General features: G+C 44.2%; 2 protein-coding genes across 4 annotated transcripts; both read right to left on the bottom strand.

Annotated features, from left to right (window-relative positions):
* Window positions 1-48,544: 48,544 nt before the first annotated feature.
* LOC124649234 (SNAP25 homologous protein SNAP33-like) lies at window positions 48,545-50,576 on the bottom strand. Its single transcript, XM_047188886.1, has 5 exons — window positions 50,208-50,576; window positions 50,045-50,141; window positions 49,839-49,966; window positions 49,666-49,763; window positions 48,545-48,813 (listed from the first exon to the last, which is right to left on the bottom strand). The coding sequence occupies exons 1-5, from the start codon at window positions 50,574-50,576 to the stop codon at window positions 48,714-48,716; spliced, it is 792 nt and encodes a 263-aa protein (XP_047044842.1). The 3' UTR covers window positions 48,545-48,713.
* Window positions 50,577-51,929: 1,353 nt separating this feature from the next.
* Window positions 51,930-55,605, bottom strand: LOC124708429 (myosin heavy chain, embryonic smooth muscle isoform-like). 3 transcript variants are annotated; one of them, XM_047240110.1, is made up of 7 exons: window positions 55,360-55,605; window positions 54,589-54,674; window positions 53,821-53,923; window positions 53,123-53,733; window positions 52,784-52,951; window positions 52,465-52,575; window positions 51,930-52,363 (listed from the first exon to the last, which is right to left on the bottom strand). In XM_047240110.1, exons 2-7 carry the CDS (start codon window positions 54,664-54,666, stop codon window positions 52,157-52,159), a joined length of 1,278 nt encoding a protein of 425 aa, XP_047096066.1. In that variant the 5' UTR covers window positions 54,667-54,674; window positions 55,360-55,605; the 3' UTR covers window positions 51,930-52,156. The 3 variants fall into 3 exon arrangements, with proteins under 3 accessions (XP_047096066.1, XP_047096064.1, XP_047096067.1); XM_047240108.1 differs by having other exon boundaries at window positions 55,406-55,605; XM_047240111.1 differs by lacking the exon at window positions 55,360-55,605 and having other exon boundaries at window positions 53,821-53,937; window positions 54,589-54,667.
* Window positions 55,606-72,089: the final 16,484 nt, after the last annotated feature.

The following is a 72,089-nucleotide window of genomic DNA, read 5'->3' as shown; positions in this document are numbered from 1 at the left end:
CGCAACACATTTCGGCACGCCGGTGGGACAATCTTCGACATCCACCGCATCGCCATCTACATCCGAGATGGCGGAAAGCACTCCGGTCAAGTACGAGGATCTGACTGACGAACTCAAGAAGAAGCATGACGAGATCAAGGCAGTCCTCGAAGCCGACCTCATCGGCTCTTTCCACAGAACCCGCTCCCACGGCATCAGGTGGAAGGGGTTCTCACCGAAGGCGCGCTCGATGGAGTGGACCTGTCCGCCCCGTCGGAAGAACGCACCGGGTCGCGGCGTCGGGAGATCAACTTCATGGTGGCTCATTCGCTGCACCGCCACTCGAGAGCCTGGTGAACACTTTGGAGCGTGTCGCTCTACGCGTGATCCAGGAAATCATGAGCCATCGGTATTCTCCGTCGGGACCAGCTCTGGGGACTTACAAAGGAGAGATGCCACTCCAGTCCCGTCCACCGCTGCCATTCGCGTTGGCAGCACCAGAAGTGCCGAACTCATCGGCATACGTCGTCTACAAGATTGGTGGTGACCCTAGTGACTACCAATTCCTACCCGAGGCGCCCAAGGAGATCCCGCATGGATACACGTGCGCATACGTGCCGGACTGCAGCACTTGGGCACTCTCGAACCAGGCTGCAACAGCAGGGGTCTCTGGAACAGCAGGAGGAACGTCGGGAGCAGATCTTGAGAAGCAAACGTGGTTAGCTAAGTACGCCACTCCGACAAACCTCCAGAGCTCAGCTCCTGCAGTTGGCTCAGAACTGGAAAAGCAAGCATGGCTGGCTAAGTATGCCACCCCGGCGAATCTTCAGGGTTCGACACCTTCAGCCATCACCGCGGATCAGATTTGTACGATTCTGAAAGATCGGTTCGGCATGATGCCGAAAAGGAAGACATTCGGCTATACCAAGCCGTACCCCAACGAGTACGAATTGATCCCGCTACCACCCAAATATCGGCTCCCGGACTTCACAAAGTTTAGTGGATCGGATGGTTCCAGCTCCATCGAGCATGTGAGCCGATATTTGGCACAGCTGGGCACGATCTCAGCATCAGACGAGCTGCGTGTGAGGTTCTTCGCACAGTCCCTCACAGGATCGGCTTTCGGATGGTACACATCGCTGCCACCGAACTCAGTCCGGACTTGGAAGCAGTTGGAAGAGCAGTTCCATGAGCAGTATCACTCAGTGGCTTCCGAGGCTGGCATTGCCGATCTAGCACAAGTACGACGAGCGCGGGGAAACAGGTGTCGGAATACATCCAGCGCTCGAGATCATTAGGAACCGATGCTATTCGGTTCACGTAAGTGAAAAGAAGCGATCGAGTTGGCGGTGGTGGGTCTCTCATCATCGATCAAGGACGTGGCCTCCCAAGCGAGACTACCCTTCATTGGCGCACATGGTGCGAAGGCTGTCGGCATATGAACAAGCGCCACCCGGATGTTTACCAGGACAAATTCAAGCGTGCGGTGGTCCTGGTTGAGGCGTACGAGGATGAAGGTGCTGCGGGAGATCGAGAGGTAGCGAGTGGCTGAATGGACTCGGGCGGCAGGCCCCGTGTCCTGCAAGTGGGTTAAGCCACAAGGCCCTCCAAAAGGGTTCGACTTCGACGTGACCAAAGCTGAGCAGATTTTCGACCTCTTACTCACGGAGAAGCAAGTCGAAGGTACCCGAAGGCCACAAGATCCCCACGGTGCAGGAGCTGAACGGAAAGCCATACCGCAAGTGGCATAACACGTTCACCCACACCACTAACGACCGCAGGGTGTGGCGTCGCAGATCCAAATGGCGATAGAAAAAGGACGGCTAATTTTCAACCAGTACGCCATGAAGGTCGACACACACCCCTTCCCCGCTGTTAACATGGTGGAGTGTACTTACCATGGAGGGTGCCAGCCAGATTTCTCGTGCAATATCAACATGGTGGGACCTGGGCACTGATACGTCCAAATTGCATCACTATTTTATATCATAATTTGCTGTTATTCATTGATATATTTCATATTGGAACACAATACTTATGTTATTTCATCTATTTTGCATGTTTCATGATTATTTGGAGATCGAGCACCGGAGCCAGGATTCTGCTGGAAAAAGCACCGTCGAATGCAATATTTCGGAAGATCAACTGTGGAAGGGAGTTTTACCAAAAATCCTATTTTTCCGGATGACGAAGGAAGCCGAAGGAGGGGCCAGGAGGACCCGGGGTGGGCCCACACCATAGGCGGCGCGGCCCATGCCCCGGCCGCGCCGCCATGTGGTCCGGGGGCCCACGACCCCTTCCGCCTCCTTTTCTTCGCGAAACCCTTCGTCCCGAAGACCTAAGCCACAGAGGAATCCTCACGAAGGGTTACAGCCGCGCTCGCGGGGCGGAGAACACCAGAGAGAAAAGAGCTCTCCGGCGGGCGGGAATCCGCCGGGGAAATTCCCTCCCGGAGGGGGAAATCGACGCCATCGTCACCGCCATCGAGCTGGACATCATCTCCATCACCATCATCATCATCTCCACCATCATCACCGCCATCTCCTCCGCAGCACCTCGTCACCGCCGTAGCAATTTGGGTTTGATCTTGATTGTTTGATAGGGGAAACTCTCCCGGTATCTATTCATACTTGTTGTTGATGCTATTGAGTGAAACCATTGAACCAAGTTCATGTTCAGATTGTTATTCATCATCATATCACCTCTGATCATGTTCCATATGATGTCTCGTGAGTAGTTCGTTTAGTTCTTGAGGACATGGGTGAAGTCTAAATGTTAGTAGTGAACTATGGTTGAGTAATATTCAATGTTATGATATTTAAGTTGTGGTGTTATTCTTCTAGTGGTGTCGTGTGAACGTCGACTACACGACACTTCACCATTTATGGGCCTAGGGGAATGCATCTTGTACTCGTTTGCCGATTGCGGGGTTGCCGGAGTGACAGAAACCTAAACCCCCGTTGGTATATCGATGCAGGAGGGATCGCAGGATCTCGCAGTTTAAGGCTGTGGTTAGATTTATCTTAATTACTTTCTTGTAGTTGCGGATGCTTGCAAGGGGTATGATCACAAGTATGTATTAGTCCTAGGAAGGGCGGTACATTAGCATAGGTTCACCCACACAACACTTATCAAAACAATGAAGATTAATCAGTAGTATGTAGCGAAAGCACTAGACTAAAATCCCGTGTGTCCTCGAGAACGTTTGGTCATTATAAGTAAACAAACCGGCTTGTCCTTTGTGCTAAAAAGGATTGGGCCACTCGCTGCAATTATTTCTCTCGCATTTTACTTACTCGTACTTATTTCATCCGTTACATCAAAACCCCCGAATACTTGTCCGTGAGCATTTACGGTGAAACCTTCATCGAAACCGCTTGTCAACACCTTCTCGCTCCTCGTTGGGATCGACATTCTTACTTATCGAAGATACTACGATACACCCCCTATACTTGTGGGTCATCGGGCACCACTCGGTAAGGACGGAGATGAGGGCAGCTGCTCTCATAGCAAAGACACGGAGGAAGCCGCTCCACGCGATCGGCTCCGCCACGACGGCAAGCGCTACGTCACAGAGGGAGAAGTGAAGAACATAAGATATCAGCGACCTCTCTCTGATCACCTCCTCAACAAGTATGTGGGTCGACACGACCAACGCCGGCGATACAACGACGATGATGAAAAAGATCGTCTGGCTAGGGACGACAGGAGACGTCGTCGGCATGATCACGACGAGGAGCGATATGAGCGCCACGCCAAGGAAAAGTCGAGGGAGCAAGACGACGTGGATAGGCACCGGGACTGCCCCTTCTTCGTACACTCGCTGGGATTCAGGAATGAGCCGATTGCCTAAAATCGGCAATTGCCCGTGAATGTAAACAAAGGAAGAAGGATGCAGCTAACGTGTCCGTGTTCAAACGTCTAGGGCCTCTCCCGCCTCGGAACAAGCATGTTGAGTCCGCTCGGGTGGAAGATCTCGAGGAACTAGAGGACGATGATGAAGAAGACAAGTATCATCGGCCAAGGTGGTGCCCTGATGGGCTCGGCCGTTCCCGTAAGCGAAGGGTTCAGCGTCTGCATGGGTTGGAGGAAGCTGAAAGGTTATACCTGCACACGTTGAGGAAGGCACGGCCTGATCTGGCCGCCAAAATTCAGCGAACCCTGGACGAAGAAGGTCGGCCACAAAGAAAAGAGTGGTGCCCCAAGCAAAGGAAAGCCGATGATGAGACATCGGCTGGCACAAACACGGTGCTTGTCCTTCCAATGGAGTTTGGTGCTCCAGGATTACACGAGGCACCCAATTTCGACGACTGCGAGCGCATCAACGTGACACAGGATGGGACTAGGTTGGTCTTATCCACGGGCCCGACCGTGTAGCGAACGCAGCGTTTATGGACAAACGTGGCGATGCCGATCCAGGAGATCGGCCCCAAGGATTTATGGAGGAACATTATAAAACCTTCATTGAGCAATTCAACGTGGAGGCCAAAATTATCCTCACTGTACATTCTACCTAGGTTCAACATTCGATCCAACAGGGAATACCTAGGTGGATAAAACACGAGGATATGAAGTAGGAGTATATTTCAAATGCCCAGCAGCCCAAGATATTCTTTGATGATGGGTATTGAAGTATGGGGGCCGATACATAAATCGGCCGTAAAAATTCAAATTCAAAAAAAATTTAGCACAGCCGATGCGCAGACATCGACTTAAGGATAGAAAGCCGATGCATGGTTTGGTGGCTCAGATCCTCTCTTCAAGGACCTCCAAAAAAAGGAGCCGATCTGACCAGCAAGGCGAAAGAAGTGGACCGAAGAAGCTCGGGGGGCAGCTCACTCTGAAGGTTCTCTGCATCATGACTTGGAAACCGATGGTGACACGTTTGGTTGGCCCACTGCTGTTCTCGCCTTGATGGAGGCTCGGGGGGCAACTGACTGCGTAGATATTCTGTTCTTAAGAAGCCGATTGAGATTTCATCGGATGGCCCTCCATCATAACCTTTTTCAAGGGGATTGGGCAGGTTTGAAGAGTATCACTGAATATCTGAATGTCCAGAGGTATCGGCTTCAGCATCAAGTCGTTTCAGCAACGGTTCTGGGGCTCTCTTAAAGGTGAAAGATAGATCGTGAAAGGTTTGATATGTTAACATCAGCTTTTGAGCATTGATCAAGTTCACGATCACTCCGACGTCAAAGAGATGGAGAACGGATCATGAGAGACCGATGCGTTGTCATCGGCTCATTGAGCATTGGCTAAGTGACGATCGGCGGAATCGATATGAAGGGAAATCGGCTAAATTGGCATAAAGGAAATCGGCAAAATCAAATTGGGGAATTTCTTCATTGATAAACGAGATTTCTTACATAGAAGAGCTGATTGCTCTCAAAAGGGAGTACTAAGGGGATACATTACCCCGTCTACTACTACTGATCCTATGCTAGGGGTCCTATCTACGGGCCGTCGCTGCCCTCGTCGTCACCCTCGTCGCCGCTGTCGGCGCTACTCCCGGCGGGCTCGTCGTCGCTCGCTGTAGCGGCCGCCGGCAGGACCTTCGTTGTCCTCATCCTCCTCGTCGTCGTCGTCGTCGTCGCTGTCGTAGTCACTGAGATTCCCCGGCCAGGGGCAGTGGCGCTTGGCCGGCGGCTCGTCGGAGGAGCTGTCGCCGTCGTCCTCCTCCTCTTCCTCCTCCTTCACCTCCTCGGAGGAGGTGAAGTCATCCCAGGAGAAGCGATCGTCATCGCTCTCCTCCTCCGATTCCCCATCGGCGAGGAAGCGGAGGTCGCTCTCCCCGTCCGTCGAGGACTTGTCGTCCTCGGACCAGATGGAGAAGTCATGGCCGGGCTCCTCCCCGGCCTCTATGGCGCGGCGGGTGTTGGCCGCATGGACCTCTTGTGGGTCCCGTTCGGCGTCGGCTCGTGGGAGGAAGAGGACTCGAGGGAAAGTCCCGATGAGGCAGAGGAAGAAGAAGACATGGTGCGCAGAAGGGCTTTTGGAGTGCTAATGCGGAGAGGATGAGGAGGAGAACTGTTCGGTGCGGTTAAATAAAAGAAGTGGGGATTTAATGTTCGAACAGTTTTCGAGGAGGTGGTGCCAAAAAACTGTCAAATCGTGCAGAGAAGTTGGGAAGGCAAGTCGTCATGATGAAAAATACTGCGACGGTTCTGCTCTGCCACGACATGACCCCTTGGAGGAAAAAACAGAGTGGTTTTGAAATTATCATTACCAAAACCAGGGGGCATGTGTTATCACCAGATTTTGGCCAAATCAGGAGATGGGCCGTAGATGAGATGGGCTTGAAGGTTAAACGCGTGGAGGATCTCTGAAGCGGCCTGACACGAAGAAGTTGGGCTAAATTGCCCATGTATCTGTATTATAGTAGATCGCTTTAGCTTTATCTTGATCAAGCAGGACCACCATATATTCGTACACCTCGTACGAATCATGGGTGGATCGGCTCTTTGAGCCGATTCACAGGATAACCTGAGAGCCGATCGAGGCTCGTATTTAACGTTTACGTGTATGCCATGCAGGAAACTAAGCGAGGAATCATCCAACACCTTCCTGACCAGGTATAGGTCAGGTGGCACGCCCTTGCGACGACATCGGACGTGTGACCAGAAGGCTTTGCGGGCCGTCGCTCTGAGGGACTGGGGCCAGCCGCAGCCCTGAGTTGTTCCCGGCTCTACGGTGTTGCCAGTCGCTGCCCGCCGGTGGGTTTCTGACCGCAACAATCATTGAGGCTTAATTGACTCTTGTTCAGTCATATGCATGCGTGAGCATGTGCCAAGTTAATTCAAACGAATTATTCAGAGGAGGATACCACAATATCATACCTATTTACGAATAAAACAATGCAAGCAAACATTCATGACATGCTACTCATATTAATAAATTGGAGCTAAACATGAGAGATCATGAACTACTAGACTTTCTTAAATGACATATAACTCACATGAACCAACCAAGCATGCTCACATGGATGAGTATATGTACAAAAATGAAAACAAATAGAGTTCATACCAGCCTCTCACCACAATCAGATTGTCGAATATCGTCATTATTGCCTTTTCACTTGTGTAGCTTGGATAATATGAAATGAAAACCACGCTCCAGCCACCGAAGACCATTGAACTCATGATGAAATTTACAAAACCAAAGAAGAACAGCAAATATTTTTGGTGTTTTCGAATTTGGAAGCAAGAACAAAAAGAAGCAAGCGAACAAAGCAAAATCTTTTTGGATTTTCTTATAGCAAACCAACGATAGCAAATAAAGCAAGATAAAAGCAAGAAACTAAAATAAACAAGTGGTGAAGAGAAACAACAGAAATATTTTTGGTCTTTTGGTGTTTTAGGAAAGAAACAAAGCAAGAACAAGAAAATGAAAACTAAAAGAAACACAGAAAAGCAAGATGGCAGAAATCTGCCAAAACTTGACAATGATGACAATGAATCGATTTTAAAGAAATTCTTACGCTGCTCAACTCGAAAAGTGTTCAACTAATGAAAGTTAGATAACAACCTGGGGAACATGCAAAAAAATTGGCAGCTCAAAATAATGTTCTGGCTGTGCGCACGAATTTTTTTAGTAACAGTCCAGAATCTGTTTTCAGGCAGCACTTCCCCAAATATCATCTCCCTCTCATTAGAAAACCACTCAAAGAAACTAAACAAGTATATACAAGTATCTGATACGTCTCCAACGTATCTATAATTTCTGATGTTCCATGCTTGTTTTATGACAATACCAACATGTTTTGTTCACACTTTATATCGTTTTTATGCGTTTTCTGGAACTAACCTATTGACGAGATGCCGAAAGGCCAGTTGTTGTTTTCTGCTGTTTTTGGTTTCAGAAATCCTAGTAAAGAAATATTTTCGGAATCGGACGAAATCAAGACCGAAGGCCTTATAATTCCCGGAAGCTTCCAGAGCACCGGAGAAAAGTCAGAGGGGTGCTAGGGGGGCCCCACACCACAGGGCGGCGCGGCCCAAGGGGGGGGGCACGCCCCCCTATGGTGTGGTCACCCCGTGGCCCCTCCGACTCCGACTCTCGGCCTATATAATCGTCCCTGACCTAAAAACATCGACAGAAAGGACGGAAACAGAGAAAACCATCCAGAGCCGCCGCCATCGCGAAAGTCCAATTCGGGGGACAGAACTCTCGTTTCGGCACCTGCCGGGGCGGGGAATTGCCCCGGAGTCATCTCCACCGCCGTCTCCACCGCCATCTTCACCGCCATCGCTGCCTCCATGATGAGGAGGGAGTAATTCACCCACAGGGCTGAGGGCTCTACCGTAGCTATGTGGTTAATCTCTCTCTCCGTACTCCAATACAATGATCTCGTGAATTGCTTTGCATGATTGAGATCCATATGATGAGCTTTGTATCGCTACTAGTTTATGTGCTACTCATGTGATGTTATTAAAGTAGTCTATTCCTCCTGCTTGGTGTAAAGGTGACTAGTGTGTGCACCGTGTGGTTCTTGTCGTAGGCTATGATCATGATCTCTTGTAGATTGTGGAGTTAATTATCATTATGATAGTATTGATGTGATCTATTCCTCCTTCATAGTGTAATGTGGACGAGTGTGTGCACTATGTTAGTTCTTGGTTTATTTTGCAATGATCTATTATGCTCTAAGGTTATTTAAATATGAACATTGAATTGTGGAGCTTGTTAACTCCGGCATTGAGGGTTCGTGTAATCCTACGCAATGTGTTCATCATCCAACAAAAGAGTGTATGTAGCACATAAGAGAAAGAGTTATTTATTATGCGATCAATGTTGAGAGTGTCCACTAGTGAAAGTATGATCCCTAGGCCTTGTTTCCAAACATCGAATCTCCGTTTATTTACTTGTTACTGTTGCATGTTTACTCGCTGCCATATTTTATTCAGATTGCTATTACCACTCATATACATCCATACTACTTGTATTTCACTATCTCTTCGCCGAACTAGTGCACCTATACATCGACAAGTGTATTAGGTGTGTTGGGGACACAAGAGACTTCTTGCTATCGTGATTGCGGGGTTGCTTGAGAGGGATATCTTTGACCTCTTCCTCCTTGAGTTCGATAAACCTTGGGTGATTCACTTAAGGGAAACTTGCTTGCTGTTCTACAAACCTCTGCTCTTGGAGGCCCAACACTTGTCTACAAGAATAGAAGCTCCCGTAGACATCAAGCACTTTTCTGGCGCCGTTGCCGGGGAGGTAAGGTAAAAGGTATTCACATCCTCCGACTACTAAGCTATTTCCTAGCACTGTTGCTGGTGTGTGAGTGCTCGAAGCTATTTCCTTTAGATCCTGCAATTGCATCTTTTTGTTTCTTGTTTTTATTTTCACTAGTTAGGCATAATGGAAAACAACAAAAAATTTGGTGAGCTTTTTAATCTTTTTCCTGATTTAGAATTGTTTGGTGCGAACATTAAAAAACCAATGGAACCTTATTCGCATGCTAGTAGCGATGTTATTAGTATGAATGCAATTACTGCTAATGCTTTGGAGAAGTCTAAGCTTGGGGAAGCTAGTTTTTGTGACCTTTTTAGCTTCCCATCTTTAGGGGAAAAAATTTGCTCTGATAATACTTTATCTCCCATATGCGATAACTCTAATGATGCTTGTGATATTTTAAATGCACCTACTGAAAGTATTCCATATAAAATACCTATGAAAATTATTGAACGTGTTATGGATAACCGCTATGAAGGGGATGGAGCTGTGCATCCTGGAGATCATTTACTTGTTTTTGCATGAATTATGCGGGTTATTCAAGTGTGCGGGTATCTCTATGGATGAAGTGAAGAAGAAATTATTCTCTATGTCGTTGTCCGGTAAAGCGGCGCATTGGCATAAGCTGTCTGAAGGATGAGCATTCTCTTGATTGGAAGGATATTGTGCCTCTATTTTATTCTAAATTCTATCCTCCAAGTGAAATTCACAAAGACCGAAACCGAATATATAATTTCTGGCCTCATGATGGAGAGAGTATTGCCCAAGCATGGGAGAGATTGAAGTCTTTAATGCTCAAATGCCCCAATCATGAGCTTCCGGGTAATATCATCATTGATAATTTCTATGCAAGACTTTCTTTTCAAGATAAGACCTTGCTTGGATGCTACTTGTTACTGGATCATTCACGCGCAACAAAGAAGAGTTTAAAAGGGACCTTCTTGATCGGATTAAGGAGAACGCTGAAGATTGGGAGAACGACAAAGGTAAAGAGTCGGGTATAAATTATGATTATGAATGCATTGAAACTTTTATGGATACCGATAAATTTCGAAATATGAGTGCTACTTATGGTCTTGACTCTCAAGTTGCTGCAAATCTTTATAAAGCCTTTGCCTCTCATTTTGAATTGCCTAAAAAGAATTTTGATAAGTATCATGAACCTTTTAAAGAGGCTTGCATGAAGAATGAAATTGTTGTTAATTATTGTAATAAGCATGCTCAAACTCCTAAGAATGCTATTTCCTATAAGCATGTTAATTTTTGTGGAATACATAGACCTTGTGGAATTAATCAAATCGAAGATGAATATTGTATCCATCATGCTAATGAAAAAACTAGAAAGTGGTTTAGGGCTCTAGATGATCTTGGTAAAAAAGTTTGTGCCCTCTATCCTTTTATTTGTGAAGTTTGCCATGAAGTGGGTCATTTTAATTTTCAATGCTCCTCCAATGATAATTTGAACCCAATGAGTGCTGCAAATTTGTATTGTGATGATGAAATTACTCCTAATCGGCATGATGAACTTACTTTATTTTTGGGGTGTGAGGAGCTGTCAAGAAAAATCTCTTTGTTGCATATGAGTGATCTTGATATTGATGATGTCCTGCATGGGTGTTTTTCTTATTGCATTGATAATAGCCATACAAATACTTACATACAAAATATTTTAGAAGATGACACCTTGCCAAAATATGATAGGACCGTTGTGTGTTTTCAACTAATTAATGAAAAGGAGGGATCCTCCCAAGTTTCTTCTATTGTTTCGAAAGTAAATCAGGTTATGCGGACAAGCCACCCTTCAAGCCTCTTCCTCCTAAAGAAGGGAACAAGAAGAAGGGAACGAAGAAGAAGAAGAAGAAGAAGAAGGAGAATAAAAAGAAAGAGGTAACGGCGTATCCCCGCGTGAATGAGATAACGCTAGGTAACCGTAAGTATGTTTCTCCTAATGATTATTATGATAATGAATCTGAATACGATGATCTTCCTATGCCCTTTACATACATTAGCGATCATGATTTGAATGAGCACACTACTTTTGATATTACAAATCTACGGGAAACTAATTCTGAAAATGATGATAATAATTGCCATAGTGTCGGTGCTATCCATGCTTCCTCCCATAATGATATAGAAAGCTCTAAGCTTGGGGAAGAGGTGTTTGAAAATCCTTTAGCTACTGGTCATTATGTTCTTGATACATCTCCTTCTAATAACAATGATGGTGTGGACACGGATAAACCGTGAAAGATAACTATTCTATTCCTATGATGACAAATACTGATCTCGATGATTATTATAAAGAATGCTATGATATAGGTTCTAACTATCCTTATGAAACTTGTCATAGTCATGATTGGATTACCAAAAACAATTCCCTTAATATGCAATTTGTTTACCATGTTCAAATTCTTGATAATAATCTTACTCCAATTACTATTAATGAGAATAACTCTTCTTATGCCAAATTTAATGATACTTCTATGCATATGAATCATGATAAGAATGTTTTAAGTGATGGGTATATTGTGGATTTCATCAATGATGCTACTGAAAGTTATTATAAGAGAGGGAAATATGGTTATATGCATTTCAATAATATTAAGTTTCCCCTCTTTATGTCGAGAATCTTGAAGTTACTCGTGTTTTGTCCTCTTATGCTTGTCACTTTGTTCTTCATGAATTCATTTGTGTACAAGACTCCTCTTCATAGGAAGCATGTTAGACTTAAATGTGTTTTGGATTTGCTTCTTGATGCTCTCTTTTTGCTCCAAATACTATTTCCTGCGAGCGCAACATTAAAGCTGCTGAGCCCATCTTAATGGCTATAAAGAAAGAACTTCTTGGGAGATAACCCATGTGTTATTTTGCTACAGTACTTTGTTTTATATTTGTGTCTTGGAAGTTGTTTACTACTGTAGCAACCTCTCCTTATCTTAGTTTTGTGTTTTGTTGTGCCAAGTAAAGTCGTTGATAGAAAGGTTGATACTAGATTTGGATTACTGCTGCAGAAACAGATTTCTTTCTTTGTCACGAATCTGGGTCTAATTCTCTGTAGGCAACTCAGAAAATTATTCCAATTTACGTGAGTGATCCTCAGATATGTACGCAACTTTCATTCAATTTGGGCATTTTCATCTGAGCAAGTCTGGTGCCCTTTTAAAATTCGTCTTTACGGACTGTTCGTTTTGACAGATTCTGCCTTTTATTTCGCATTGCCTCTTTTGCTATGTTGGATGAATTTCTTTGATCCATTAATGTCCAGTAGCTTTATGCAATGTCCAGAAGTGTTAAGAATGATTGTGTCACCTCTGAACATGTTAATTTTTATTGTGCACTAACCCTCTAATGAGTTTGTTTCGAGTTTGGTGTGGAGGAAGTTTTCAAGGGTCAAGAGAGGAGGATGATATACTATGATCAAGAAGAGTGAAAGCTCTAAGCTTGGGGATGCCCCGGTGGTTCACCCCTGCATATTTTAATAAGACTCAAGCATCTAAGCTTGGGGATGCCCAAGGCATCCCCTTCTTCATCGACAAATTATCAGGTTCCTTCTCTTGAAACTATATTTTTATTCGGTCACATCTTATGCACTTTGCTTGGAGCGTCGGTTTGTTTTTGTTTTTGTTTTGTTTGAATAAAATGGATCTTAGCATTCACGTATGGGAGAGAGACACGCTCCGCTGGTAGCATATGGACAAATATGTCCTTAGGCTTTACTCATAGTATTCATGGCGAAGTTTGCTTCTTCGTTAAATTGTTATATGGTTGGAATTGGAAAATGCTACATGTAGTAATTGGTAAAATGTCTTGAATAATTTGATACTTGGCAATTGTTGTGCTCATGTTTAAGCTCTTGCATCATATACTTTGCACCCATTAATGAAGAAACACTTAGAGCTTGCTAAAATTTGGTTTGCATATTTGGTTTCTCTAGAGTCTAGATAATATCTAGTATTGAGTTTTGAACAACAAGGAAGATGGTGTAGAGTCTTATAATGTTTACAATATGTATTATATGTGAGTTTTGCTGCACCGTTCATCCTTGTGTTTGTTTCAAATAACCTTGCTAGCCTAAACCTTGTATCGAGAGGGAATACTTCTCATGCATCCAAAATCCTTGAGCCAACCACTATGCCATTTGTGTCCACCATACCTACCTACTACATGGTATTTCTCCGCCATTCCAAAGTAAATTGCTTGAGTGCTACCTTTAAAATTCCATCATTCACCTTTACAATATATAGCTCATGGGACAAATAGCTTAAAAACTATTGTGGTATTGAATATGTACTTATGCACTTTATCTCTTATTAAGTTGCTTGTTGTGCGATAACCATGCTTACGGGGATGCCATCAACTATTCTTTGTTGAATATCATGTGAGTTGCTATGCATGTCCGTCTTGTCCGAAGTAAGAGAGATCTACCACCTTAATGGTTGGAGCATGCATATTGTTAGAGAAGAACATTGGGCCGCTAACTAAAGCCATGATTCATGGTGGAAGTTTCAGTTTTGGACATATATCCTCAATCTCATATGAGAATAATAATTGTTGTCACATGCTTATACATTAAAGAGGAGTTCATTATCTGTTGTCCATGTTGTCCCGGTATGGATGTCTAAGTTGAGAATAATCAAAAGCGAGAAATCCAAAATGCGAGCTTTCTCCTTAGACCTTTGTACATGCGGCATGGAGGTACCCCATTGTGACACTTGGTTAAAACATGTGCATTGCGATGATCCGGTAGTCCAAGCTAATTAGGACAAGGTGCGGGCACTATTAGTATACTATGCATGAGGCTTGCAACTTGTAAGATATAATTTACATAACTCATATGCTTTATTACTACCGTTGACAAAATTGTTTTCTTGCTTTCAAAACCAAAGCTCTAGCACAAATATAGCAATCAATGCTTCCCTCTGCGAAGGGCCATTCTTTTACCTTTATGTTGAGTCAGTTTACCCATTTCTCTCTATCTTAGAAGCAAACACTTGTGATTAAGCTGTGCATTGATTCTTACATACTTGCATATTATACTTGTTATATTGCTTTGCATTGACAACTATCCATGAGATATACATGTTACAAGTTGAAAGCAACTGCTGAAACTTAATCTTCCATTGTGTTGCTTCAATGTCTTTACTTTGAATTTATTGCTTTATGAGTAACTCTTATGCAAGACTTATTGATGCTTGTCTTGAGAGTACTATTCATGAAAAGTCTTTGCTATATGATTCAATTGTTTACTCATTGCATTAACATTGTTTTGAATCGCTGCATTCATCTCATATGCTTTACAATAGTATGATTAAGATTATGTTGGTAGCATGTCACCTCGAAATTATCTTTTATCGTTTACCTACTCGAGGACGAGTAGGAACTAAGCTTGGGGATGCTGATACGTCTCCAACGTATCTATAATTTCTGATGTTCCATGCTTGTTTTATGACAATACCAACATGTTTTGTTCACACTTTATATCGTTTTTATGCGTTTTCTGGAACTAACCTATTGACGAGATGCCGAAAGGCCAGTTGCTGTTTTCTGCTGTTTTTGGTTTCAGAAATCCTAGTAAAGAAATATTTTCGGAATCGGACGAAATCAAGACCGAAGGCCTTATAATTCCCGGAAGCTTCCAGAGCACCGGAGAAAAGTCAGAGGGGTGCCAGGGGGGCCCCACACCACAGGGCGGCGCGGCCCAAGGGGGCGCGCCCCCTATGGTGTGGTCACCCCGTGGCCCCTCCGACTCCGACTCTCGGCCTATATAATCGTCCACGACCTAAAAACATCGACGAAAGGACGGAAACGAGAGAAAACCATCCGGAGCCGCCGCCATCGCGAAAGTCCAATTCGGGGGACAGAACTCTGCGTTCCGGCACCCTGCCGGGGCGGGGAATTGCCCCGGAGTCATCTCCACCGCCGTCTCCACCGCCATCTTCACCGCCATCGCTGCCTCCATGATGAGGAGGGAGTAATTCACCCACAGGGCTGAGGGCTCTACCGTAGCTATGTGGTTAATCTCTCTCTACGTACTCCAATACAATGATCTCGTGAATTGCTTTGCATGATTGAGATCCATATGATGAGCTTTGTATCGCTACTAGTTTATGTGCTACTCATGTGATGTTATTAAAGTAGTCTATTCCTCCTGCTTGGTGTAAAGGTGACTAGTGTGTGCACCGTGTGGTTCTTGTCGTAGGCTATGATCATGATCTCTTGTAGATTGTGGAGTTAATTATCATTATGATAGTATTGATGTGATCTATTCCTCCTTCATAGTGTAATGTGGACGGTGTGTGCACTATGTTAGTTCTTGGTTTATTTTGCAATGATCTATTATGCTCTAAGGTTATTTAAATATGAACATTGAATTGTGGAGCTTGTTAACTCCGGCATTGAGGGTTCGTGTAATCCTACGCAATGTGTTCATCATCCAACAAAAGAGTGTATGTAGCACATAAGAGAAAGAGTTATTTATTATGCGATCAATGTTGAGAGTGTCCACTAGTGAAAGTATGATCCCTAGGCCTTGTTTCCAAACATCGAATCTCCGTTTATTCTTCGTTACTGTTGCATGTTTACTCGCTGCCATATTTTATTCAGATTGCTATTACCACTCATATACATCCATACTACTTGTATTTCACTATCTCTTCGCCGAACTAGTGCACCTATACATCCGACAAGTGTATTAGGTGTGTTGGGGACACAAGAGACTTCTTGTATCGTGATTGCGGGGTTGCTTGAGAGGGATATCTTTGACCTCTTCCTCCCTGAGTTCGATAAACCTTGGGTGATTCACTTAAGGGAAACTTGCTGCTGTTCTACAAACCTCTGCTCTTGGAGGCCCAACACTGTCTACAAGAATAGAAGCTCCCGTAGACATCAGTATCCAGCAACCATAATATGCAAAGAATGAGTGATGCCGGTATACCTCCCCCAAGCTTAGGCTTTTGGCCTAAGTGGAGTTCAATCCCATGGTGCCCATGAAGAAGCACCTCCGTAGTACGAAGATGGATCATATTCCGGGTATGTGCTAGAAGAAGCACCCGGATACGTGACGGTGTAGTCGTAGGAGGGCTCGGCATCCTCGGAGTCATGCTGCTGGTGGAAACCTTGTATCTTCAATTGCTCATCCACCTCCTCCTTAGTGCGCGACCATGGTTTCCTGTTAATACTGAACAAATCTGGCTGCGGCAAAAGAATTTCCCTCTCTTCCCCGTCAGCAAACAATATTCTATAGACAATCTTATCTAAACTAGAGTCAGTTGTAACAAATTGATGACTCTTTGTAAGGGTATTTTACCCTTATCCATTATTTTGGTAACTATGATACCGTGCTAGTGTATTTCGTCTAATACATGTCTACAAGATGATTCTCAGGTATTAGCCAAAGAGGTTTAATGGTGTAACAATGGAACAAGATGGCAATGGGATACCCCCCACTTCGACGAAGAATCAACAAGGTTTTCCGAGTGCTCGGCCGGTCCCGGACCCGGTCGGACCGGCCCGGCACCGGACGGCCCGGAGGCAACCGGATCCAGCGCTTGTGCCATCCGGGCAGAATCCGATAAAGGGTGGGCAATCACCCGGTCAGCGTCCGGTCGCCAGCCCGATTTGGACCGGCCCATCCGGTCCACGACCCGGTTGGACCGGGTTCCTGACCGACCACCCCGGTGCCCAACCGGAGTTTGCACTTGTGACATCCGGGCATGATCCAGTAAGCTCAGAACCTCGTCCGGTCAAGACCCGGTCCCAGCTCCGGTTGAAACCAGCCATCCCGGTCACAGGGCCGGTCGGACCGGACTGTGCGCCGGCCAGTCCGGTGCCAAATCCGGTCGACCGGGTTCCTCGAGGAAATTGATGATGTGGCAAGTTGCAACGGCCAGTTTTCGAAGAGCACTATAAATACCCCTTCTCCTACCTTGGAAGAGGTAGGCAACACACTACAAGCTGTTCTTGAGCTCTCTCTCTCTTACTCCATTATTAGAAACACCAAAAGCCTCCGATCTCCCTCCTCCTCCACCCAAACTCAAATCCCTCCGGGGAATCACTAGAGGAGGACCCGATCTACTTGTTCTACCAAGCCAAATCTCATTCCCCCTTGTATTCATCAAGAAGCTTGCTTCCTAGGGTTCCTTGGAAACCCTAGGTGGGCAAGAAGGAGTCCGGAAGCATCCGGGCTGTGGATTTGCTCCGGCAAGATTGTGAAGGTTTGGAGGCTACCTCAAAGTCTACCACAAGTGAGTGAGCTATTCCTTCGTGGGATAGGCTCCGGAGAATAGGGTGAGCCTTCGTGGCGTGGGGAATCCTTCGTGGGACCTCCACCCCTCCAAACGTGACGTACCTTGTTGCAAAGCAAGGGAACACGGGAATACATCCTCGTCTCCGCGTGCTATCGGTTATCTATAACCGAACTCCTTACTTGTGATTTAAACTGCCTGAGAGAGCCTTCGTGCTCGAGATAGTTGTATCTTCATATAGGTTGCTTCACCTAGCTTGCATTAGTCTCACCTTTATATTCCGCAAAGCCTAATATTGCAAAGAAAGAATTAAAATCTGTAGAAACCTATTCACCCCCCCTCTAGGTTTACCATCTCTATACTTTCAATTGGTATCAGAGCCTGGACTCTTATTAAGGGCTTCACCGCCTTAAGAGTGAGATGGATAAACTATTCGAGGGTCTAGATGAAGACTCTAACCTTTCGGTTAAAGAGATGAAATCTAGATTCTTGGCATATGATGCCGAGAAGAAGAAAAAGGAGGATGAGCTACAAAGCCAAATGGCAGAGATGTCTGCCATGCTTAAGAACTTGACTAGTGGGCCTTCTAGTACGGCTTCGGCCTCACTAGGGAGCTATCGTGAAGTCAACCATGACTATCCCAAAAACACTTCACCCATGCCTCATATAAACCATAGTGGGAATGTTCCCCATTTTGATGGAACTCACTTTCCTTTTTGGAAATCTTCTATGGAATCTCATATTCGCAGCTGCAGCGTGGAGTTGTGGGAGATCATTGTTCATGGATACCGGGAGCCACAAGATCCCATTCGGTTGACCTCCACCGAATTCTACAACCGTCAACTCAACGCCTCCGCCCGTGACAAGATTAGGAGTGGCATCAACCGCAAGCTCCTTGATCAAGTCAATGACATAGAGTCCGCTAAAGAGTTGTGGGATCGAATCGTAGTACTCCAAGAGGGAACCGATTTGATCCAATCCGCTCTTTATGAGACCGCAAAGCAAGAGGCTCATCAATTCATGATTCGAGAAGGAGAGTCCGTGGTCGATGCTTATGCAAGACTTGGTGCTCTTAGAGTAAGGGTCAAGGGACTCGGTGTTGAGAAGTTCAATGACGGGTTCGAGATGAATGAAGCATTTATAAAGTCCAAGGTCATTGCTATGATTGCCGTCAAACAAGAAGACACCAATCTTGCACTCAACTTACAAATCATGACCAAGAGTGCCGACCTCAACTCCGATGATCTAGTCTCCTATGTGGCCGCCAATGAAAACATGGCCAAATCGGGAAAGAGGCTCATGGCAATGAACCATGTTGATGAAGCCTCACACAACCATGAAGCACCACGCAATCTTGCTCTCAAAGCTAGGGCCGATCATGGAGGAGAAGAAGAATATGAATTTGAAGAAGAGGAAGAGATGACCTCAACTAGTGACATTGGTACCGACTTTGCCTTCTTTGCCAAGAAGTACAAGGGAAAGCTTCCAATGCTCTTCAATGACAAGAAGAAGAAGAGAACTTGCTACAAGCTGTGATGAAGATAGCCACTTTGCAAATGAGTGCCCTTATGAGAAAAGGGTAGACAAGCCAAAGTTCATCAAAGGTGTCAAGCCAAGGTTGAAGCCAAACCCAATCAATGATCGATACAAGAAGAACAAGGGAAGGGCTTTTGTTGGAGCCGAGTACTTGTCCGATGAAGAAGAGGAAGATGAGGAGAAGGAGGCCGGAGTGGCTGGTTTGGCTTTCTCTAAGCCCGGGTCACTCTTCACATATGACTACTCCAAGGATTACTCCACGGAGAATGATGTTGGTTCTTCCTTCATGGCAAGAACAACTCAAGACGATGACTCCGATGACTCTCTCCCCTCTACAATCGTTGTCTCTTGCCTAATGGCAAGAGAAACCAAGGGGTATTCCTCCGGTGGTCCAAAATGGGTGTTTGATAGTGGATGCACCAATCATATGACCGGAGGAAGAGGTGTGCTTGATCGATTCATTGAAGATATCAACAAGAAGTCAAGCATTACCTTTGGTGATAACTCAAAGGGAAAGGTACTTGGGTATGGCAAGGTAGCAATCTCTAAGGACTTGTGCCTTGAGACGGTTATGCTTGTTGAATCCCTTGGCTATAACTTACTTTCTATATATCATCTTGCCGATGCCGGTTACAATTCATATTTTACTAAGTATTGTGTGAAAGTATTTAGGAGTGACAATCTCAAATTGGTCCTCGTTGGATATGTGGAGAACAACCTTTACGTGGTTGACCTCTCGAAAGAGAGCTCCTCTCACTCCACATGTCTAATGGCGACCAAGCATGACGAAGGTTGGTTGTGGCATCGCCGCCTTGGTCATGTTAACATGAGAAACCTTAAACAACTCCTAAAGGGTGAGCACATTGTGGGACTAACCGGCATTTCTTTTGAGAAAGATCATGTTTGTAGTGCATGTGTAGCCGGAAAGCAACTCAAGAAGAAGCATCCTATCAAGAGTATTGTTACCACATCTAGGCCTTTGGAGCTCCTTCATTTGGATCTCTTTGGGCCATCACATTATGATACTCTTGGTGGAAGCAAGTATGGACTTGTCATTGTTGATGATTATTCAAGATACTCTTGGGTCTTTCTCCTTAAGTCTAAGGACGAGACCCATAGAGAGTTCATCATCTTCGCCAAGAAAGCTCAACGTATGTATGAATCCGAGATCAAGGCGATTAGGACCGACAATGGCACCGAGTTCAAGAACTACACTATGCAAGAGTTTGTTGATGATGAGGGCATCAAGCATGAGTTTTCGGCGCCATACACCCCTCAACAAAATGGTGTTGTTGAAAGGAAGAACCGGACTATCATTGAGATGGCAAGAACCATGTTGAGTGAATTCAACTCACCCCACAACTTTTGGGGAGAAGCCATCTCTACGGTCGTCTACTACTCCAACCGGCTCTTCCTCCGTCCTCTCCACAACAAAACTCCATACGAGCTTCTTACCGGTAACAAGCCTAATGTCATGTATATTCGTGTCTTTGGATGCAAATGCCTTGTTAAGAACAACAAAGGAAAGCTCGGTAAATTTGAAACTAGAACCATAGAGGGTATATTTGTTGGATATGCGGAGAAATCTCACGCCTATAGATACTACAACCGTTCCAACAGGACTATTGAAGTATCTTGTGACGTGGTGTTCTTGGAGGATAATGGCTCCCAAGTGGAGCAATTTGATCCATGTGTTGCAGGTAATGATGATGATCCATCTAGTGCCATCAAGCATATGGGCATTGGACACATCCGGCCCATGGAAGTTCATAATGATGATCAAGATGATGGAGTAGATGTATCAAGCACGCCACAAGTGGAGTCTAGCTCAACTCAAGCCGAACCATCAAGTGCAACTCAAGAACCATCCTCTACTCAAGATGAGTCACGTTCCGAAGAACAAGAAGAAGATCCTCATTCCACGGAGAAAGACCATGATGATGATCAAGAAACATCCTCAACTCATGATCAAGCTCAAGTGGTCCCTCATGATCAAGTACTAGCAAGAGATGAATTCATTGATCATGAAGGAACCGTTCGGAAGATCAAGGCCGCTACAAGGGCAAGTGACATGAAAGTGGATCAAGTCCTTGGTAGCATCTCAAGAGGAGTGGTAACTCGTAGACACCATGCATTACTTATCACTTATTGTCAACATCATGCTTTCGTGTCTAGTTTTGAACCACTTAAGGTACATGAAGCCTTGGTCGATCCGGATTGGGTAATTGCCATGCAAGAAGAATTGGAGTGTTTCACTCGTAATGAAGTATGGTCTCTAGTTGAGAGACCCAAAGATCATCGCATCAATGTTATTGGGACCAAATGGGTATTCAAGAACAAGCAAGATGAGAATGGCATTGTCATACGAAACAAAGCAAGGTTAGTGGCGCAAGGGTTTGCCCAAATAGAAGGTATGGATTTTGAGGATACCTTTGCGCCGGTAGCCCGTCTTGAAGCTATTCGTCTTTTGCTTGCATTTGCATCTTTCCACAATTTCAAACTATATCAAATGGATGTGAAAAGTGCATTTTTGAATGGTCCTCTAAAAGAAACCGCATATGTGGCTCAACCCCCGGGTTTCGAAGACCCATGCCGACCCAACCACGTGTATTTACTCCATAAGGCACTCTACGGTCTCAAGCAAGCTCCACGTGCTTGGTATGAGTTCCTTAGGGATTTCTTACTACATGATGGGTTTTGCATGGGTACGGTCGACTCCACCCTTTTCACCAAACGGGTTAAAGGGGGTGGCCTATTTATATGTCAAATATATGTTGATGATATCATCTTCCCCAATCATAACAAAGCTTTTGAGCTATTGATGACTAGGAAATTTGAGATGTCCATGATGGGAGAGTTGAAGTTCTTTCTAGGCTTCCAAGTGAGGCAACTTGCAAAAGGCACCTTCATCTCTCAAGAAAAGTATGTGAGGGACATGCTCAAGAAATTCAACATGACCAATGCGAGTCCAATGAAGACACCCATGCCCGTAAAAGGGCAACTTGGTTCATGTGACGGTGAGAAGGATGTGGACATAAAGGTATACCGCTCCATGATAGGATCCTTGCTCTACCTTTGTGCCTCTAGGCCGGATATCATGCTAAGTGTAGGGATGTGTGCTCGTTTTCAATCCGCTCCCAAGGAGAGCCATTTAGTGGCGGTCAAACGGATTCTAAGATACCTTGTTCTCACTCCTACTCTCGGGCTATGGTATCCAAAGGGGTCAACCTTTGAACTCATTGGCTATTCGGATTCCGATTGGGCCGGTGATAAGGTTGACCGGAAGTCTACCTCCGGGGCCTGCCAATTTATTGGCCGGTCATTGGTGAGTTGGTCATCCAAGAAACAAAACTCCACCGCTTTATCCACCGCCGAAGCCGGATACATATCCACGGCATCTTGTTACACTCAATTGTTATGGATGAAGCAAACCTTGAAAGACTATGGTGTGTCTCTTGGTACGGTGCCTCTTCTTTGTGACAATGAAAGTGCAATTAAGATCGCCAATAACCCGGTTCAACATTGTCGCACCAAACATATTGACATTCGCCATCACTTCCTACGTGATCATGTTGACAATAAGGATATTGATCTCACTCATGTGGGAACAACCTACCAATTGGCGGATATTTTCACTAAGCCTTTGGATGAAGCCCGGTTTGTTAACTTGAGAGGAGAACTTGGTATTCTTGATCCTAAAAACTTGGATTGATTAACTTCTTGCACTATATTCTTTCATTTATCTTGCTATCTAGCTTAGAGGCATAGCACATATGGGGATAGTCATCCTACCATGTCTTGGTATGATGCATACCTATGTGTGCAACATAAATAGACCCAATGTCATTATATGGACCCAAGCATGTCTCTTCGAGGTCTCATGACATTTGCGCTTTCACATAGGGGGAGTAATCCCCCGCCCCTCATTGAGCCTTCTTATAACTTGATTTGACTATATAAGGCTAAATGATCTTATTGCAAACTATTCTAAAAATGTTGTATGGCTCTTGATATACTTCGAATCATACCCATTGTCGCTATTTATATCTTGTTTGGATTTCATTCCAATGGGTATGCCTAGAGAACTTTGTGTTTCCAACCCCATGTCTATGCTCATCTCATCATCATCTATCTATCTATATGTACATGTCATCATCTGAGCACTCACACACATTTACACAAAGAATAGGGGCAAAACGAGGCAAAATGACACAATTTTGGGCAAATTGACTTCGGCCGGTCACTGGCCCGGTCGGACCGGCCTTTGCGCCGGGTCGTCCGGCGTCTGGCCCGGTCGACCGGGCAACCAACCGGTCGTGCGGCTGTTATGTATTGGAGGAGGATACCCCTTGGGGGTTTTCTTCCTCATTGTTCCTCATCTCCAAAACTTCCATGGCCGCCGCCTCCCCCATCTCCACCACAGCCTAGGCCCTTCCCACCACTGGTTTCTCCTCAAACTACACCCAACCGTAGATCGGGATCTCTCAAGCTTCTTCACCAAAGGATTTGGTCCTTCTCAAGCTCGTTTGGGAGATCTTGGGGATTTGGCCCTCAAGCCCTCTTCACGTGTTGTTCTTGCTCACTTGGGCAAAAAGGACAATGTCTTCGGGTAAATCTCCCTTCCATTCCCTCTCTTTCTTGCTTTTCCTCTCCCATTGCCACATGTTGAGGAAAGTTGAGAAAAGTTAGGGTTAGGGTTAGGGTTTGTAAGTCCTCATGCCATCTAGAGTGTCTCACACCCCTATGCACATTATTCACTCCCTTGGTGTAGTCTATGTTCAAGTTTGTGAGTTTTTGCATGATTTTGTGGTCGAAGTTCTGGGCAAACATCACAAGTCAGCAGCACCCGGTTCACAGCCCGGTCAACCGGCCTCTCAACCGGCCGTTCCGGCGTGCCGCCCGGTCAACCAGATTTACAACCGGCCCGTCCGGTCTGTAGTCCGGTCCGACCGGCCCGTGCGCCGGCTCGCCCAGTTCTTCGCACAAACTCGTCGAAACACTTGGATATATGCTATGTTTCTTTGGCCTCCCTATATATTGATGCCATGTACACTTACCTCATTGCTCTCCTCGCCCTATATTGCTTATTCACAGGAGACTGGAGCGGTGAGGACCGTGACACCACTGCCAAGAGAGGGAGGCATGCAGGACACCCACCACGACGTACTAGCGGTCGTGTGCCTACTGATGGTACCTCCTCTGGCTGAACCAAGTCGGTTCCCAACGGAAGAGAGATAAGCATGCAGCACGGGAAGAATATGAGATCTTGCCAACATATAATGTTGGTGATGTACAAGTTGGGGCATGGAGAAGACTTAGAGATTCCAACCCCTATCGCTTTGAGGAACCCACTTACACGAGGGGAGATCGCTTTTACGGACTAAGATACAGCAGAGGATGTGGGAAGAGTACTATGACACCCAAGAACACATGAAGAATGGTACCTTTGTTATGCCCAAGGCCATCAAGAATGTTCTTGCACTGCATGAAGACACCACGTTCCGCTTTGCGGTTGAGACCTTGAAGCGGATGGGGTTGTATGAGCTTATGTGCCTGATGCCCTCTGATGAGTGCTACTGTCCGATCTTGGTGAGGCAGTTTCATTGCACAATCTTTTTCCATGATGATGCAGCTCGGACTATGACTTGGATGACTGGCAAAGAGAAATACACTTGCAACTATCTTGATTTACGTGAAGCCACGGGGTTTGGTGGAGGTCGTGCTCGTGGTTTCAAGATATACTCTCAGCAGAAGTTCGCCAAGGGAGACATTGCATTTTGCTATCCTTCGAATCCCACGGCTGGACCTCCCACTATTTCTGGCATGTACTACTCCTACCTGCTACTTGCCAAGCTCTTCCGTGAGACCCTCATCAGCAAGTCCGGCGATACAAGTGAATGTCGTGGCTATCATCTGAACTTGATGTACTACTGCCATCCCGAGTACCGGAAACTTATTGATGGGTGTGATTTCCTCTACTGTGAGCTGCGGCGATGTGTTCGCGAACGGATGACACCTAACTATGCTCAATATGTTCAGCTGCTCATCAACATGGTTGTGCCAGCACCTCTCAACACGCAAGGTGAAAGGGTTAGGATGGAAGCCTTCAGGGTTCCTATCCAAGGTGATCGACCAGATGTCCCTGAGATGATGCCCTATGAGCGCCGGACCAAGGAACGCAATGACCCTGCTAGCTCTAGCTCCTCTCGCCGCCCACAGCATGGTGTCTCACGGTTCTTCTCTAGCTTATGGCAGATGTGCAAAAATACCAATGATGTTGCACACCAAAGCCTTGCCTTGAACCAAGAGACAAGGAGGCGCCAAAATGAGTTCATGACTACTAGGAATGTCCCTGTTCCTCCTCCTGGTCCTGAGTTGGAGCCCGTACATGCACCTAACTGGGAGATGCCTCTCCTCACTGATCAGATGTTCCAGAACTTTGACCCCTCCTTGTACACCTTTGGCGGTCCTCCTCCTAGGCCTGCTCGTGTCCCTACTGATGATGATGCTGAAGAGGAAGACGATGATGATGCGCGTGATGATGGCGAGAGCTCATACTCCGTTGGGCATGAGTTCTATTGATGGGTGCGCTAGCATCTCTCCTCTTTTCTTCGCCTTTTTGGTGTTCCGATGCCAAAGGGGGAGAAGAGAGTAGAGTCTAGGATTCACGGGGTGTTGCTTTGGATGTCACAAGCCATGGGTGTTGCTTTATTTGATTCTTATATGGCTTGTGCTTCCTTGCTTTTATCGTTTCAAGAACCATTTGCTATCTTAAGTATTCGTGTATGGACATGTACCTATATGCTTAAACTCTACTATATGTGCTACTCTATGTTAGGATGATTATGTGTGTTATGCTTATGTATCTTGATATGCACATCTCCATACCATGCTTGTTTCCTAAAGATATTGGGGGAGCTTCTCATGTTCCACAAAGGTTGCACCTTGCATTCAAACGCAAATTCTCCAAGTGCACACCTTATGGGGGAGCCGTCTCAATATCTTATATGGAATCAAGGTTTAAAGCTTATCATAATATCTTTATGTGACTCTAGCTCGGTTTGTCATCGTATACCAAAAAGGGGGAGATTGTAAGGGTATTTTACCCTTATCCATTATTTTGGTAACTATGACACCGTTCTAGTGTATTTGGTCTAATACATGTCTACAAGATGATTCTCAGGTATTAGCCAAAGAGGTTTAATGGTGTAACAATGGAACAAGATGGCAATGGGAGACCCCCCACTTCGATGAAGAATCAACAAGGTTTTCCAGTGCCTGGCCGGTCCCAGACCCGGTCAGACCGGCCCTGGCACCGGACGGCCCGGAGGCAACCGGACCAGCTCTTGTGCCATCCGGGCAGAATCCAGTAAAGGGTGGGCAATCACCCGGTCAGCGTCCGGTCGCCAGCCCGGTTTGGACCGGCCCATCCGGTCCACGACCCGGTTGGACCGGGTTCCAGACCGACCACCCCGGTGCCCAACCGGAGTTTGCACTTGTGACATCCGGGCATGATCCAGTAAGCTCAGAACCTCGTCCGGTCAAGACCCGGTCCCAGCTCCGGTTGAAACCGACCGTCCCGGTCAAAGGGCCGGTCGGACCGGACTGTGCGCCGGCCAGTCCGGTGCCAAATCCGGTCGACCGGGTTCCTCGAGGAAATTGATGATGTGGCAAGTTGCAACAGCCAGTTTTCGAAGAGCACTATAAATACCCCTTCTCCTACCTTGGAAGAGGTAGACAACACACTACAAGCTATTCTTGAGCTCTCTCTCTCTCTTACTCCATTATTAGAAACACCAAAAGCCTCCGATCTCCCTCCTCCTCCACCCAAACTCAAATCCCTCCGGGGAATCACTAGAGGAGGACCCGATCTCTTGTTCTACCAAGCCAAATCTCATTCCCCCTTGTATTCATCAAGAAGCTTGCTTCCTAGGGTTCCTTGGAAACCCTAGGTGGGCAAGAGGAGTCCGGAAGCATCCGGGCTGTGGATTTGCTCCAGGCAATATTGTGAAGGTTTGGAGGCTACCTCAAAGTCTACCACAAGTGAGTGAGCTATTCCTTCGTGGGATAGGCTCCGGAGAATAGGGTGAGCCTTCGTGGCGTGGGGAATCCTTCGTGGGACCTCCACCCCTCCAAACGTGACGTACCTTGTTGCAAAGCAAGGGAACACGGGAATACATCCTCGTCTCCGCGTGCTATCGGTTATCTCTAACCGAACTCCTTACTTGTGATTTAAACTGCCTGAGAGAGCCTTCGTGCTCGAGATAGTTGTATCTTCATATAGGTTGCTTCACCTAGCTTGCATTAGGCTAACCTTTATATTCCGCAAAGCCTAATATTGCAAAGAAAGAATTAAAATCTGTAGAAACCTATTCACCCCCCCTCTAGGTTTACCATCTCTATACTTTCACTCTTCATAGCAGCAATATCGAGCCTCATAGGAGTTATTTTTACATCAGTAGGGTCAAGAGGAAGCTCTAAATATGCTAAAACGCGCGAAGCAATAATTCCTCCAAATATAGGCCCCTTGTTAGACAAGCGGCGAGCAACAAGAGCACCAAGATGATAAGGCGTGTCCCCGGTGAGTGCAGCAATTAAGAAACCAAGGTGATAGCTAGATATGTTACTAGTGTTCTCCCTACCAAGAATGCTAGTACCAATGTAATAAGCGAAATACTTAATGGCGGGGAGTTGAATGTTTCTTATCTTGCCACGCTGAATGGTGCGACAATCATCATTGGTGATCCCTCGATAGAGCTCCAACAATTCCCTGGGGTTGTCCTCGATCTTCCTTGCTGTACCTACATGGACAATACCCAATGCAGCACAAAAATTCTCTAACTTCATAGTAATAGGCTTACCATAGATCTTAAATTCTACGGTCGGGCGAAAGTGCTTATTGTTGAATTTGAAGCTCTCCACAAAGATTTTAGTGAGCGTATAGTATTGCTCACTCTCATCTCCCACATAGGTGGTTAAACCTGCCTTACCGACGAGGATCAAGAAATCATCCAACAATCCTGCATTTCTCAAAAAGTCATAACATGGGAAGGATGCAGCATTAGGGACTCCATTGTCCTCTTCGGGTGCGAAGCTTGGTGCGATGAGGTCCTCATTATAGGATGGCCTGAATCGGGTGGATGACCTAGAGGGCCTCCCCGTGCTTGTTGTCTCTCTTTCAAACACTTCTCCAAAGTTACAATTATCCATCTTCCTTTTCTGAAATTTTTCAACAAACATTATAAAATTTGATTTGGTGACATATAATTGAGGGAAACTATCATAGGAACTTGCTAGAGTACTAATCATGCATCAAAACTAGTTTCTATCACTTAGAACAAGCATGCAAGCTCACTAAACATGTTACCTACAGCAGCAAAATATTCAAGATATACTCCACCAAACAAAATTCTACTTGGATAATCGAAGGAGTCACATACCGAAGAGCAAATGTGCCAAATCTCAGACAGAAATCTGGGCTGAGCAAAGAGATCGAGAAATCTGGAGCTCTTGAGCAAAAACGCGAGTGAGAGAAAGTTGGTGTCGATTTTTTCGGGAGAGAGAAGAGTGTGGGAGGAAGAGATGCTGAAGTGGGGCAAAGGGGGACCCACACACCAGGGTGGCGCGCCCCCCTTGCTGGCCGCGCCGGCCTGTGGGGTGCCACCCTGGGGTGCCCCACTGGTCATCCCCAGGTGCTCCCGGGTGCATTTTCGAAAAATAGGACCAACGGTATAATTTTTGTGAATTTTTGAAAACTTTGAAAAATGCACATTTCTCGGTATTAAGTTTATTATTGCTGGCCAGCAAAATTTTGAAATCTCTAATTAACTAAGAAACTTTACAAAACAAAAGTGCTACAGCAAGTAGAACAAGTGGAGGAAGAAAGAGATGTTGTTTACCTCCTCTATGCATATAAAAAGTATTTGTTAACAAGGTTGATCAAGTCTTGCCACCAAATAAGTTTTACATAGCATAAGAAAAAATAAACCTCAAATCAATCATGTTACCTTGAATTGTATTGAGATGGATCCAATCATAAGATTTTGATATCCTTCTTTAGGCTCATATATAGGACAATCGATAGTTCCAACTTTGATAGTTCTCACATTAGAAATAATATTAACTCCACATACTTTATCAATCCTCTTGGGGAAATAGACGGTGTGCTCCCTATCATCAACATTGAAAGTAACCTTTCCTTTATTGCAATCAATAACAGCCCCTGCGGTGTTAAGAAAAGGTCTCCCAAGAATAATAGACATATTATCATCTTCGAGGCATTTCCAACAGAACAAAATCAGTTAATATCAAGCAGTTATTAGTAACTTGAACAGGAACATCCTCACATATACCAACAGGAATAGGAGTAGATTTATCAGCCATTTGCAAAGATATATCAGTAGGTATCAACTTATCTAAGTAAAGTCTCTTATAAAGAGAAAAAGGCATAACACTAACACCGGCTCCCAAGTCACATAGAGCAGTTTTAACATAATTATTCTTAATAGAACAAGGAATAGTAGGTATACACGGGTCGCCCAACTTCTTTGGAACTTTGCCATTGAAAGAGTAATTAGCAAGCATAGTGGAAATTTCCTCATTGGGGATTTTCCTTTTGTTAGTAACAATATCTTTCATATACTTTGAATAAGGAGGCAATTTAATAGCATCGATCAAAGGGATTTGCAAGAATAAAGGTTTCATCCAATCACAAAATTTATTATAGTGTTCTTCTTCCTTTGATTTTAGTTTCTTATCAGGAAAAGGCATTTGCTTTTGCACCCAAGGTTCCCTTTCATTACCATGTTTCTTTAACATCCTTAGGCCGAGGCGAGCAATGAAACGCGTTGAGGATGGTGGGCGACGTGGCGACTGACGCTCCTAAACCCTAGACCTTGCCGACGGTGATTGCCGGAGGGTCTTCGGTGATCTGATCTCTCTGATCCGATCAATCGGTTCCCCTCTCTCCCTGCACCAAGGTAAACGGTCCCTCCTTCGTCTCTCGCCATGTCTTCTCCTGCATGGATCTGGAATGTGTCCTACATGTCGGTGGACGACATAGATTCTGGTGTTCGTAATCTGCTGGATGGTGAGTTGCATGTCTGGCCAGCCAAGCGATGGATCGTGTTGGTTGATGCGGAAGGCACCCCCATCATTGGTAAGTTTCTGAGAAAGGAGGAGGATGTGCTGGATGAGGGATCTGTCGTGGAATTCTCTATATTTCATGCTTTTGTGGATCACTGCATTCTCTCCCCCCTGTCAATGGATCTGGGGATGATCTGATCATAGAAAAGTCTACTGCCCAAGATCTCTCTGATTTGGTGAAGTTGTGGAAAGTTTCTTATTCCACGATTAACGATCTCGATCGAGGACGTATGAAAGCTTATGATGGTTCTTTGAGTTTGTCCAAGGATAATTTTCTGAGATTGTTTAATGCCAAAAGTGCACCTATTGGATGTCAACGACTATCGTCTAGGGATATGTTCCATGCGGGGGCGAAAATTCATTTTTCAAATCAAGTGGTCCGAATGGGCAAACTCATTAAATCTGGCCTGGCTGTGGATTTGATCACGTCTGAGAGGGTTCTTAATAATACTCATCATGAAGTCTGCAGCTCTGATCCAGTGGTGCCTCTTCTTACGCAAGCAAATGCTAATGGAAATGTTAATCATGATACTTCTTCCTCGGCTAGTTCTGTGCAGGCATCTCTTTTTAAGGGATTGGACTTCTCTCATGGCATTAATTTTGCTAAGGATATTCTGTCTAAATTCAATAAAGAGGTTCATCCTAGAGCTAGAAATGCTAATTTTATCATGGTGGTTTCTTTTGGACGAGCTACTTTCAAAATGGAAGAGGATTTGGTGGGTATAGCCTTGGAGGCAGTTATTGGTGGGTTTTGTGGACAGCTAAAGGTATCTATGATACGGGATAGAGTTTTCTCATTTTGTGTATCTTCTAAAGAAGTTGGCTTTCATATCCTGAAGTTGAGAAAGTTCTCGTGTGCACAATTCAAATGTTTTTTTCACCTTTGGGGTCGTGGTGGACCTAATTGGAGGTGGGAATTCCAGCGATGGCAAAAAGAATGTGATGAGGAGTGGACTCTGGTTAGTCCCTCGAGGAAAATCTTGCAACATGGTCTAGCTGCTCTACAAAAACGTACGTCCAAGTCAATTTTGGGGAAGTCTTCTGGACTGGGAAAGAAACTGTCTTTTGCTTCCTCCATTGACTATGAGGCTTGCTTGGGTTATCAGGACCCAAAGATAGTAAGGGATAAAGAAAAGGCTCATTCTGAGGAATTTGTGACTACATCTGAGCCAAGTATAACTTTTGCAGCTGTGAATCCTTTTCCTTTTAAACAGCAACGTGCTGTGGTTGAGCAGGAACCCTCCACTGCTGATAAGGAAGAGCCACCAGGCAATAAGCAGGGAGAGATGGATGATTTTGAAAATATGATTGATGATATGGCTTATAAAGTGTGGTCTTGTGGTAAATGTCTTAATATGGGTCATCTTACTAAAGATTGTATCAATGAGGTGAGATGCAGGTCGTGCTATGCTTATGGGCATGTCAGGAAAAATTGCCTAGCTGCACGATCAAATGGGAAGGTTTGGGTCCCAAAGAAAATACAATCCAACACGACACCAAGTACTATGATTGATAAGGAAGTGCACTTATCAGGAGTTGCCGGTTCGGCTTCTTCTTTGTTTAATAACCCTGTGGAGTCCTTACAGCAACCACGCGAGCACATTAAATCTATTCCCTCCTCTGTCTCGGCTGCTCCGGCTCCTTCCTCCCAGGCGATGGCGGTTTTTGAGGTTGATCCAACTCCATGGCTGCCATGGGGTCATGAGATCATCGATGGAGGCCCAACTCGGCTGCCGCGCACTTTCTACTTCCCCGCGCAAGATCCTCCGGCGCGGCACCTTTCCTACTGCATAGCTCTTGTCGAACCGACGCCACCGCCGGCGGCATTGGCTCTGTGGAGAGAACAAGTGCGTGACTTCCTCATCGGGCCGCTGCAGCGTAATGTGGTAACTTCTCGGCCTAGTTTGTTTGGTGTGGGCCTCTATGAGCTGAGTAGTCCAAATTCTGTCAACGCACCGGTTCGAGCATGGACAATACCAGATTCGGAATAGGATGCTTAGATTTGTGCATGTCGGGGAGGCTCCGCGAGAATCATCGCGCAACCTTAGGATTCCGTTGTGGATGGTTGATGATGCTTGGGGTGCACCCAGATTATCGCAATGACTATGACATTGCACATGTCGTTGCTACTTTTGGCCAGTTTCACACTTGGAATAGTCATGATCCGGTCAAGGATAGAGTGCTGGTTTATGCATCCTTTCCCTCTCCCCAGATGGTACCTCGTGATGTGGTTTTTAACAAGTTTGCGACAGTTGGAGGGGTCAAGGAGTCCTGGACAGCCCCTGTGTACATCTTGTCAGCTGACTTCGCTGATGCCTTGCCTGCTGATGAAGACCAGATGCCTCCTGATGGGAATCCTCATCCCTTCCCAGGAGAATTGCAACAGCACAACAATAACATGTTTGTCAACCCTCAATTCCCAGAGATTGGATGGGATGCGGTGGAGAACTTGGGGCAAGGCATGCAAGGTGAACAAGCAGCTGGTCTGGGCCAGCAGGGAGGATGGCATCAAGTGGACCAGGTGGTGGACCAGGAGATAGAAGAGCAAGAGGCCCAAGAAGTGTTGCGGGAGATGCGGGAATCCATGGTCCTCAATCTTTCGGATAGCTCCAGCTTCTTCCGTTAATATGATGGAGATCCGACCACGAGCAGCACAACAATAACATGCAAGTCCTATATAATGAGTTGAATATTGGGATGGTTCAGACAGTGTTTGGGCCTGTCTTACCTCCTGAGATGCTGTGTGCAAGTGCTTTTCAATTAGTTTTGCCCTCTTTGTGCAGCAGAGTTATCCCAGAGATAATTAAAAGGGCCCCTTTTGGATTTCTGACTAAGCTGTCTGGTATTGCTCTATCAGCTGTTCAGTTTCAGAGAAAGGATAGAAGGAAGGTGTGTGCACAGCAGCAATGGAGCCTCTCTTGGTCTAGTGGAGGGAATGATGACCAGATAGAAGATTTAGGAGAGCTGACCCCTATACAATCCAAGTCTGTGCCTACCAAGAGTAGGTCTAAGAAGAAATCAGCTACACAATTAGTCCAGTCAACTGAAAGAAGATTCACTAGGAGTTGCCTTAAGGCTGATGGATATAGGCCTGCCCCTATATTAGCTGTGCAGCCAAAGATAAAGAAGAAGTCTAGGGAAAGGAACCTGTTAATGGCTCAGGATGAAACAGATCAGTCTCAAGGGCAGGAGGAGGCATCACAAGCACATGATAGTGAGAGTCAAGCACAGGTGCCTGCCATCCCTCTTGTAGTGCTTCAAAGAGTAGGGCATGCTCTGGGAATTGCAGCTGATAAGTTGAGCAAGGAGCAGCTTGAAGCTGCACCTGGGAAGGAGAAGAAGAAGAGACCTGATGATGAATAAGCTGTGGGGCATGGTTTTTATAGGGGTTCTCTGGTGGGCTTCATGTACTGCTTTTGGTGTGCAAAAGGGATCCAGCCTGGGGAGTGTGCTGTGGGGCCTGGTGTGGGGCCTTGTGTGGGTGCTGGGTTTGGCTTTTGTTAAAGCTTTGGTTTCTACTATCAGTAATGTGGTTGCCTGTCAGGGGTGGTGTGTGTGCTCTGGTACTTTTGTTAAAGACCTTCATATTTCTGTCAGTAATGAGGCTACCTTTTCTGGGTTGTTTGTGTGCTATGTGATTGACATTATGTGTCAGTTTTGTTTGTTCCTCCCTTTTGCTGTCCATGAATAAGTTATCTCGAAGAAAATGGCGTATTTTCTGTTGGAATGTACGTGGGTTAAACTGCGAGAACAGACAAAGGGAAGTAAGAGCTAAAATTGAGGAAAGTGAATGTGATATTATATGCCTGCAAGAAACAAAATGTGAATCTTTTGATTGGAAGCTGATTAGGAAATTCTGCCCAAAGAGATTTGATAATTTTGTGTACTCACCCTCGGTGGGAGCTTCTGGGGGTATTATCATCATTTGGAATTCCTCTGTCTTCTCAGGATTACTAGTGCAATCTGTGAAATATGGTGTGCAGGTTAATTTCACCTCAAAACATAATAATAATTCTTGGAGTCTGGTGTGTGTTTATGGGCCTTGTCAAGGTGCAGAAAGAGATAATTTTGTGTCATGGCTGTATAATCTTCAAATCCCTGCTGATGATAACTGGATTATTCTGGGGGATTTTAATTTCATGAGATCTCAAGATAATAGGAATAAACCTGGTGGTGATGTCAATGACATGTTTCTATTTAATGAAATAATTGGGCATTTAGGTCTCTTGGAATTGCCTATAAAAGGGAGAGTTTACACTTGGTCTAATATGCAAAAGGATCCACTCCTGGAACAGTTGGATTGGTTTTTTACTAGTGCTAATTGGATATCTGACTATCCTAATACTATGGTGCTTCCTTTGGCCAAAATTGGATCTGATCATGTGCCATGTGTATTGAATGTGGACACTGATATACCCAAAGCTTCAATATTCAGATTTGATAATTATTGGGTTAGCATGCCAGGGTTTATGGAGTGTGTCAAAAATTCATGGGATAAAGGGTCCATGAAGAGTTATAGTTCTGCCATATTGGCTGACAAGCTGAAAACTTTGAGGCATGAATTGAAAAAATGGCATGTCGGTTTGGCTAAGTTAAAGCAGCTAATAAAAAGCTGTAATGATGTCATACTAACCTTGGACTCATTAGAAGAGCGAGAGACCATTATATGTAATGGAATTCAATTTCAGAAATGTGGTGAAGGTTCATTTGGATGGGTTGCTCCTGGCTGAGTGTAATTATTGGAAGAAAAGGTGCACCATACGTTGGATACGGCAGGGTGAAGATAACACAAAGTTTTTTCATGCAATGGCAACAGAAAGATATAGGAGGAATGTTATTGCTATGCTAAGAGATGTGGATGGAAATGAGGTAACAGATCATCGGGGTATGGCTGGTTTGCTTTGGAGGGAATACAAAGATAGAATGGGTAGATACGAGCCTATATCTATGCGAGTTTGACCTACCTAGAATTTTACGGGTGGTGGATGGATTGCATGAGTTAACTAGACCTTTTGAGGAGAAGGAAATGGATGAGGTTATTAAGAATATGCCGGTGGATAGAGCTCCAGGGCCTGATGGGTTTAATGGTCTTTTCACGAAAACATGCTTGGCCCATTATTAAGCAGGACTTTTATAAGTTAGCTGCTGATTTTCATGATGAGACCATACGAGTTGAGGAATATCAATGGATCTTTGATCACCTTGGTTCCAAAAAAGCAAGCTCCTGTGCAAGTCAATGATTTTAGACCCATTTCTTTAACTAGTGTGTGTGTCAAATTTTTAACAAAATTGGCTGCCAACAGATTGCAAGATAAGATCCTGACATGTATTCATAAGAATCAATATGGGTTCCTGAGAAGTAGATCCATACAGGATTGTTTGGCATGGTCTTTTGAATATTTGTTCCTATGCCATGCATCTAAGAAGCCAATTATTCTACTTAAGCTGGACTTTGCTAAGGCATTTGACACTATTGAACATGAGGCAATCTTGCAAGTGATGCAGCATAAGGGTTTTAATACCAAATGGATTAATTGGGCTAGAATCATTTTATCCACTGGGACTTCATCTATTCTATTGAATGGAATCCCTGGAAAGCAGTTTGAGTGTAAAAGGGGGGTTAGGCAGGGTGATCCAATATCACCACTCCTTTATTTATTTGGCTCTGATCTGTTACAGTCAGTGCTAAATGACTTAGTGGTGCAAGGATTGTTGTCCCTACCAATTATCACTAATGATCCAGACTTTCCTATTGTACAATATGCTGATGATACTTTGTTGATACTTCCTGCTGACAAAGACCAGTTAATGTTGATAAAGGAGGTTCTAATGAAGTTCTCTATGTCTACTGGCTTGAAGATTAATTTTGACAAGTCTCAAATGTTGCCCATCAATGTGCCAGATGATTTGTTGCAGGAATTAGCTGCTGTGTTTGACTGTCAAATAGGTAAGATGCCTTTTACTTACCTAGGTTTACCTGTGGGTACTACCAAGCCAACTATTACTGAATTATCCCCTTTAGTATGCCGTTTGGAGAGAAAATTGACTTCTAGCTCAAGTTTTTTGTCACAAGGAGCTCGTTTGCAGTTAATCAATTCTGCCTTAGCTTCCATGCCTTTGCATTTTCTGTGTTCATTGCAACTGCCAGTGGGGCTGACAAATCAGTTGGATAGAATTTTGAGGCAGTGCTTGTGGAGGGATAAAGATGGGGTGCCTAAGCAATCTTTGGCTGCATGGGATATGGTTTGTAAGCCAAAGTTAAAGGGTGGACTAGGAATAATAAATTTCCAGAAGCAAAATGCTGCTTTGTTGCTGAAGTTTCTAGATAAGTTCTATAATAAAAGGGAGTTGCCATGGGTGAATCTGGTATGGTCTGCATATTATGAAGGGAAAATACCTCATGAGGAGAAACTATGTGGATCCTTTTGGTGGAGGGATGTTATGAAGCATGTTGATAATTACAGGGGTGTGGCTGTTATAACTCATGGTGCTGGGGGATACTATGCTCTTACGGTCTGATAATTGGAAGGTGAATGGTTCATCTGTGCCACTGTGTCAGAGATATCCCAGATTATTTTCTTATGCCTTGTTCCCCAATCATTCAGTTTCAAAGGTTTATCAGGAGGAGGACATTGCATCTCTGTTTTATTTACCTTTGTCTCCTCAAGCTTACCAGGAACTAGAGCAACTCAAGCTTTTGATGCAGAATAACCCTTTGACACAGGAGAAAGATCTGTGGGCCTATTGTTGGGGAGATAGCTATTCCTCAGCTAATTTTTATAGTCACATACATAAACATATTCAGGTGCCTAGTGTGTACAAATGGCTTTGGAAGTCTAGCTGTGTGATGAAGCATAAGGTCTTTGCTTGGTTACTTCTGTCAGACAGATTGAACACAAGAGATTTGTTGAAGAGGAGACATTGGAAAGTGACTGAAGATGAGCATTGTGTGTTGTGCCCTGGGAGAAATTTTGAGGACCGGATACACCTGTTTTTTGAGTGTACCTTTAGCTCGAGAATATGGAGCTATCTTCAGATTGACTGGGAGGGTGATGATAATATGCAAGTATTGTTGAATAAGGCCAGGAGAAGTTTTGCTCAGCCTTTCTTTATGGAAGTTATTATTCTGGCCTGTTGGAATATCTGGCTGATCAGGAATGGGAAAATTTTCAGTGCCGAGGAAAGCTCTTTCATTAAGTGGAAGGCAAAGTTCATTCATGATATATCTTTACTGCAATATAGGATTAAATTGAAGCATAAGGATAGACTTTTATCTTGGATTAGGGCTCTGCCTTAGAGCCCTTTTGTATAGTTTCTTTCTTTTTTGTACATAAGACTGGACTATTTTTTGAGAGTTAAATAAAAGAAAATTGCTGTGGGGCTTTTGCCTCACAGTCTTGCGTGTCAAAAAAAAAATCTTCTTTAGTATACTTTTTATTTTTATCTTGCTTCTCAGGTTCATCTTCAACTTCTTCTTTATCAGAAACATCATTCTTATCATTACCATTATTATTATCATGTTCATTACCACTTTCAGTTTCAGCATCGAAATAGAAATACTATTAGGATCATTAACGAGTTCGAGAGGATTCTACAACATTTTTATGTTTCTTCTTCTTTTTCTTAGAAGGAGCACTAGGTTCAATGCATTGAGAATCTTGTTCAATTCTTTTGGGATGCCCTTCGGGATATAGAGGATCCTGGGTAGAGACACCACCTCTAGTTGTTACTTCATAAGCATGTTTCTCTTTAGAATTATTTTTTAATAAGTCATTTTGCACTTTAGTGAGTTGATCAATTTGAGTTTGAACCATTTGAAACTATTTAACAAGCATCTTAGCATCATTGGAGGTTCTCTCCACAATATCATGCAAATTGCTAATAGCTTGAGAATTTTCCATTAGATGATTCTCTACTCTCATATTAAAATTTTCTTGCTTAACAATATAATTATCAAACTCATCTAAGCATTGCGCAGGAGGTTTTGAATACTGAATATCTTCCCTAGTAAAGCGGCGAAGGGAGTTTACCTCAATCATGGATGAAGGGGGAATTATCTCACATATATCTTCTATGGGAGGTAGATTCTTCACATCTTCGGATTTAATACCTTTCTCCTTGAGAGACTTCTTGGCTTCCCTCATATCTTCATCATTCAATTTAATTAAACCCCTCTTCTTCAATATTGGCGTTGGAACTGGTTCAGGCGTAGTCCAATCATCATGATTCCGGCCTATTTTAGCCAATAATTCTTCAGCTTCGTCTGGAGTTCTTTTCCCGAAAACACAACCAGCACAACTATCCAAATATGCCCTAGACTCAATGGTTAGTCCACTATAAAATATATCAAGTAGATCATTCTTTTCTAAATCATGTCCAGGTCGAGCTCGATAAGAGAACAAAATCTTGCCCAAGCCTCAGGCAGTTTCTCTTCATCTCCCTGGTCAAATCTATAAATTTTCTGTAAAGCAACATGTTGAGCACTAGCAGGAAAGTATTTTCGAAAGAAAACATCACGCAAATCAGTTGGACTTTTAATAGAACCAGGAGGCAAATTATTCTACCAAGTTTTAGCATCATCCTTTAATGAGAAAGGAAAAAATTTAGCGACAAAATAAGTACGCATCTTGACATCATCAGAAAACAAGCTACTCATAGAAGAAAGTTCAATCATGTGTTCTACAACACTTTCTTTTTCAGTACCACAAAAGGGTGCTTTCTCTACAATAGCTATATGAGATAGATCAAGAGAAAAATCATAATCTTTATCCTTAATGCATATAGGAGATGTGGCAAATTTAGGATCGGGAGATAACTTATGTCTAACAAGTATATTGTGTGAGAAACTTTTTAATTTTGCTTGCATCAGCAGTAGCATTGCATCTATTAATAAAATCATCATTAAGCTCCACATAATCTTCATCGGGATCATCACTAGAATAATCAAGTTCAGGTGAATTAACAGGTGTAGTAGCATTAGGAGTTTCAGTATTTTCAATTTGCCTAGACCTAGCAATTGTAGCATCTAGAAAAGATCCCAATGAACCACTATCATCAAGCACAGCAGAAGCATCATCAATATTATAAGAATTTTCAGATCTAGCAGAAGTACCAGCATGTGAAGCATGTGGTGGTGAAACAAGTTTATCAATCACGGATGGTGAATCAAGAGCAGCAGAGGTACTCAGAGTTGTACCTTTTCTTGTAGTGGATGGTAATATGGCGACTTTAGGGTCGCGAGTTTTACCCATGATGGAGAATTTGCAGCGAACAATATCAATCCAAGTGAACTTCCAAATAAAGCTATGCTCCCCGGCAACGAGCGCTTGAAAACGAGTCTTGATAACCCACAAGTATAGGGGATCGCAGGAGTCTTCGCGGGTAGTAAAACCCAATTTATTGATTCGACACAAGGGGAGACAAAGAATACTTGAAAGCCTTAACAGCGGAGTTGTCAATTCAGCTGCACCTGGAAACAGACTTGCTCGCAAGAGTTTATCGAGTAGTAACGAGTTTTATAGCGGTAGCAGTAGTGAAATAACAACAGCAGAGTAACAGAGACAGCAGTAGTGATTATAGTAAACAGCAGGATTAAAATACTGTAGGCACGGGGACGGATAACGGGCGTTGCATGGATGAGAGAAACTCATGTAACAATCAAGCAGGGCATTTGCAGATAATAATAAAACGGTGTCCAAGTACAAAGCAATCATTAGGCATGTGTTCCAATTATAGTCGTACGTGCTCGCAATGAGAAACTTGCACAACATCTTTTGTCCTACCAGCCGGTGGCAGCCGGGCCTCAAGGGAATCTATCGGATATTAAGGTACTCCTTTTAATAGAGTACCGGAGCAAAGCATTAACACTCCGTGAACACATGTGATCCTCACATCACTACCATCCCCTCCGGTTGTCCCGATTTCGTCACTTCGGGGCCATTGGTTCCGGACAGCGACATGTGTATACAACTTGCGGGTAAGACCATAAACAATGAATATCATGATGAAATAATAACATGTTCAGATCTGAGATCATGGCACTCGAGCCCTAGTGACAAGCATTAAGCATAACAAGTTGCAACAATATCATCAAAGTACCAATTACGGACACTAGGCACTATGCCCCAACAATCTTATACTATTACATGACCAATCTCATCCAATCCCTACCATCCCCTTCAGCCTACAGCGGGGGAATTACTCACACATGGATGGGGGAAACATGGTTGGTCGATGGAGAGGCGTCGGTGGTGATGGTGGCGATGATCTCCTCCAATTCCCCGTCCCGGCGGAGTGCCAGAACGAAGACTTCTGGCTCCCAAGACGGAGTTTCGCGATGTGGCGGCGTTCTGGAGGGTTTCTGGTGACTTTGACTTCTCCCCGTGCGTTTTTAGGTCGAAGGCGGTAAGTAGTCCGAAGGAGGGCGTCGGGGGCCGGCCGAGGCCGCCACACACTAGGGCCGCGCGGGCCCCTCCTTGGCCGCGCCGGCCTAGTGTGTGGGGCCCTCGGGCCCCCACCTGGCTCGCCCTTCTGGCTCCGTAAGTATTCTGTGAAAATAGGACCTTCCGCATAAATTCCGAGGTTTTTCCTGAAAGTTGGATTTCTGCACAAAAACGAGACACCAGAACAGTTCTGCTGAAAACAGCGTTAGTCCGTGTTAGTTGCATCCAAAATACACAAATTAGAGGCAAAACAATAGCAAAAGTGTTCGGGAAAGTAGATACGTTTTGGACGTATCACTCGCCTTGCCCCTTCACGCCTCAGAACGGCCGCGCCATGGGCGACCTCTCACAGCACCCGCGGCACCCCTCTCCATCCTATAAATAGGGTACTCCCTCAACTCAACCATTCACACCATTCGACTCACCTCCCTTCCCTGCTTCTCCTTGCACCAATAGTTCATCCAATCCTCGCCGGAGTCGCCGGAATTGCAAGCTCAAGGCCGCCAGTACCCGAAGGTTGCCGCCGTTGATTGGAGCCTCCCCCGTCGCTGCTGCCTGTACCAGACGCTTCAGCACCCTCGCCAACCTTGCCGCGAACCTCGCCGCCGACCGCCGGAGCCCTGGTAGGCCCTCCGACCCCCTAGGCTCACCGGCGGAGCCACGACATCTCGTCGGAGACGACGATGTCTGTGCGCCGTTGATCTGCTTCCTAATCCAACGATCCACCGAGCGTGTACCGCTTCGCTGCGTTAAGAGACGCTGACGAGTGGAGCCCACCTCGTCAGACGGCCCAATCGCACGAGATGCGTTGCTGGGCTGAGTTTCTCTGTTTAATTCGTTTGGGCCCGTAGGCTTTTCCCGCGCGGCCCAATAATTCAAATCTCGTTTATTTCGTTTAGCTGAAAATCCAATACTGATGTCAAATTCAAATTTGAATAAATTTGAATCTACTGCACCAAATCTAGCAAACTTTATATCTCTAGAAAGCCCATGAAATTAGCTACACAATGCCACTGGTCTCACCCCCAATTTCACAGTAGTTTTCAAATGATAAAAATGACAAGTCAGGGACTTTTACAAATTGAAACTTTATTTAAAATTCAACCATAATTGATTTTGAGTTGATTACAACTCTCATAAATCACAATTGATGTCCTCTAATTGATTATGGAAAAAGATAAGCAAGTTGTTTGTATGATCATGGACTAGATCAAAATAATGGCTATGGAGCCATTTCTAGTGCATTTAAATCTTATATTTCAAATTCTTTAAATGGTATGAGAGCTTCTCTCTCATTTAAATCTTGATCCTAAGTGATTCAATAAGAGGTAATGACCTTAGTCTAATGAACCTCTTATTATATTACTTAGTGATTTTAAATCATTACTATGTTACTCTTAAAATGCATGAGGTGTAGCACCTCATTTAAATTTATACTCCCACACAATAGATATGAAATGTTGACCTTGGTCAACCTATATTTCATACCTTAATATTATTTGAGGATATTAAATCTTAATAGGATTTAATGAGAGGAAATCATTTTCTCCAAAGAAGTAAATAGCAAACCAAACCAATAATTGTAATGAGAGGAAATTATTTTTCTCGTAAGTAGGAAAACGAAGTAAATCACCATGCTATGAATGAGGTGATGCTAGAATAGTTTTGTGTGAATCTTTGGTGTGTTTAGTCTAGCATATAAGTTTGGTTTGGTGATTGTGTACCTCGTATTCGTATATAGACGCTAGTAACGAGGAATATCAAGAGGAGGAAGGCTACTCCCCAGGAGGAGGAGGAAAACTTTGACCACTACCCTGCTCAAGGCAAGCTAACACTCTTGCAAAGCACCATGTGCAAAGCTCTACAAGAGCAAGGCACCATCACTCTTTACTTTATGTTTAATCAACATATCCCATGTTTTTACCTTGCAATTATTTTGCTTATTGTATTTTAAAGCTTATTTTTGATTCATGATTCACTTGGTCTAGAGTAGAATAAGAGCACTCAAGTTTAGCTTAGAGCTAATCAAAGCTAGATAGCACCCCTCATGATTAGTGGCTAGTGCTAACTAAATAAAATTGACTACTCTAGATGGGAACATGTGAAATGACTTTGAAAGGTTTTGAAGATGAAGGTGACATGAATGACTTGGTGAATTTTGATGAAAACTGATGATTGGGTTTGAATGCGATACCTTTCCAATTATACAAGTACCCCCACAATACCTGATTATGGGTAGGGCTTAACTGGAAATTTGTGTGTCTTAGTATGGGTTCCCTCTAAACAAGCATCATAGGGGTTACGCCGAGGCTGCCTCCGTTAAAAGTGAAATGATGTGAATATGAGGTGAATGTACGACCCAAGCCCCGTGCGGTTCCGGGTTGACGGTTGGTTTTCACCGGGAGGCCAAGCTCATGGGGAGTGGTGCCTATACTAGGGTATATAAGTGAAAGGTTAAGGTTGATGATCCGCGTACTGAGTTACGATGATTCGGGGTTATCCTCGACGGATGTAATCAAAAGTTGTGGCACAAGAGTACAACCTCTGTAGAGTGTTAAACCTATTCGAATAGCCGTGTCCACGGTTACGGACGATTGGAAAGGCCATACTGTTCCGTTGTCAGAACTTTTGTCTTAAAAAGGAATGATGAATTGAAAGGTGATTTGACTTGAATCACAATTGATTTGTGGGAATGACACTAATGTTCCCACTTGAGTTAGTTAGCTAAGATGAGGAGTCTTTACTAAATGTTTATGAACTAAACTTGGCTTTACGCAAATAAACATAGAGCTTAGCACCCCTTATTAAAGTTGTTAAGCAATTACTTTGGTATTAGTTTGCGAGTACTTTAAAGTACTCACGGCTGTGTCCCTGGCTATTCAAATGCCAGACTATGAAGAGGAGCCACAGTATCAGGACGACGGACAACAGGACGTATACGATAACTAGGATCATCTTCTAACGTCAAGCGTTACTCGTGGAATAGATAGTCCACTACTACTTTGCTTCCGCTACTTATTGGTGTTGTTGAACAATCTATTTGTGTAATATTGGATCATGTGATCCATTGTTGTAAGACAAGTATGTGTTGTAATAAATGATGACTCTATGCTACTTAACTATTATTCTCGCAAAAACAATCTTCATGGGATTGCGATGTATGATATAATAGGCATCTGGACTTAAAAATTCGGGTGTTGACAATTTAGCTCATGCCTCAACTCAATGAAACGCTTCTCATCCAAGGGCGTTGTGAAGATGTCCGCCAATTACTCCTTGGTGCCAATGAAGGATAGGCCAATATCTCCTCAAGAAATGTGATCCCGGATGAAGTGATTCCTTATCTCAATGTGCTTCGTCTTGCCATGGAGTACCGGATTGTAGGCGATCTTGTTGGCGCTCTCATTATCACACAAAAGAGGGACCTTGCTATACTCAAGTACATAATCCCACAAGGTTTGCCTCATCCATAAGATTTGAGCACAACTACTTGCCTCGGCAACATACTCGGCTTCCGCGGTAGAGATGGAGACACAATTTTGCTTCTTCGAGTACCAACACACCAAAGATCTCCCAAGGAAGTGACACGCGCCGGATGTAGACTTCCTATCAACCTTGTCTCCCGCCCAATCCGAGTCGGTGATGCCAACCAATGAGAAGTCTGTGTCCCTTGGATACCATAGTCCGAAGTTTGGGGTATCAACTAAATATCGAAAGATCCTCTTCACCACCATGATATGGCTTTCCTTTGGATTCTCTTGAAACCGTGCGCACCTACCAACACTTAACATGATATCCGGACGAGAAGCACAAATGTAAAGAAGCCAACCTATCATCGAACGGTAGAGCTTGGGGTCTACCGCCTTGCCGATATCGTCGAGGGTGAGTTGACACTTTAAGTGCATTGGGGTTCCTATACCGTTGGCCCCCTTCATATCAAAGCGCTTGAGCATGTCTTGAACGTAATTTGCTCGATTGATGAAGGTGCCTTGACGCATTTGCTTGATCTTGAATCCAAGGAAGTACGTGAGTTCCCCCATCATTGACATCTCAAACCTATTTGTCATCAGCTTGGCAAAATCATCATTAAACTTTGTGTTAGTTGAGCCAAATATGATGTCATCTACATAGAGTTGGCATATGAAGAGCTCCCCGTTGAGTTTCTTAGTAAAAAGAGTGGGGTCAATTTTCCCCACTTCGAAACCACAGTCTTCAAGCAATTCCTTTAGGTGCTCATACCAAGCTCGAGGAGCTTGTTTGAGACCATATAGAGCCTTATTAAGCTTGAAGACATGGTCCAGGAAATGGGGGTCCTCGAACCCCGGGGATTGCTTCACATACACCTCCTCATGCAAAGGACCATTAAGAAAAACACTCTTTACGTCCATTTGTTGGAGTTTGAAGCCATAGTGAGCGGCAATAAAAGGATACATATGGACTCGAGCCTCGCTGCGAAAGTTTCGCCAAAGTCCACGCCTTCTACTTGAGAATAGCCTTGTGCCACCAATCTTGCTTTGTTGCGGATGACGATGCCATGTTCATCTTGCTTGTTCTTGAAGACCCATTTGGTGCCGATAACGTTGCGGTGATGATCAGGTCGCTTCATGAGAGTCCACACATCATTCCTCTTGAAATTGTTGAGTTCCTCTTGCATTGCTATCAACTAATCAGGATCTTCAAGTTCATCGTTTACCTTGAGTGGTTCCACCATGGAGACAAAGGCATGGTGCTCGCAAAAGTTTGCTAGTTGTCTCCGGGTAGTCACCTTGCTCTTTAGATCTCCAATAACATTGTGCAAGGAATGAGACTTTAGGCGCAAATGTCTTGTAGTAGTATCTTCACGGCGAGTATTGGCCATAATACTGGAGTTTGGTGTGGAACGCCTCGGTGGATACGTGTTCCGATTCGCCCTCCTTAGATGATTCCGATTGGGAATCCTACAACGATGAAATCGAAGCCATGTTGTTGTTGCTGGTGGCAGTGCATAGCCTCCACGACGAAACCAACCGGAAGTGGAAGAGGCAAGGATCAACCATCCGTTGGCTCTGCATCCCGCAGAACCGAGCGATGTGATAGGAGATGTTGATGCGTGACTACTTCGCCGAGGTGCGTACCTGTGCTGAACATCTCTTCCCTAGATGTTATCGGATGAGGCGAGAGCTGTTCGTCAAGATAATGAAGACATGCAAGGCGAAATGCCATTTTTTCACATGCCGGAGAAATGCCATCAGCCTCATTGGGTTTACCCCTACCAAAAAATATCGGCAACGTTGAGGATAATCGCATACGGAGTTACCGCCGATTACACAGACAAGTATCTTTGCATTGCGTCAATCAAATCAGTTCTCCTCTTTACGAAGACAATGATCTATATATTTTGAGAAAAGTATCTCCGTGCTCCTACTGAGGAGGATACAAAGAGGTTGATGGCTATGAATGAGGCAAGGAATGGTCAGGGATGCTTGGAAGCATCGAATGTATGCACTCCATGTGGAAAAACGGCTAGAGCATGGCACAGTATAGCGGCCAGCAGCCCATCATCACATATGCTTGAAGCAGTGGCCTCAGAGGATCTTTGGATTTGGTATGATTTATTTTTCTTGCCAGGATCTTTAAACGACATGTTCTGCAAAGACTACCTCTTTTTGGTAAGCTTGTCAATGGTAAGACACCGCCTTGCAACTTCATTATTAACTGCCATTAATATACCATGGGTATTATCTGGCAGACATGATCTATTCAAAATGGTCCACATTTGTGAAAACCATCGCCAAACCCGCTACCAAAATGGAAGCTTACTTTGCAAAAAATGCAAAAAGCAGCTTGGAAGGACATAGAGAGAGCTTTCGATGTTTTGCAACCTAGATTTGCACATGTTCGAGGGCCAGCCAAGCGTGAGGGCACAATATCATCACCGAGGATGAGAGGGATATAGACATCCCCTTTGAATTTGACAATGTTGAATGTTGGCAGCCCTGACAAACCTGGCATAAATCTTAGTCAGATTAAAACATTCCTTGAGACATACAAGAAGATTTAGGACAATGACAAGCATTTGCAGCAGGCATATAATCTTGTGAAGCATCACCGACAATTGTTTGGCCGCTAGTTTATTTTTTCATCGTTTCATTCCCAATTTGTGTGAAACTATTGTTTTCTCCTCATTTGACCATTTTTTTTTGTTTAGTCATTTTATTTGAACAATTATTGTAATTTGGTTGTTGTTGTATTGTGTGATGTTGGAATAACAATAAATTTGATTTATATTGCTATATATTGAGATTTTATTTCATGTATAGTCTGAGATATTACGTACATAAACAGCAAAACCGTGTTTTGCGGTGCTGCGTTATTCGGAAGAACATATACGGCATCCGCGAAATCGTAAAAAGGAGTATTCCAATTTACCTTTTGGGGTGATGCTATGAAAAACGAGGTCTAGGCCACTTTTGACGTTTTGTTTGGTAGCATGAGTTGCATTAGTGGGTGTCTGGGTACACAGGTGCCACAACGTTTAGTTGCTCGCATGATTTTCTTAGCGTCACCTCTTGGCCAAATGGTTACATTACCTATCACTTATCACAATCATGATTATGTCGTGGGACACCACCATGCCACCGTCTTCCTCGCTGATAAGTCATGGCAGCACACGGAATTACCACATGGTGACCTTACATGTCACCTCTCACCTAGCACAATCATCACCATGTCGTCATCCACGAAGCCGGACACCCCCATGTTGTCGTTGTCCATGTCGACATACCACGCGGGGCGCGGAAATACCACCATGACATCGCCAACAAGGGTTACCACTTCTCACCTCTCATGTACCATCACCACGTCGTCGTGGTCCATGAAGCGGGCACAAGGCCTTCCATGATGGCATGCAGAAATACCACCATAAGGTCGCCCACGACGGGGGTGTTTACCACCTCTCACCTACCATCACCACCTCGCTATCCATGAAAGCGGGCACAAGGCCCTCCACAATGTCGTGTGTAAATACCACCATAATGCCGCCGCCTACAAGGGTGTCTACCACCATGGAATACCCACCTCTCACCTACCATCGCCACCGCACCGTCCATCAAGCCAAGCACGAGGCCTTCCACGACGACGCACGGAAATACCACCATAAATCCGCCAACGACGAGGGTGTCTACCACCATGGATTACCACCTCTCACCTACCATGACCACGTCGTCGTCCACGAAATCATGCACAATGCCTACCATGACGCGCGGAAATACCACCATGCCGCTGACGACAACGAGGGTGGCTACCACATGTGCACAAGCTGGGCACAAGCCCTACCACATGAAACGGTGAACCAATGAAGATGATCAAGAGGGCAGGTGAGACGTCAAGCAACATGTTACGGTACGCCCAAATGAACTCTCACATGTGCAGAAATTGCAGTATACTAGCAACTAATTTATCTATATGTCTGCCGTTCACCGAAACAAAGAATTTACAACATAAGAGTTGTGGGAACTATTCCCCTAAATTTTGTCATTGCATCCAAGATCTGCTTGTATCTTGATGCATGAGACTTGTAGTGCTCTTTAGAGAAGAACAAGTTGTATCCCCATTTGATAGTAGTGAAAAGTGATTTGGATGGCTTCAGCCCATTGTTTTTTTTTTCTCAAGTTAAGAGGTTTTCCAAGTAAACATGATTGATTTCCCTATGTGTAGATTTTCTACTGCAATTCTCAATTCTGAAATCTTAGCCACTGAATAAGACATTGGCTCTCCAAGCGTATATATGCCCAAGTGCTAACATATTTCCTCCAAGTGCTAACATATTTTCTCCATATATGCTCCTGATATGTTTTCCTCCGTGAATAGCAACGATGCGTGAGTTAGTACACAAGTGGTTCTGAATTTACATTCATTTTGTTGCATATTTTCATATCACGTTTAATATCATGATAGAAAATAAAATCTTCTGTTGCAGGTTTGACAGTCTAAAAATATACTAAAGGGAGCCATGGCCTCATCATGGTAGTCTTGTAAAAGGTCTGTAAATATTTGTTTTCTGTAATTCATCAAAAGAAAAAGGCTGCAGCAGCTATGTTTGATCCAGCAACGTCACGTGCCAAGAATGCACCCCCACATTTTCAAGGCAATATTATTTCCCTAGCAACCGGCGTGTACGCTGGTTGGCTCCCTTTACCCTGTAGTTGAGTTCCTCCACATCATCTTGTAGACCATCCATCGCTTTGTTTTGCCTGTAATTCCAATATGAAGAGTACAACACCATTCAGCAGGATGCACAGGCACAAAAAAGAAAAAAAACGGTTGAAATGGATTGCTATGTTGTGCATTGCGGATTGAAATATTCCTTTTATCTATGAAAAGAGGACTAGTTGATTTCTTGGTAAAAGGAAAGTAGGAATACAGAGTTATGGTGAAATGTTTTCCTTTTTTATTTGTCCCTATGGACAGTACGAGTGATAAACAACAAAAAATGATATTTCCATTTAGTTGAAATATCATGGCATGCTTGCTTTCATAAAAAAATCCAAAATTATATAGGCTCTCAGGTTTTGGTTGAGCCACTGCATTATTGTAACTTAATTCCAGAGTTTCGTGTCCATGGATTCTATGAGCAAAATATTGTCACTATTGATTGTTGACTTATTGGATATAGGTAAGCTCAAAACACACCATACAATCAAGTGCATTCATTATTTACTGCTTTATAAAAAACACCAATTCGGTTCTCATTTGATGACAGCAATCTACAGTTGTGCCTTTTAAGCGCTTAAAAGGCAACAAGACATATTTCAGCGCTATAGCGCGCTATTCGCGTTAATAGCACGCTATAACATGCTAATAGCGTATTTTTAGACCCACGCTATTTTGTTATAGCGCGCTATTTTTTTCCTTATAAATCCTTTGATACACAAACAAGGAAAGAATTGTACACGTCCATGGCCAACTCATGGACAACTAAGAGAGTAATATAGAGTTTCATAATTGATGTTTTATTTCACTTGATTGAGATTTTCAGGCTGTATCATCATCTCTGTTTACTAATGAAGCAAGTTATGGTGAACTAAAGTCGATAAAACACATACCTATCGATTTCTGAGCCCATATCGAGAGCCATGCCCTTGAGCTGTCCCAAGACATCACTAAGATCAGAGAGGGCACTGTCTTGCTTATCTTTCTCCACCTGCAAAATAGAATGGTTCCTGATTAGTCACTAGGGTCCAATTTAAGATGCATTAATCCTAACGTCAATACAAACCTGAACCTTCTCCATGGCGTTGGTAGGATCAGGATATTTTTGAGGATTCAGATTCCCTCCAGGGTTTGAAGACAATCCTAATTTTTCTCTCTGTTCTAAATGGTTAGCCCTTCTTCTGAAGGAATCCTCTATTGCACCAAGTAACAATGTCAGTGAGCAGAAAACACCGAAATTCAACATGGTCTGAGCCCAGTGAAAGTACAAACCTCTTGTGATAATTACTGGTCCCTTTATTTGCCTAGTTTTCTTTGGCTTCCAGGATTTTGAGAAGAAGCCTCCAAGGCTTCCTAGAAGTGTCTCGCTCTGAGAAGTTAAACCAGGAGTTCAAACACCAATAAAAACAAACGGAACTACGGGCTTCGAGCTTACCCTGCTAAGGTCCTGATCAATGTTTGCAGCTGTTTCATGGGTTCTGTTGATCTGTTCACCCTGCCTATGCAAAGTGATAAGAGTGGTGGTAACATTCTCCTTGATGTTTTCAGCAAGCCGAAGGCAGTCATTCACTCTCTGAGTGGTCTCCTCGGCCTTGTGCGCAGCGTAGCTCTCCAGTTCTTGCACAGATTGGTTTTCGAATCCGCGTGAATCATGGAAGCCATTCTTGTACCGGCTCTTGGCGCCAGGATCAACTGAATAGGAAGATGATGCTTTTGCAGGTCTCGAGGTAAATTCAGAATCTGATTCAGAATCGAATGGATTTGGTTTAGAAGACGGTTGCTTTGCGACAGCTGACACAGGCATCTTTCCTGTTCGTGGTCACAATTTGAATTAGTTACTGAGTATAATGTACTAGGAAGACTAGAGTAAGGTAATCAGGACTGTATTTACTGGAGACTAAGTGGTGAACCCTAATCTGATTCAAAATGGGAGCAGTAAAAAGCGAAAAACCTGAAACATCAATGATTGAAATATATGGTACTCCCTCCGTCCCATGAAGATCGTCAAATTTTGAAAAATCTCAGACAACCTTCGTGGAACGGAGGGAGTACGTAAAAAAATACGGACATTTATGCCTACGGAATCATGTGAAAAAACCAATTTTCAGGAAGTTTTTTTAAAAATGTTTTAGTGGAGCAAAAATAGTACTGGGTGTGAGTTGATCTGATCTATATATCTGAGATGTTTCTAAATCAAAAAACAATTGTGTTAAGGTTCACGTCCTAAATCAGGGGCTCAGGGCATCGAATAGACGCTAAATATGAAACTGGTATGTATTAATGATTTTGATCAATTTACTTATAAACGAAGAAACGTGTGTGATACACATGATATGCGTATTCTGGAGGGGGGGAAAAGCACGTAACATTGCAGAAGAGCGACTTGACTTGCACAACGTCCCTGCAAAAAGCCTAAATCGACCATACCTTCCGACACCTCACACCGAAATTCACGATTATCCTGAACGCCCACAAGAACGACACTAATATGCTCATCGCAATTAAGATCCCATTGTCGCGTCGTTCCGCTTCAAACTTAAAACGGAACGTGGAAGGGAATTCTGAAGAAACGGGAACCACCGCGAGTCACCGGAAAAAAACCCAGCAAGAAGAACAAATCCTGGAGAGGAAGAGTTCAGATGAGTCGAGAGCGGAGAAGGAATCGATCGAACCTGAGAAGAAGGGCGCCACAAGGTATGCTGCGGTTGCCGGCCGCCTCGTGCTTCTTGGCCGGCAGGAGAGGAGGCGACGGAGATGTCCTTTTCTTTTGGACAGTTTGCAGATGACATGGTTCTTGCCTCGCAGATCGTATTTTTATACTCTGATGATTATTACCTGGCGCATGTAATAACTGAAACTAATCGGTTATTGGAAAGTTTGGAGTTTAGTGCTTACTTTGTTGCTAAGCAAACCGCTAGAGTGCATGTATGTATGCCCCTAATTACATATTTCCAATTTTGCATTTGAAAGGCAACCTATAATAAGATTAGTCTGGATAATAAAGAGAGATAAATAATGTGCATGTATTTATTTAGGATTCTGCAAATATGCTCTTATTGCACAAATGAGTCTCATACAAGACACATGTACACTACAAACGCATGCCACTCACACCATTCTCATTTTGCAGATCTGTGTCAGCTACCATCATATTATATGAGTAACATCCTTGTGAGGTTGAATTTGACATGATGAATGAAGTGTTACAAGTTACATTGGCATCATCGTTGGAGCTTAACACCAAGCGGACGCTGGGAAACTAATCCGCAAATAAAACAGCTCACTAAGGTTACAAATGCATATGCATTTACATACAGCAGTAGCACAAAGAATTCTTCTATACAGCAGCTGCACAAACATGAGTGCATCTAGCATATCTACATTCTATACTGTGTCACTGGCTGAAGCTTCATCAGGACGCCACTCTAGCAGCCCTTGGTTCTGCGAAGTTTCATCAATTTTGCTAGAGTTGGAAGGTCTGAGATCGAGTGACCCTTCAATCGAGCACTTAGACAATTCTACCAACATTGGACAGAACCCGCAAGAACAAGATCTGCAAACTCTCCCGTGATTCAGTGCAGAGTCCAGCCTCTACAATGAAACGTATGCACAGTGTATCAGTACCATAAAATGACTAATCTGAAGTAGGAGATTACTCAGAATAGTAATTCATATGACCTGCATGCACATACCCCTAAAGCGTTCTTCAGTTTCTTAATCTCCATAGCCTGTGTGTCAGCTAGTTCATGGGATTCCTGCAGTCGCCTTAGAGCTCCGCTCAATTTTGTTTGCTCTTTGGAGACCTGGTTTTGAATATCATAGAACAGGATATGTAAATTAAACCACACAAGAATTATAAATATAGCAAGACTAAGACGGTGCCTGTCATTTTTAATCATACGATTAGATTCAAAATGCAGACTATGGTCTCATGGAGCAACAAATTCAGCCATATGTGTTTATTAATGGCGAAGCAGTTACAGTTTGGAAGAGAAAAGTCCATTTCACTACCTGAACCTCCAGCTGCTGAATTTGTTGAATAGCCGCTTGCTCAATGCAAGACCGGCGCTTGTATTCTTCCTCAAGCATGCCCGTTATCTGGTACCTCAGTTCAGCCATTTCTTGAGTGAGGTCTTCCGCATCCTCCTTTGCTTTCAGTTTCTGTTCTCGAAGTTCTACCTAACAGGTAGAGCAACATCAGAAATTCCGAATCAATAAAACAGATAGGTTCATGAATTTATCCAACTAGCAGTGCAAGCAATAGCAAAATGTTTGAAATAATTTATTTTTGAACTAGTTTGGTAGCATGGTGCCAAAATGCAGAAGTAGATGTGGTAAACGAACTCTGACCTTAAGCTGCTCAATTAGAAGTTCAGGTTCTTCATTTTGCCTCCCTATCTTTTCAAGAACTCCATGATCTCTTTCATAGTTTGCATGACCATCATTCTCCAATGTTTTGTCAAGTTGCTCCACAGATGTAGAAGAGGATTGTTTAGGAACCCTTCTAGGCAAGAATTCCTTTTTCAGTTGTGTATTCTCAACTTCAAGATGATCAATTGTCTTTCGTGCCTCTTGCAGCTGGAGCTCATACTCTCTCAGTTGCTTCTCAATTTTAGCTTTGTACTCAGCAGCATGCTGGCCAAACCTCTCAGCATCAAATAGTCTTTGCTCAAGTGTAGTCAAATCAAGTTTTAAACTCTCAATTTCACATTGTGAATCTAAAGTTACACTTTCAAGCTTCTCTATTTGTAAGGCTGCCTTTTGCAGCTCCTCTTCTTTACGTTGGACTTCTTCCATCAGAAGCCAGCACTGAGAATCAGACCGCATCAGATCATTGTCCATAACTCTCACTCTTTCAGGGAATTTTTCAAGTTCAGTTAGCTTCAGTTCGAGGCCATGAATATGCTGCCCCATGATGTTTGCTTCAATATTCCTGATATTTAACTGATCCTGCAAATAGTCTGCATTTGCAATCAGCGAGGACTGCTCAAGTAGAAAGGTTCATAATAGCCAGACCAACAAGAAACAGGATAATTCCTAGAGCATACCGATTTCCTGATAGCAATTACTCAGTTCAGTTTCCAATTTCTCAATATATTGCCTGTCCTTCTGACAGGCCCTAGAAGCTGCATTTCTGTCGAGCTGTAGTTTCTGCATTAACAAAACTATATGGAATCAGTAAAGGGTTAAAACAGTTCAAATAACACAGTACCTCCACTCAGGGAAGCTGGGAAACACTTGCAAACATTACATGATACATAACATCAAATCAAAATGGAAGGCATTCACTGTTGCTATTTGACTTGGGAGAGAACAGAGTAAAGTGAAGGCAAAACAGGAACTTTTACATGGAAAATGTTTATTCAATAATACATTTTATCATTATGCTGCCTTGTGAAATGCTTAAATACATTTCCATCAGACCTCGAGAAACATACTAAAATGACAATGTGATGCAAAATCTTCAATACATGTCATGAGATGGTTAGGATATTTACTAGCGAAAGAGCGACAATGTGAAGTGCAAAGTGAAATAGGAGTCATGGAAAATTCCAACCAACTCTATGGAAGACATACATAGTATCTTCCAAAACTTCGATCAAATCAGCAATTTTATCCTTAATACATCAATCAATAATATGCAGGGTAATGGGAACCATCTGAGTATTACCATACCAATACATCAACTGGGGAAGAGTCCAGCATCATGTAATTAGGAAACTTATTCTATCAAATCAGTACCAACAAATAACGCATTCAAAAGTGCAATCTGCAATGAAAACAAACCATTGCAGAGAAGTTCAAACCATCAGTACCTCCTGGTTGTTCTTCTCTCTTCTCGGCAGAACTTTTGCACCATTACCTGGACAATGGCCATTGGAACTACTAGACATCTGTCTATCTGCAGAACAAGAAAAAGGCTAAGCATAGATTTGGGCGCCATTAGTTAAACTAAAATTGTTGTATCCTATGAATCACCCACTGCAAACGAATTTGTCACTACGACACCATGTCAAAACTACTCTCTAGCAATCAAAATCTGAAACACCATAAAGACTAATCGTTACGAACCACAAAATATAAAATCGGCAATTTGGGGAACAAAATTTTACCAAAAGCATATAAATCTATGCCCTGAAATTTGAAGTGTACAATTCCATTCAGGAAAATGCCCTTCGTCATATTGGAAGATATTGCACGTGAATGGACCAAACAAACTAGCACAAAGTTCAAATTAGTCATTTGTCAAGGACTGACCAGACAGGTGCCAATCAAGAAAACTCACCTTTCAGGTACGAATCTGAGAATAAAAAAGTAACGATAGATTTAGGTGTCTCTAGCGCAATGAACTTGGTACACCATCCCATTCAAAGAGGAAGGAATTTCGGGAGCAGCAGATGCAAGAAAGACATATCCCAAACTTGCGAGTACCTACTTGCTGCACTGATAAACTTCAGGAGAAGCTTTATCCTACAGAGACCCTCCGCGTTACTGAAACCCGCCAAACAAAATCAAATCGCTCACTACAAATTTTGTGCTCGCGCATCCTGAATCCACCGGCACATTTAGGCAAAAGAAGGACTCACAAATCTGCGGATACAGGAGAAAGGCGTTGTGATTCGGGGAAGTGACCTGCTCCGGCGCCAAGGGCCTCACGTGAGTGCTTCGCGGCCTGCAGCTATTCTGGCCGTCTCCGTCTCCGGCGATTGACGCGGAGACGTAAGGGTAGGGGCCTTCCCCCCTCTTCCTCAACCTGAAGTGTTGTGTTCGGAATTGGTTACGGGGCTAGGGCTCTAGGAAGGGCGGCGCTCGTGGCGGCGGCCGGGGTAGGAGCGTCGTGGCGATGGCCACGGCGGCGGCCGGAGCAGAGTCAGCAGGGCGGCCGGCGTCGATGCTGGCTAGCTAGCTCTGGTTTGGGTAGAGCGATGGGAAGAGTCGCGGTCGGGTGTGGTGAGGTGCGACTCCACGGAACGTGGCTTGACTTCACCAGGTGAAATGCGTGCGTGCGACCTGCTTCGCCAGATATGACCTGACCAACATGCCCCTGCATTGGCCATCCGAACTGAGTTTTTTCTTTTCCATAACGGCCGTAAAATAGTCGCGCGCATCCGTTCGAGCAGCGGATACAAATTGGTTGTTTTTGACCTCGCGTCTATTTACGTCTGGAGTGTTTCCAGTGTGGCGACGCTTTTATGCGTCCGCATTAATTTGGATGTTAAACAAGTTCAAAGTAGTTTCAGTTATTACATCCAAATTTGTAAAAGTCTACATGAAAATAAGATGGTATTCATCTACGCATTATCTTCATGGCCAGCCAATGCTCACTAATGATCAATCACATCCATCTGTAGGTGTTTGGACACGTTCTCGTAGTGACTTCTACATTCATATGCATATAGTACTGCCAGGATGATGCCCCAGGGATTGGCGCAACCAGATCACCCTAATGCTCATTGCGGCTATCAGGACACTCGTTCTCAACGATCATGTTGTGCATGATCACGCAACATGTCATCACCTCATGCATGGTCTTCAGCGACCATGTTCTTGCAGGGTGACTGACAATTGCTCACCGAGCTTGGAGCACATCAAATTCCCGCTCCACATCTTTCCTGCAAATCTCTAGCGTCTTGTCAAACCTCTTCTTCTTTTTCGTGTTTGGATTATGGATAATCTTCACCAGTGTGGTCCAGTTAGGGTAGATGCCATCAGCAAGATAATATGGCTTCTCATATTCATTTTCATTGATCTCGTAGCTCACCGAGGGAGCTTGGCCTTGCATAAGCCTGTTGAAAACCGGTGATCGGTGCAACACACTGATGTCATTGTTGGAACAGGCCATGCGAAAGAATGAATGTCAAATCCATAAATCCTGAGATATCACTGCTTCAAAAATGACAGTGCATTCCTCCGCATGGCCATTGTACTGACTCTGACATCCAAATGGACAGTTCTTCCACTCCCAGTGCATGCAATCTATGATGTCAATCATGTCTGGGAACCATCTGGACTCGTTGATAGACAACAGCCGCCTTGTGTCCTCAATTGTTGGCTCCCTACAGTAATGTTCTCCGAACATGGCAATCACAGCTCTGCAAAACCGATACATGGACTCAAGGCAGGTGCTCTCACCCAATCGAAGATACTCGTCGAATATATCAGCATCCATTCCATAGGATAGCATGCGAATAGCTGCGGAACATTTTTGGTAAGAGGTGAAACCTAGCGCACCTGTTGCATCGGGCCTGCATTGGAAGTAGGGGTCGTAGTCTCTGGCGCCATGTAGAATGATCATGAACATGTCCCTTGACATCTTGTACCGGCGCCGGAACATTTTTTCCGGGAACACCAGATTGGTGTGGTCGAAGTAGTCCTTGTGGAGCCGGAGGTGCCCTTCCACTCTGTTGCGAGGCAGAATTTTTGAGCGGCCCTTCACAAAGTCCCGGTGCATCGGCATCTGGCTGGTATTGTACTCGTGGAGGATGGAGGCTGCAACAATAGCCATTGTCTGCGTCGTCTGATCGGACTCTTCGTCGGAAGAGGACTCAATGACCTCCGCGCGAAACTTGTTCAACATCTTCCACATGTCCATCTGTGTGGGTAGCAACTGCGGATCAATGTCCGCACACAATAGCGCCCAAAAGACGAGTAAGAAACCCACCGGCGCAATTGACCGAACAGGTCGTGGGCGGCGAGGCCGAGCGGCGCAACCGGCAGATGTTTTGCCCCCAAACAGGCGACATGTGTGCGCCAGAACCTACCTCGACTAAGATCATGTTCTCCAGCGCGGCGAGGACCGAGCAGAAGGCATGTACTGCGGCGGGGCGATGATAGCGTGTGCTCGTCGTATGCAAACACGATGTTGGGGAACCCCAAGAGGAAGGTGTAATGAGCACAGCAGCAAGTTTTCCCTTAGTGGGAAACCAAGGTTTAATCGACCAGTAGGAGAAAGACGTGACTTATGAAGGTGTTGCTGGCTGACTAGTGGCAGGGCGCACTACTAGCGTCAGCAACAACGTCGAACCTGCACACAACTCAACCAAAGTGCTTTGCCCCAACTTACAGTGAGGTGAGACGTTGCAAACGTATCTATAATTTTTGATGTTCCATGCTTGTTTTGCACCAATTCCAACATGTTTTATAGGAACTTTGTATCATATTATGTCATTATTTGGACTAACCTATTAACAAGTGCCACAGTGTCAGTTTCTGTTTATTATGTTTGTTTATTGCAGAAATAGTCCGAAAATGAAAGTGCTCGGAAAAATCTGGAAAATTCACCAAAATTCTTATTCACCAGAAGAATCCGGGAGCCAGAAGGGGAGTGTCGGGAGAGCCACAGGGTGGCTATACAGGTGCCAGGAGCGGCCTGTGCCCTAGCCGCCCCTAGCCCATGTACTGGCGCCTTGGCAACCCCTCGCGTCGCCTCTTCGCCTATAAGAAGCTCCTGACCCTAAAAGTTATGAGGCGTAACTTTTCCGTGGAAGAAGAGCTCCGTAGCCGCCGTCATCACTGAAACCAAGTTTCGGGGGACAGAACTTTGTTTCGGCACCCTGCCGGAGTGGGGAATTGCCCCCGGCGCCGTCTCCATCGACTCCACCACCATCACCAACACCTTTGCTGACTCCCATGATGAGGAGGGAGTAGTTCTCCCTCGGGGCTGAGGGTCGTACCGATAGCTATGTGGTTTCTCTCTCTCTCTCTCGTGATATGATCTTTTATGTGATCGTGGGCTTTGTAATCTAGATGTTGTTGTGCTACTCTAGTGTTTTATCATATGAACTTTGGGGTCAACGTGATCGCGGTATGTACCGTGTGTGGCTCCCTTATGAATTGTGTAATGTTAGTTCCTCCAATGAATGCTCAAAGTGACAGCGTGGGGTGTTCATGGTACTTGGGGCTGCATCTTGACGTGTGCTTTTATAGCCCATGCACGATGAGTTTGTGTTCTTTATCCAACAAGAAAGTGTTTCGTAGTAGCATGATGAAGTGCTTATATTTATATCTAATTATGATTGCATTGTTGAGAGTGCCACTGGTGAAAGTATGATCCCTAGGCCTTGTTTCCGAATACTGCAAACACCGCTTATTTACTGTTTTATTGCATGTTTATTTCTTGCATTATTTATTTCAGATCGTTATTATTATTTTCAATCATCAATACCACTTGCATTTTACTATGTCTTCGTCGAACTAGTGCGTCTATACATCTGACAAGTGTCTTAGGTGTGTTGGGCACACAAGAGACTTTTTGCATCTTAATTGCAGGGTTGCTTGAGAGGGATATCTTTGACCTCTACCTCCTTGTGTTCGATAAACCTTGGGTGATTCACTTAAGGGAAACTTGCTGCTGTTATACAAACCTTTGCTCTTGGAGGCCCAACACTATCTACAGGAATAGGAGTGTGCGTAGACATCAAGCTATTTTCTGGCGCCGTTGCCTGGGAGGTAAGGTAAAAGGTACTCACATCCTCTGGCTACTAAGCTATTTAGTTGCTGGTGAGTGCTTGAAGGTATCTCCTTTAGATTCTGCAATTATATCTTTTTGTTTCTTATTTTTATTTTCACTAATTCGGCTTAATGGAAAACATAAACATAATTATGGAACTTTTCTATCATGATGATAACAATGATATTAGTATGAATTCGTTGAACACCATTATTGCTAATGATATGGAAAAGTCTAAGCTTGGGGATGTTGGTATTGATGAGCATGATATTTTTAGTCCCCCAAGCACGGAGAAGAAAATTTTATTTGATGATACTATGCCTCCTATATATGATGATTGCGATGATGAATATGATATTTTCAGTACACCTACTATTGAGGAGGAAATTTATTATGATTTCAATATGCCTCCTATATTTGATGGTTTTGGTGATGAGAATAATAATGATAGCTATTTTGTTGAATTTGCTCCCAGTACTATTAATAATGACTATGCTTATGTGAGGAGTAATAATTATTTTATGCATATGGATCATGATAAGAATGTTTCAGATGATGGTTATATTGTGTATTTCATTAAGGATGCTACTGAAATTTATTATGAGAAAGGGAAACATGGTTATATGCATCTCAATAATATTAAGTTTCCCCTCTTTATGATGAAATTTTTGAAGTACCACTTATTTTGTCTTCATATACTAGTAGCTTCATGCTTCGATAATTTGTTTTCTTACAAGGTTCCTTTTCATAGGAAATGGGTTAGACTTAAATGTATCTCATATTTTCTTCTTGATGCTATCTTTTGCTTCAATTCATATTTGTTATGTGAGCATCTTCTCAAATTACTGAGCCCATCTTAATGGCTATAAAGAAAGAGCTTTTGGGAGACAACCCATTTATGTTTTATTTCTGTTATTTTACTGTTTTGTTGAGTCTTGGAAGTCATTGCTACTGCAATGACCTCTCCTTATCATTTTTTATTTCGTTTTTTGTGCCAAGAATTGTCTCTAATGTTAAGAAAGTGGTATTTGGGGAAATTGCTATCCTGTTTCTGTTTCTGGACTGTCGCGAGAAAAATTCGCATAAATCACCAGAACGTCATTTTGAGCTTCTAATTTACGAGCGTCTTTCCCAGGTAATTATCTAACTTTCATTAGTTCTGAGTTTTTCGAGATTCGCAGCGTAACCCTCGTTAAAATTCATCTTTACGAACTGTTCTGTTTTGACAGATTCTTGCACTGTTTTACATTTGCACATTTTTGCCCATCTTTTTGAGTTCTTTTGATCAGAGAACCTTATTGAAGTTGTGCTACATTAGCTGATGCATATTACATGCCTTTCATATGTCATATTGAAGTTTGTGGACTTGAATATATTTCTATAATTGCACTAACGCTGTTAATAAGATTTGTGATGAGTTTTGTGTGAAGGAAGTTTTCAAGTGTAGGGAGAGAAGAATGATGCAAATAGATGAACGATGGAAAAGAACTCAAGCTTGGGGATGTCCCCTGGACCCCCAAGAAATATTCAAGAGGTACAAGCGTCAAAGCTTGGGAATGCCCAAGGCATCCCCTCTTCATCGACAAAAAACACCATGTCATTTTTCACTACACTATATTTTTATTGCTCATGTATTATGTGTTGTTCTTGGAGCGTCCTTATTTTTGTTTTAAGTTTGTTTTGTTTTGTTTTCTTTAATAAATAGTAATCATAGCATCATTGTGTGGGAGAGAGACATGATCCGTTTTAATTGCATACGAACGCTCTAGTTTCCGTTGTCATTGTTTTGTGACCGTTCTATTTTTCGAGTACTTCGTTTAGCTCTGAGTTTTCCACTCATATTTTGTTCAGAGCCTGTTAGTTTCCTTTAGTTATGTTTGAATAGCTCTCTGGTCTTTTTGCTTATTATCTATGAGAGTGATTTCAATATTTGGTTGGCGGTGGAAATAATAAAAGAAGAAAATTCGTGTGTATAGTGATGCAAATGAAGCTTGTTTAGACTGCGGCATAGGCTTTAGCATGTCATGTTAGATATCTTGCTATTCTGAACCTTTAAATCATTCTCATATCATGACTAGTATCAAATAGCTGAGAGTGTTTATTGTGCCATTGAAAGTTTCATGCATTGTTTTTAGCATAGTAAGCATAAAATCGTGGTATATATTCTCCTGCGAATGTTTTAATTGGGATGACTTGGCGCATGCTTGCACCATGTTATGACTACATAATTAGTCACCTTAAGCCTCTATGATCATTTAGTTTTAGATTTGTATATCACTTTATGCTTCTATCAATATATTTTGTCGCTATGCGTGATTATGGCCATTATGCTCTCTTAGTTGGTCGAATCCCAGTCTTTTGCTTGCCTTCATTTGTACTAAGTATGATCTCTACTCGTTCATCCAACCACCAAAAACCAAGTTGCCAATCGTGTCCACCATATCTACCTATATGTGGTATTTCGCCGCCACTCCAAGTAAATTTGCATGTGCTACCTTTTAAAACCTTCAACCAACTTCTTATTTTGGGACAATCTTTTTAGCTCATGAAAGTGTAAAAGTTATTATTGTTGTCTTCCATACTTTACTAGCACCCTAAGACTTGTGAGCTTCATCTTGCTTGTCACTTATAATTTGAAAAAATCTGGTATGACCATTACTTCCAAAAGGGGAAGAATCAAATATTTAAATTTTTATGTGAAAGTTGGTCGGCACCCGAGGATTCGGTTAGCCATGGTTTGTAAAAGCAAAGTTTGGGAGGAGTGTCACAATTTTATAAATGCAAAAATGAAAAGAGGCTTCGCCCAAATTATTTCGGAACCGCTCTTAACTTGTTTAGTATGGAAGATGACAAAAACATTTTTACCGATTCGTTGACAAGAGCAACCACCTCTCAAAGAAATTTTTTGATACCTCTATTGTTTTAAAAATGAAAAGCTCTAGCACATGTTTAACCTCTGCTTCCCTATGAGAAGGGTCATTCTTTTACTTTATGTTGAGGGTCCACTTTCTTGCTTTATGCGCCGTCTATTGAGAGCATAGTTGTCATTCTTAGTTTTATGTGCATGGTCCCAAGATTTTATTGATTGATTCATAATTATGATATGCTTGTCTTAAATTACTTGTTTCTTAGTCACCCTCTTGAACTTTAAAGGTGTCCAAGCATTTATGTTTTGCTTTCAATATGGACAAGCTGAATACCACTTTGTGTTTCTTCTATGCTATAGACAATCACTTTACTTTTCATGCACTTTATACATTGTCTTTTGTTTGATTCTTTTCATGATTCCAGCATGGTTTCTAAGTCCATTCAATATTTATATCTACCATGTTGATGTTATTATGATCCCATCTGTAAGGGTATATTGCCCCTATGTGTGGTTTTGGTAATTAATGACAACCCCTATGGACTAATGTTTTCATTGAGTTTATATGAAGGAATATTCCATAGGTACTACTTGTAGTCCATGTGTTGGATTGAAGTATGGATGCCATGAAGATAAATATATACCTTGTGTATTGGCATCAAGATCATCGATTTGAAGATATATATGTGATATGATCAAGAAGAAGAAATGAAGATGGAGTTCTTATGTGGAACTCAATATTAGCCATGCTCTAGCTTATGTGATAAGCAATGAATGATGAAGATCTTGAGTGCTTGATTCCAAGTGAAGAATTCTATATACACCTCAAGATAGTATGATAGAGCATGAGAAGATACTAGGTTGACCAATACAAAGAGTGAAGAATAGATTCAAGTTTGGTCAACACATGAAGCATGAAGAATGTGCCACGAGAAGTCATGTGGTATGGTAAGCCGTGTCAATTATGCTTTATGAACTAACCCATCATATATGTTCCCTTGTGTTGTCTATGTGGGTTAGGTATCTTTCCATGGGCATGCATCAAAAGTGAGATCTCATATAGCCCATGAGAGGATGACGTCAAGTGGTGATCGTCATCAAGGTTGAGTTGGGCAAGTTCAAGTTGAGCATCTCGAGAGGATCATATGCTTGAAGCTTGACGTCCATTTGATGATAATGGACATGTGAAGATGTATATCAATGGATCTTTCCCATCATAGTGTATGGGGGAGCATTTGTGAGTCTTCACGAAGTAACGATGATCAAGTGAGGCATTCCGGCTTGAGTGGAGCTTGAAGAGCTATCATCAAGATCAAGCGAGATGCGCAAGGCAAAAGTATGGCCTTGCTAGGTTTTCCTTTTACCGGTCTCAAGGTGGTTGTTGGGAGACCGGGTTATAGGATACATAGCCGCAATATCAAGAGGGGCTTTCGGTTGGGTAACTTGATAACATCGTCTTAGGGAGCTCAACCCTTTGCATGCTTTGCATTCCATAAATCTTATTGCTTCTTGGTATTTCTCTGTGTGAGGTTCTTGAGCTTGTTGCTAGCTTTACAACAAGCCCAAGTTCATCGAAAACGGAATCCATATGCATCTTCTATTGCGTTTTCAAGCTTGGAGGTTTTACCGGTGTCTCTTTTATAGATAGGTCAAACATTCATCTTATGGTTTTTACTCCGTGGGTGGACAATGATTTTTATATGCATAAAGTTGTAGGGCTTGTTGTTCTCATTCCAACAAGCCCAAGATCATCGAAATCGGAGTCCGGACGCAAAAGTTATCATGGTTTTTGTAAACCATGTTTTTCATGTTTGGCCCGGCGGCGCCGGTTGTCTCACCGGCTCGTCCGGCACAGACCGGCTCCCACACCGGTGCCAACCGGACGGTTTCCAGGGGGCTTTCAAGGGCGCCCGGTCCCTGGCCCGGTCTGACCGGGTTTTCCGCCAGGCTGCACAAAAAACTCCCAGATCTGCCCCAAACGGTCATATTTCGTTTGGCTATAAAAGGGGCTTCTTCCCCAACAGTTTTCTAGGGTTCTTGAGCACGTTTTTGACCACCATTGTTGAACCTCTTGAGCTTGCTTCCTCTCCCTTCCGTCCCATGATTCTTGCTCATTCTTGAGGGATCTAAGAGAGGAGATCTAGATCTACAACCTCCACCAATCCATTTCTCCTCTAAGTGAGGGGAACTCTTGGGATCTAGATCTTGGAGTCGTTTGTTGATTTCCTCCATTGTTCTTCCTCTCTAATCTCATCCTAGCATTTGTTGCTTGGGTGGGATTTGAGTGTGAAGGATTTGAACACCTCTAGTGTTCTTGCTTTGCATCATTGCATAGTATTGAGCTCTCCACCACGATTAGTTCGAGTGAGAGACCGTGAGCTTGTTACTCTTGGAGGGAGACCTCCTAGTTGGCTTGGTTGGTGTCCCGGTGACCTATTCGTGGAAGATTGTGAAGGGGCCCGGGCTTCTCCTTCGTGGAGCTTGTAAAGTGGTTGTGGAGCTTGCCATCTCCGGAGTGGAGGAAAAGCTAACCATAAGGAAAGGGCCATTATCCTTCGTGGGTGTGGCTCGGAGAATAGGGTGAGCCTTCGTGGCGTTGGGGAATCCTTCGTGGGACCTCCACTCCTCCAAACGTGACGTACCTTCTTGTAAAGGATGGGAACACGGGAATACATCCTCGTCTCCGCGTGCCTCGGTTATTTTTATACCCGAGCTCTCTTTCCTTGTGATAGCCATCGTGCTTGAAGTACATATATCTTGCTATCACTTGTGCTACATATATCTTGTGCCTATCTTGCTTAACTCTAGTTGCTATTGTTACACTTAGTTGAGCTTAGCATATTTAGGGTTTGTGCTTGTTAACTAAACGTTGGTTTAATTCCGCATTCTTACAAGACAAATCCGCAAGAGTTTTTAATTGCCTATTCACCCCCCCCCCTCTAGGCGACATCTCGATCTTTCAATTGGTATCAGAGCATGGTCTCTCCTTGTTTAAGGCTTCACCACCTTGAGAGTAAAGATGTCGGCTAGTAATTTAGTGCACAATGACACAATTATCTTTGTTGGCACAAATTATCTTTTGTGGCGAAATTGCTTGCTTTGCAATCTTCGGACCTTGTGTCCAAACATTGAGCAATTTCTAGATGTAGGTTTTTCTCCTCCGATGGATCCTCAAGATCTATCTTTAGAGGATGAGAAAAACTTACATCTTGAAGCTCAAGTATCTAATGAGCTCTTATTCTCCTTGAGGCCAGATTTTCGTAGGTTCTTGATATATATAAAGCAAAAGTCGTCTCATGAGATGTGGATCAAGCTTAAGGAAATGTTTGGTGGATCCATTTCTCATTTGGTCGGTGGTGTCTCCGAGGAGCTCTCTTCCCCTTCACATCATGAAGAGCTCCAAGTTGCTTCCACCTCCGGCCGTGATGAGTTCTCATCTTCTTCCACTTCACCAACGTGTAGAAAGACACGAGGTAATGATATGGTGAGTGGTGAGGAAAATTTCAATGATGATATTGTGCTCAATAGTGACGATTCTTCATCTATATCCCATTGCAATGTTTCTTCTTTGACTTGAACACATATAGCACTAAAAACAATCTACATGCTTGTGTTGATAGTCCTTGCATATCATGTGTAAATTGCTTGCATAAATCCCATGATGATATGCTTACTTTGTCTTCTTGCCATGAACAAAATGCTTCTATTTCCTCTAGTTGCTTGTTGTCTAACAATGTAGAGGAAATTGAACAATATATGAGGCATAAGACTCTCATGAATGAAGATTCCGAAACATCGTCATCGTCATCCTCCGGTATGCACATGTGCCTTATGGCAAAGGGACCAAAGGTAACTCCTACCTTGAATCCCAACACATCTTCTAATGATGAGAGTGATGATGATGAACAAGAAGAAGTTGCTAGGCTTAAGGAACTCTTTTATGTTAGATGCACTCTTCGTGGTAATGCTCTTGTCAAATTCGATTACTTGATGGACACACTCAAAGAAAAAAGTGAGTCCATTGAGGAGTTGGAATCTCATATTGAAAATGAGCAACGGAGATTCAATCTCCTTAGACAAGAGCTGAAAAACGAAAGGTGCATAACTCATGGTCTTAAGCAAGAAATGGAATCTTATGTGCTTGAAAAAGAAAAATCTATTGATGATGCTTGTGCTACTAACTCTACTTCTTGTGAAGCATCTATCTTAAAGGAGAATGTTGAGCTAAGGGCACAACTTGATTGGCTAACTAGCAATTGTAGGGAATTGTAAGAAAGCAATAAAACGCTCTCACACTCTCTTGAGGATCTTCTAACTTCCTACGATGAGCTAAAGTTAGCTCATGAGGCTAGTATCACTAAGGTAACATCTTGTGAGCCTCATGTGGACATTAGCACAATCTCTACTACAAATGCTATATTTTCATGTGCTAGTCCTTGTAATCCATCTAGTCAAACTATTGATACACCTTGTGTTGGATTACTTGCCTTGCCTTGTTGCTCTAACAATGAAGCTTCTACTTCCTCTAGTACTTGTATTTCTACTAACCATGTAGAGGAAATAAAAGAGCTCGAGGCTCAAGTCCTTTCTTTGAAGAAAGACTTGGAAAAGCGTCATGAAGGGAAATTCGCACTTGACAAGATGCTAAGTGTGCAACAATCCCCCAATGACAAGAGTGGACTTGGATTCAACTCCAATAACAAGAACAAGTCCAGGAGCAAGAACAACAAGAAGAAGGGCCAAGACAAAGTCAAGGATTCGGCCAAGATTGTTTGCTTCAAGTGCAAACACTACTAGGAAAAAGGCAATCAGTGGCGCACCACATATAGCCTTCAGTGGCGCACTAGTGGTGCGCCACTGCTATCACGCCACTGCTAACTCCTAGTAGTGGCGCACTAGGGGTGCGCCACTACTAGCTCGGATACCGATGGCGCACTGCATGGTGCGCCATTGACATGTCCAGCAGTGCGCCACTATTACTCCAAAGTGCTGCGCCACTGTTGGTCAGTGGCAGTGCGCCACAACTGTCTAGACGAGGTGCGCCACTGCTACCGTTTTGCGTGCGCCACTGTTTCAGCCAGGTGGTGCGCCACTGCTGCGTGTGGACGTGCGCCACTGCTGTCTCCAGGACATGCGCCACTACTGAGGTTCCTGGTGCGCCATTGCTAGTCTCGGAGGGGATCACAGGGCAGCGCGCCACTGGATCCAGCATAGTGCGCCACTGCTACTTAGTGGACGTGCGCCACTGATGGGCCACTAGTGCGCCACTGCTACGATTTCGATTTTTTTTATCCTGGCAGGTACTATATAACACAGGATATATAACACATGAGCACATATAAACAGGATATATAACACATATAAACAACAGCACAGCTTATCCATACATAGTTCTTCACATTAGCCCCACATGATTCACAAGATTTCACATTAGAGAAGTTACGAGGTTACAATGCAAGTTACGGGGTTACAAAGTCGCAAATGAGCTAGTGGTTACACAAGATCGATCATCTAAAGTACAATCACATAGAAGAGAGCTAGAGTCACTACTAGCACCGTCCCGATGAAAGTGGTCTTCATCTGGTTCCTCCTCCGCTCCCTCCTCTCTCCCGCCAAATAGCGTGCGTATCTGTCTTCGGCCTCCGCTCTAGTGGTGTACCCTTTGTAGCTGTTACCGCTAAAACGGTGAACCTGTCTCCGACACTCCTCCCAGTCGTTGTAGACTCCGGAACCTTGCCCTTGTACACGACATACCACGCCATATCTCGCGTACATATGCACAAGCCAAAGAAACATTAGTGCACGCTCATAGATGTTTGCAACGAATAAGAGCAAACTCAAAAACGATCCAAGTAGTATGAACTAAAAGGCATGCCTCATACATTGTTGGTCGGAACAAATATTAACATTTAGGGACGGAGTCAGTGAAACCAATTAGGATGCACAAGAGATTGATACTTGTGTCATCGCACCAGGTTCACTGACCCCTCCCCCAAGTGTATAGGTGACCAACATTCTAATCATCGGCATTTTGAGATACCAAAGCAAAATGGAATGACAAGGGCCTCATACATTGTTGGTCGAAACAAATATGAACATCCCGGGATGGCGTCGGTGAGGCCAGGTAGGATGCACAAGAGATTGATATTTGTGCCATCACACCGGGCTCACCGGCGACACCCCGGAGTGTACAGTTGACCAAACATTCTAATCATCGGCACTAAAATGGAAGAAATAGCATATGCCTCATACATTGTTGGTCGGAACAAATATTAACATTTAGGGAAGGGGTCAGCGAAACCAAGTAGGATGCACAAGATATTGATACTTGTGTCATTGCACCAGGTTCACTGACCCCTCCCCCAAGTGTATAGGTGACCAAACATTCTAATCATCGGCATTTTGAAATACGAAAGCAAATGGAAGAATGACAAGGGCCTCATACTTTGTCGGTCAAAACAAATATGAACATCCCGGGATGGCGTCAGTGAGGCCAGGTAGGATGCACAAGAGATTGATATTTGTGCCATCACACCGGGCTCACTGGCGACACCCCGGAGTGTACGAGTTGACCGAACATTCTAATCATCGGCACTAAAATGGAAGAAAGAGCATATGCCTCATACATTGTTGGTCAAAACAAATATTAACATTCCGTGACGGAGTCGGCGAGACCAGGTAGGATGCACAAGAGATTGATATTTGTGTCATCACACCGAGGCTCGCCGATGCCTTCACGGAGTGTACAGGTGACCAACCATTCTAATCATCGGCATTACGAAAAACCAAAGCAAATGGAATGACGAGGGCCTCATACATTGTTGGTCAAAACAAATTTTAACATTCGGGGATGGAGTAAGCGAGGCCGGGTAGGATGCACAAGACATGGATATTTGTGCCATCACACCAGGCTCGCTTGCTCCACCCCGAGTGTACAAGTGACCAACCATTCTAATCATCGGCATATGCAAACAAAATTAAGGACCAAATCAAGTGCGGAAAACGACAGAGCCATATATATAAGTTCACAAACATAGCCGAACTAGTAATTAAACGGACATGCAAGTAAAGTGCTTGGATAAAGTTTATTACAACACAAGCTCGTCATTAGTTCACAACTACATAACTAGGCTCGCACATCAAGACTTTCTCGGAGCATGGATAAAACCGCCGCCTTTCTTCAAGCACATCCATGAGCGGTAGTCGTCACCCTGCATTTGGAGCATTGTGTCTATGTCACTGTTTGACGGTCGATAGCCGGCGAAGAACTCCCCGCGTTTCTAACGACATCTTGATGGATGATTTCACAAAACTCTACTTGGATGCGGAAGAAGTCTTGCTTGATGCCGTCGTCGGGGACCCGCGACAATTTGTTGGCCCGATCTCCGAGATGCTCGGGTAGCGTAAGCTGCTGCTGGTCCCGTATGAACTTATCCATGTGATAGAGGGCGTAGTAGGCATCCTTGTTACTAGAAGGCGGCTTCTTGACGCAGGGAAACTTTGTTTGGTGCTTGAACACATGCTTCCCGTACCTAACATTTGGCCTCTCGCATGTTGCCTTTCGCTTTGACGTAGGCATTGAGAGCATCATCAAGTACGCCCTTGACATTCGTGTAGTCCGTGGTTGACTTACCGTCCGCATCGAGGTATGTGGCCACGGAATGTTTCGGGGTTATGGAGATGAGTGTGCAGGTTTTGTCTCTGCGTAGAACACATAATGTTTAAGAACATGACGATTGAAATCTAAAAAAATCATGAGTTAAGACCGGTACGGTGAGGGGGTGACTTACTCGGGAAATACAGGCGGAGAGGATGTTACACTTCTTCCGGGTTCGCTAGAAAGAAGTCTTTGAGGTATCCACTCGCGACTGCCCGGTCTCCGGCGGTGGCCAAGTGGACGCCACGCATGTAGAAGGGGTCGGCTATCGCGATGTCCGGGATGTTGTGTCTAATGATCCGCATCGCCTTGCTGAGCGAGTATAGGCGAATGAAGGTGTAGTGCAGCGGATAACTGTTCAGCATGGCGAAGATGTCATCATACCGCAGGAAGATCTTCTCCGCGAAGCCACTATCGACAAAGCCATGGCCCGAGGGCACCTTGGCAATATACACTGGTATCCATTATCTTTCTCCCTGAGACGCCGCTCCTCCATAAACTGAATACCGTCAACCGAGAGATCGCATAGGACCGGGTGCAGCATCGTACAATCTTTGAATTAGCATCCGCTCACCCGACACATGCACCCTCGCCTCGATATTCTTGGGCACCGGTGGCCCGTCCCGAGCACGGATAGGTGCCGGCTGGCCGGCGGACTTGTCGTCCTTCTTCTTTCTTTTCCGTCCCTTCGGCTTTATATTTATCGGGACTCGCATTCTCCTCTTCGCAAGCCTTCTTCGGTGTGTTAGGACCGATAACACTTCTCACCTCGGCTATCGGCTGAGTCTCGGTGAAGTCGGCAGCTGGAGGCGTCTCCCGAGAACGAGAATAGGCGCCGCTTGTTGCAATAGGTTTTCCCTCGGCGGCAGCTTGAGAGGGTTGGCTACTGAGATCGTAGTCCATCACCCCAAAATCGAAGTTGCGGTCCGGGTTGGCGAACGTACTTGTCCTCGTCCGGACCATCGTTCGGATCCCGTGCCATATGCATGTCCTCGTCGGCTGATGGCGGCACCGTTGGGGTGGTCTTGCCATGGCTTGGCGCCGGCACGGCTTGGGGTGCTGTCCGTGGGGTGGTGTCGCTCGCCCCCAAACGAATCCGGCTCTTTGGCCAAACCATGGACCAATTGAAGCATTGGTGGAGGGTAAGGACCTCATCCGCGTCGGCGCCATGGGGTTGAAAGGGAGGTACCACGTCGTCGTAGCCACTAAGCACCCGAACCAGTTGAATCCTATACACGTCGGGTGCCATGGGTACACCGTGTAACCGGCGGTTGCTCGGTTGAACGATTTTGGCCTTGGCAACATCGATCAACTCGCCGTTCACAAAATGCAGGAGAGTGCATGGGACGTCGGCGGCGGCACCCTCGCGGAAAACATGTAGGGCGTTAGGGATGGCTAGCGTAGTCAAAGGCAAGGATATGGAAGTCATCGGAGACGAGGGTTGGTTACCGTGATGGCGTCCGGCTCGGCTAAGGTCGAGGCACCGCCGGCGGCGGGCGTGCCACCGATGGAGTGGCCGCTTGTTGGCGCGCGTGCCGGGCGGCGTATTATCCGCAGCGACGGGTGCATTGAGCTGAAGTAATGGCGCCGCGGGAGACACCAAGGTTGGCGCCGCGGGAGCCACCAAGGTTGGCGCCGCCGGAGCCACCAAGGTTGGCGCTGCGGGAGCCACCAATGTTGGCGCCGCCGGAGACACCATTGTTGCCGCCTGCGGACTCACCGATGGCTCCACGTTGTGGGAGTTGCTGCCCGTGCAACTGGGAACCGGGGAGGCCCCTTTTTTCCTCCCCTATACCACGCGTCCGGACCGGCAACCAAGGTAGGGATGATGGAGCTAAGCGTCGTGCCCACTTGGTCCTCCACTTGCTGTCGTTGCGTCCTCTCGTTGGGTCTCCACGATATGTTGCACTTGTTGCCGCACTTGCTCCCGGACCAATGTCGGGATCTGCGCAACTTGTGCCTTGAGCTGTGCGACCTCCTTCTCATCGATGGTGGCCTTTTTCTCCTTTTTTCCCGACTTATAGTATTCCGACCATTTCATAGAGCATCCTTCGCCGACCACACGACCAGCCGACGTCGGCTTACTCGATGGATCCCTCTTCTTGTGGGCATTCAACGCCCTATTTAAAGGGTTGTCCCAAGGGGCACACTCGCGAGGAGCTCGTGGACCCCGCGCCGCTACTAGCTTCCTTTTCACTTTCCGCTAGCGACCTCCTTAGCCTACGGGAGGAACATGCATGAACCATTTAGAAATTTGGATTCATCAATAAGAATGCAACCACAAAGGAGCTAATTAAGCGGGTGCATTCCTTACCAGAAGAGCCTCAAACTCCTTCACATCCGG

This window comes from Lolium rigidum, chromosome 4 (genome assembly GCF_022539505.1).
Source record: "Lolium rigidum isolate FL_2022 chromosome 4, APGP_CSIRO_Lrig_0.1, whole genome shotgun sequence".
NCBI classification, from domain to species: domain Eukaryota; kingdom Viridiplantae; phylum Streptophyta; class Magnoliopsida; order Poales; family Poaceae; genus Lolium; species Lolium rigidum.
This window is presented reverse-complemented; position numbering and strand designations above follow the sequence as displayed.

Excerpts from the sequence above, each read along its gene's own strand:
- LOC124649234 (XM_047188886.1), bottom strand. The coding sequence starts at position 50,576 with ATGCCTGTGTCAGCTGTCGCAAAGCAACCGTCTTCTAAACCAAATCCA. Across the intron at positions 49,764-49,838 it reads ACGCCATGGAGAAGGTTCAG|GTGGAGAAAGATAAGCAAGA; the intron begins GTTTGTATTGAC and ends TCTATTTTGCAG. Across the intron at positions 48,814-49,665 it reads ATGGGCTCAGAAATCGATAG|GCAAAACAAAGCGATGGATG; the intron begins GTATGTGTTTTA and ends TTGGAATTACAG.
- LOC124708429 (XM_047240110.1), bottom strand. The coding sequence starts at position 54,666 with ATGTCTAGTAGTTCCAATGGCCATTGTCCAGGTAATGGTGCAAAAGTT. Across the intron at positions 53,924-54,588 it reads GAGAGAAGAACAACCAGGAG|AAACTACAGCTCGACAGAAA; the intron begins GTACTGATGGTT and ends TTGTTAATGCAG. Across the intron at positions 53,734-53,820 it reads TAATTGCTATCAGGAAATCG|ACTATTTGCAGGATCAGTTA; the intron begins GTATGCTCTAGG and ends TTGCAAATGCAG.